Source organism: Hyperoodon ampullatus (genome assembly GCF_949752795.1).
Source record: "Hyperoodon ampullatus genome assembly, chromosome: 18".
In the NCBI taxonomy this organism is placed as follows: Eukaryota; Metazoa; Chordata; class Mammalia; order Artiodactyla; family Ziphiidae; genus Hyperoodon; species Hyperoodon ampullatus.
Genome location: NC_136931.1, coordinates 60,162,784 through 60,234,872, shown reverse-complemented (window position 1 = coordinate 60,234,872; position 72,089 = coordinate 60,162,784). Strand labels below are relative to the sequence as shown.

Here is a 72,089-nt window from a genome sequence, read left to right as displayed (position 1 = left end):
GAAAGAAATTAACTCTGAGTGCTTGGGTCTTGACTCCACAGGCTCCCTAGGGATATCTCCATATAGGAAGACCCTCTGTTCGTGCCCTCCTAGGACCCCGACTAGAAAATTCTGAACCTAAGCTCAATTTAGCCTTTAGGGTTACTTTATGTCTTAACCCGCAACTTTTTCTCTGAGGCTTCACTTCTTGCTTTTCTTCCTGTGGATTTTATGCTCTGGGTGTGGAATCCTTGGGGTTATTAGGTAATAATAAAGCAATTAGCATTTATTCGTTGCTTACTTGTGTCAGGCACTGTTCTACTTAATGCTCACCACAGGCCTAAGATTGGTACTATTATTATCCCCATTTTGCAGGTGAAACTGAGGGTCAGCAATTTAAGTGACCTCTCCCAAAGTCACACAACTACTGAGTGATGGAACCAGAAGTCCCAGAGTCCCCCAAGCTACACTGGTTAGGAAGCAGACACACAACCATACGCAGCCTCAGGTCCCAGAGACCAGGCAGACACTGCCCTCCCTTCAAACGCACTAATGCAATAACAGACAACAAGGAGCAGCTGGGCTACTGGGGGCACCGCTTCTCAGCGAGAAGAGGTCAGATCCGCAGTTCTGAGAAGGACTGCTCGATCTCAAGTTCAGAGATGCAAATTTCTCCAGCGTTCACCACCGCGCTCCTACCTCTGCACGGGGACAACGAAAAACGACCACCAGCACTCCAACAAACACCCAGCACCTACACAGGGCTTGGTGACTGCCAAGCTCGGCACGGGGTATTTCACTACGTTACCCCATTTATATAATTTTCCCAAAACTGACGCGGGTGTTGTTATCCTGTTTTACCGAGAAGGAAAGCCTCCCACAACCGCACACATACTTCCTTGCCAGGAGCCTGCAGGCCCGTAAAGCCGCTCAGAATCCTCCCCACAGGGATCCTCCTTCCACGCTTACAGGGAGACATACACCTCGACAGCGCAGTCGCACACTGCTACACACTCACAACCGCAAAGCCACTGAAGCACAATCATACAGCCACCCGGTCAAATCACGCAGCCACTTCAGACGGCGATAAACGGCCACCTACATCAGTCGGTCACACACACACACGAACGCGCTTCAACAACACAAATTCTCACAGCCACACTTACATACCCACTCCCGGCCCCCTCCCACAGGCGCAGTCACCTCTTCCTCACATAAACACCACAGACCTTGCGGTGAAATACGAACATGGTCCTGAGGCACGTCCCCGTCACCACACGGTTGGCTCCGTCACAGACAAACGCAGAAACGCCACAACCCGCTCTCCTCTCACAACACAGCGACGCCACCACACGCTTCAAACACACTCCCTCACCTCACACTCCGTCACCACACAACCAGACAAAACCCCACAGGCGGTCACGGGCGGAAAATTCCAGGCAGCCGTGGGCGCACACCCACAGCCACACTCACCCTGTCCTCCAGGGTCGCGTCCCGGCGGCGCCCACCCCAGCAGCTGCGCAGGCACGGCGCGCTCCCCGCGCTCCCCGCGCCTGCGCACTCCCCTCCGCGGCCCTCGGTCGGCACTGGCTGGCCCCGCCCCCTCACGCGCGAGACACGTCGGCGAGCCGAGGCCCCGCCCCCAGGCGTTCCAGAGAGCGCGAGGCCCCGCCCCTAAATAAACCCACGCGGTGCGCAGGCGCTTACTCACCTCTCCCGGGACCTTTCCACAGGCACAGACCTGAGGCCCCGCGCCCCTCACACGCCGGCGTACGCAGGCGCGCTCGCGCACTCGGAGCCGCTCTTGGGGGCATCGCCGCTCTCGTGCCCGCCCGAGGCCCTGCCCCTACACCAGCCCTCGGAACACGCTGCGCCGCGCGCACGCGCAAGGGCCGCCTAGCGCTTCCTAGGGCCCCACTTGTTGCTGTCCTTATAAAATCACGTAATGTTTTCAGGTGCTGAGACCCTTCCTTGATCCCTTCAACCAAACCCAGCCTCCCCAGCATCCACACCTACACATTCCCGTCCGGGGGCTTCTAGCTCCAACACCCTCCCCTTTGCCCCTGGAGCTCAGAGGGCTTTGAGGAGCCAGGATCACCCGCGGACTGTAACGCACGCGCTCGCGCATGCGCACTGCGAACCCAGGCTGCACTTCCCAGAAGCCTCCGGGACGTGGCGCCGTTCAGGACGGCCACGCCCGAATCGTGAGGTTGAGGGATCCCGGCCCGCGCTGGCTCCGATCTGTCCGGCCCGGACACGAATGGACCCAGGAGAGGGGCGAAGGGATGTTTCTCCAGGCCAGGGGTGGGATACCGCTTGCGCCTTCTCTGAACGAACAGCCCCAGAGTCCTTTGCGCGGCACCTTTCCAGGCCCCAGACTACATCTCCCAGGAGGCCCTGCGGCCCGTTTCCGCCTCGTGTAGTGACGCGGCTGCGCGTCGGGCGGGCGGGGACGCGAGCGACCTCCTGTGGCGGTGCGTGAGGTGACCGCGAGTCTGTGAAAGAAGACGGGAGGTGTGAGCCCGCCCCTGAGGTCTGGGCGTGCGGGTCTCGGGTGGTCATTGTGCATGTATGTGTGTGAGGCCCAGGTTGTGTTGTGTGTATGTGTGAGAATGAACCTTTGTGAACGCGTGTGACCGGATTTTTGTGGTTGTGTACCCTTGTGTTTTGCGTGTGTGAGAAACCCAGTTTTTGTGGTTGTGTACGTGTGTGCGTAAATTCATTTTGAATGTGTGTGCTCGTGCACCTCGATGTACCATGTATGGATGTTTTTGCGCAATGCAGAGCTGAGCAGTTGCCACAGAAATTGGCCCACAAAGCTTAAAATACCGACTCTGTAGATCCCATTTTTTGTGGCTGCGTAGTTGTCTGTGGACCCGCAGATAGTGAATGTGTGTAGAAGCTACCATTTCTGGAAGTGTGCGTTTGTACAAGTATGCGTGTGGCCCACTTTTTGTGGTTGTGTATGAGCGTATGGGAAACCAGTGTGTGTGTGTGTGTGTGTGTGTGTGTGTGTAGTGATCCAGTTTTGCGTTTTTAGAGGTGTGTGTGTATGTATAACTGATTTCAATTCCGGTGTGTGGATTTTTTACCCCCCACCATCAAGCAATTTTCTGAAAGCAGCTGGGAGTCCTAACAATTCAACTCAACTCTGACACTGTCTAGCTGGTGATAGAGGCAGATTCCCATAGGTTAATTAAAGGCTGGGTCCCCAAGATGCCCCCACCCCCCATAGGTGCTCTGACTGACCCTCTATAGATCGGAGGTTCCAATGACTGCCCCCCCACCTCCTTGGGTTTGATTAGTTTGCTAGAGCAGCTCACAGAATTCAGAGAAATGTTCACTTACTTTACTTACTTTACTTACTTTACTAGATCACCCACCAATTTTTATAAAAGGATATAACTCGGGAATGGAAAGATGGAAGAGATACATAGGGCAAGATACGGGCGGGAAGGGGCACGGGCTTCCATGCTTACCGCTCTTCCAGTGTGTCCATGTGTTCACCAACCCGGAAGCTCTCTGAACTCCGTTCTTTTGAGTTTTTGTGGAGGCTTCATTACTTAGGCACGATTGCTTAAATCATTGGCCGTTAGTGATTGAACTCAGTCTCCAGCCCCTCTTTCCTCCCTGGAGGTCTAGGGGTGGAACTGAAAGTTCTAACTGCTGAGTAATTGGGTTGGTTCCCGTGGCAACCAACCCCCCACTAGTCGTTCATTAACATAACAAAAGACACCTTGATCTGGCTCCTCACAAAGGAAATTCCAAGAGTTTGGGGAGCTCTGTGCCAGGAACTGGTGATGAACGTATTTCTTATTATAAATCAGAATATCAGGGTATGTGTAGGGGGATCCCAGGGCTTGTGGTTGTGTGTATGACCCTGTGAGTGTGTGAGTTTCTCGGAGTAGGTATCAAGAGTGAATGTGTGAACAACTAGTTTTGGTTTCCCAATTCTGTGACTAGGTAGTGATAATCAAAAGAGCAGCTAACTGTACTATTATCAGGACTTTTACTATTTCTACCACCACCACTACTACTAGCAGTTAGCACTTAACTGATTGCTGTCCCTGGTCAAAAGTATATTGTCAACTGAAAAAACCTAAAATTGAGAATTATGGTTTATTTGGCAGACTGATATGGCAAGCAGCATTTTTCATTCACAATGGCATATTGATTATTTTGAAGGAAAGTTACATAAGAAATAGCTGGTGAAAGAGGGATGCTTTGACCCACCTCTGTTTCCCTGAAAGCAGGAAATCTCCTGTGTGAAAGGCGCTTTTCCTGTACCAGAAGGTAGCGAGACATCCTTATCACCAGAGATGGAATTTAGGGCCAAGAGACCTGTATAAGCAAACCTTACTACTTCTTTAATTTACCAGCTAAACCTAATCCTGTTTATATTCTTCACTAACTGAGCAACCAAAACCTAAAATTCTTTGTCCTGTCATTTCCTCACAAATTTATTGTTTGTTTGTCTAAAAAGTATAAAAGCTGCCTGCTTTGGCCACTTCTTAGGTCTCATTTCTTTGAATTAAAGTTAGTTTCTTTTTCTCCTGTTACTCTGTCTTGAGTCAACTGTATTATTAGTCCAGCCACAAGAACTCAAGAGGGGGAGGGGAGAAATTTCCCTCCCCTCCCCCCCACAGTCTCCACAGTCATGGAGGTCCCAGTCAAATAAATGACCCTTCCTGTAAACAAGCAAACAGAAATACAGTACAACATTCATAAAATATAATACACTGTGATATAAGAATATTCTGATCATTCATCCACTACATCACAAAAGATGGGTTGAGAGAGTTTCGTGCAATTTAGATAATGTGTTTTGTATCACATGATTTAAACTATTACAGAGTCACATTTATATCTCTAGGGATATGCAAAGTTAGAGCCTTCCTTTGGAGGTCCTGAAATTTTGCATCACAGGACTGTGGAGCAGTTGATTGGGAAAGACATGCCCTACATATAGATGTCATGATTAGAGGAGTCCCCACTGGGTTTCAAACGTAAACGCCAAACCCATATTTCCTCTGAATTGTAAGTGATGATTTGTAACTGAGCTGCTTTCCACATGGGCAACTCAACGTTGGGCACTTTACACTAGCGGGCAACAGAGATTTATTACTTAGCTAAGGAAGACAAAGTGTTCTCTGGAGCAATACCAAGGAAATTATCTAATATACAAACATGCCACTTTGAACAATGTTTTCTGATATGCTCATTTTGAATCAAGTTTTAATCTGTCCCACAAACAGAGTACAACCAGAGACATGATCCAAACGGACCTTGCATTATTAGCTCACCTTGACCTTGGAATTGAAGCATGACTTGGGAAAGAGTTGAATGGGGAGGGGAGGTTTAGAAACATGGTTATTTCTCATTCTTTACTTGTCCTTGCCTAGATTTATTTCCTGTCTATGGTGACTGATCCCAGTTGATGATAGATTGTTCCCTTCTTGCTGACGTCAATCCAAACTTTTCATTTTAAAAACTCTGCTGTTTTCCTAACATGCTTTTGAGATGCAGTTGTTTCTATATTGTTCACCTTATGGTCATTAACAGATCGTTTTTGTGCTAATTTTAAATGTCAAAACTGATCTCTGTTTTTTCAAGTTAAGCTTTATAATTGTGGACCTTAAAGTTGAATAGAAACTTAATCTTCAATAAACAAAATTGTAAAAGAAAAAATAATCTGTTTTCCTGATTCCGTTTTGTTGCCTACCTCTGTTCTCCTGTAGCTCACGGAGCTTCTTTAAGACGATGACTTTGAATTCTCCAGCAGGCTGCTGGCAGATCTCCGTTTCTCTGGGATCAGTCACTAGGGCTTATTTCCTTCATTCGATGATGTCCTGTTTCCCTGATTCCTCGTGATCTTTGTAGCCTTGCGTTGATGTCTGCACTTTGAGAAGCAGTCGCCTCTTCCAGTCTTTATGGACCGGCTTCAGGAGGGAAGGACCTCCAGCAGACAGCCCGGCTGGAGATTCTGGGGGTCCCTCCTGGAGGGGATGTTTAGGATTGTGTGTCTTCCCTCTATGCCACAGTGATCTCGGGTGGCCTCAGCCTGCAGCAGCTTCAAGCAGGATTTCGGTTCCTGGCCAGAGGCTGAAGTCAGGCCATGGCAGAGAGATCACTGAATCCTAGTCACTAGACCAGTGGCCAGTGACAAGGCCCTGGCCCATATGGCTTTGGAGAAAATGAATTTCCACAAAGAAACGGAAAGTAGTGAAACAAGTGTTTATTAGGAGGAAAAAGAGTACATGTGAATAGGCACACACAGGTGGGCTCCCAGAGAGAGTCGCGCCCTTGTGGTAGCTTGAATCACTTATATGGGGCATTTCTTCCGGGTTTCCTCTGGCCAGTCATCTTGCTTTGCCTGGTTCTGAGTCCGTACTTGGTTTATCTCAGGGTCCTCCCCTGTGTGCGCGTGCATCTCTCAGCCAAGGTGGATTCTTGCGAAGAGGTCTATGGGTAGGCTGACGTCACTCCCTTTTTGACCTCCAAGGAGCCTTTCTGCGCATGTGTAGTCGGGAGAGTCTCCTTGACCTCGAGAATGAGAAATATGTGGTGTCTTATCTGGGTAGGACTCAGCTCCTCCTCCTCTTCATCTTGGAGTATCTGTCCACAGGAGACAGAGTCCAGCTGCTCAGCCCGCGGCCCACCTATCTCCTGCCTCAACAGGGCTGTGTCAGGTGTGGAGCACTGCCAGCCTTTCCCCAGGGCACTGCCCCAAAGTGCTGGGGTGATGGGTACCAGCTTCACCTCTTTCCCTTCTCCTGACGGACCAGCCTCAGGACCGGGTGTCTCCCTCGGTTCTGCAGGGTCAAGCCAGTCCGTGAGGTCTGTGCCATCCGTGGGGGCGCCCAGGTGGTCCTTGAGACCCTCGAGCGGGTTGCTGCCATCCTTACCCCATTTCTTTGGTCTTAGCTCTCCCCAGGCCACAGCCACGTGGGTTTCCTCACATTCCGTGTGTGAGGAGACAAGCAAGTCTGTTGGGCAGCGGGTCTCAAAGCCTGGAGAAGCCAGCCCCTCACTTTGCTTTCTCTTTCCCCACTGGGTGAGAAGGGCTGGGGGTACAGGGCTCAGCACTGAGATGTGGCAGCTTTGGAAGGGGTGATGCGGGCAGGGTGAGGCTGTTCTCATCCTGTCCAACGTGGCTGAACTTGGAGTCCGTGGTCCATGTGGGGAATGGAACTACTCTCCTGGCTTCCAGAGCTCTCACGCTATTGTCATCCGGGGACAGGGCCTCCTATTTCACCGTCTTGCTGACCTCACCCCCACACTGTCCTTTATGCTGCAGCAGAAGCTAGTCGAGGCGCCCCCAGTATGTCAGCCCCTATTCTTGCCACCCATCCAACTGGTCTCCTGTAGACTTTTTTAAAAAATAAGTTTATTTATTTATTTATTTTAGGCTGCGTTGGGTCTTTGTTGCTGTGCGCGGGCTTTCTCTAGCTGCAGCGAGTAGGAACGGGGTGCGGGGCTGCTCTTCGTTGTGGTGTGCGGGCTTCTCATTGCGGTGGCTTCTCATTGTAGAGCGTGGGCTCTAGGGGCGCAGGCTTCAGTAGTTGTGGCTCGTGGGCTCTGGAGTGCAGGCTACCAGTGGTTGTGACGCTCGGGCTTCGGGTGATGAATTCCATCAGCTATTGCTTGCCTGGAAAACTCGTTACCAACTTTGCTGGGTGAAGTAGTCTTGGTTAGAAGTGTTTTCCTTTCAGCACTTTGAATATATCCTGTCACTCCCTTCTGGACTGCAAAGTTTCTGCTGAAAATTCTGCTGATAGCCATATGGGGGTTCCTTTGTAGAGAACACTTTGTTTTTCTCTTGCTGCTTTTAAGAGCGCACATTGCTCCAGATTCTCTTGCCAGAGAAGCAGGGATGGGAAGGGACCAGGTGGAGATCAGGCAGCAAGCCAGTGGTGGAGGGGAGATCCCAGCCAGGGCTTCTGGTTTCCTAGGTGCACAGAGGGACCCACTCAGGAGGTTTCAAGTGCCTCAGAAAGGCCCCCAGCAGTGTATGAATGTTCTGACTTCTCTGTATCCTCACCAACAGTTATTGTTATCTGACTTTCTAATTCTAGCCACCCTAGAGGGATGTGAAACAGTCTCACATTGTGTGTGTGTGTTTTTTTAATTGAAGTATAGTTGACTTACAATATTATATTAGTTTCAGGTGTACAGCATAGTGATTCACTGTTTTATATTTAAGCTAATATCTTGTTAGTTCATTTCTACTTGTCCCGTCTGTTCTTTCTGATTCATTTCCCCCCCACCCCACCATTCCATTCATCTCTGCTATGGGCTCAACAGTAATACCTGTTTCTTTTTATTTTTTTAAATAAAAATAGGCTAACCCATCTCTATCTAGGCTTAGCCCCTGACTCTTGACCAGAATATATTAAAACAGTGAGAAATTCCCCAACCACGGCAAGGCCAGCCCTTGCTTCCCTCTCACTCCTGGTGGCCAAGCATCCATTTATTTAGTCATTTCGGTTGTTGAACTAGAGATATGACCATCCTGATGCAGACTTTCCTGTACTTGGACAATGAACCAGTATTTCTCTACATATGGACGACAAACTGACCAGAGGCTGTGCTTTTTGCCCTCTGGCTTACCCAGTATCTCTCTCTTTTTTTTTTTTTTTTTTTTTTGCGATACGCGGGCCTCTCACTGTTGTGGCCTCTCCCGTTGCGGAGCACAGGCTCCGGACGCGCAGGCTCAGCGGCCATGGCTCACGGGCCCAGCTGCTCCACGGCATGTGGGATCTTCCCGGACTGGGGCACGAACCCGTGTCCCCTGCATCGGCAGGCAGACTCTCAACTACTGCACCACCAGGGAAGCCCGCCCAGTATCTCTTTCTCTGAGCTTTTCTTCCAGCCACTTTCTGTGTCACACCAAATCCCAAGACACATTTTGAGCTTTGCTTACTGTGCTAAAGATCACGGGACATTATTACAATTCCAAAATCTCTGCAAGGTATGTTTATGTAACAGCAAAGGGCACAGGGAGATTGAAAAGAATCAGGAAAGTGGATATGCTTGGAATTCCCAATAAGAAAGGTTTCTCTCTCTCTCTCTCTCTGGTAACTTATGTTACCAAAGGGGAAAAGTGGGGGGAGGGATAAATTAGGATTTGGGGATTGACATATACACACTACTATATATAAAATAGATAACCAACAAGGACCTACTGTATAGCACAGGGAACTATACTCAATATTTTATAATAACCTATAAGGGAAAAGAATCTGAAAAAGAATGTATATATAAAGAATATATATATGGAACTGAATCACTTTGCTGTACACCTGAAACTGAATATATATATGTAACAGAATCACTTTGCTGTACACTTGAAACTAACACAACATTGTAAATCAACTCTACTTCAATTAAAAAAAATAGAAGTACCTATGACTTGCCAAATTCTTTCTATTGCCCTTAACCAGGAAAAAGGATTGTGAGGTCTTTAATCTATGTAGTACAAGCAATTATTTCAGAGCATGTTGTATATTTGAGGGCTTAGTTTTTGTTTTCTGGGTCTTGAGAGCAAGGAAGAAGCTATATTCATCCAGGTGTTACAGAAACACTGGGGAGTTTGCCCCCAGACTGATCTATATTAAAACAATTGTTAGACCTATACTTACTGAAAGAACTTGGAGTAAATATTTAAGCTCCCTGAACAAAAACGTTCCTGGGTGTTCCATGACAGCTAAACCAACTTGAAAGAGATTACAAGGGCTTTAAAAACACACATGTGACCTCCTTGGCACACAATCCATGCTCCAAAATTGGATCTTTGATTGTAATTATATTTCTCCATTGACTATATGAACGCTATTTTTTTTTTTTTTTGGCTGAGCTGCGTCGCATGCAGGATCTTAGTTCCCCGACCAGGGATAGAAGCTGCGCCCCCTGCAGTGGAAGCAAGGAGTCTTAACCGCTGGACCGCCAGGAAAGTCCTCTTTGAGCTCTTTATAGAACTGAAACCCCCAACAAATGGAAGATGTTAGCTTTCTTCATTCCAGAGAAGACCACCTGAGGCCAGATGAAAGGAGTGCAGTCCCTGCACACACCCTAATCCTTACCAGCAGCCCCACCCTTGAACCATGGCTATAAAACTCCTCACCAAATCCTCCTGAGTTGGGACACACAGTTTTGAGGGGCACAAGCCTGCTGCGTCCCCCTTTGCCTGGCAAAGCAATAAAACTCTGTCTCCGAGATTCGATTTGGCACCAGTGCACAGAGGCCAAATTTTTGGCATCAACTACAGTGACTCACCTGCCTACCCTGTTTGTACCAACAGTATGGCTTATGCCGACCACCTGCTTTCCTTCTGGGAGTCCGGGATTTGGGTAGGTGCTACGCAGGGGGAGCCTTTGTGGCCAGCCCCCAGTAAAAACCCTTTGGCCCTAAGTCTCTAATGAGCTTCCCTGGTGGACACCTCACAGGTGTCGATGAAAAGATTAATCAATAGTTGATCTAAGAAAGAAATGGAATTTTTTTTTTTTTTTTTTTTTTTGGCCGTGCCGCATGGCTAGTGGGATCTTAGTTCCCGGACCAGGGATTGAACCGGGCCCTTGGCAGTGGGAGTGCCGAGTCCTAACCACTGGACCACCAGGGCATTCCCAGAAGTGGAAAATTTTATTCGAGCCAACCTGAGGGTTATAACCCAGGAGACAGTCCTTCAGAAAGCTCTGAAGACTGTTCCACCCATTAGAGGTCAAAGCACAGTTATATAAGTTTTTGAGACAAAGGGTTATAGTCAGATGACATACTGACAGTGTACACAATCCAGATCTACACATACACATACAAACTGAGTAGTGGTCTAAGCAGATAGGGTAGGGGGTGTCCAGAGAAAGGGAACCAGGCATGGCTTTCTTGACACAGAGAAGCCTTTTTTTTTTTTTTTTTTTTGCAGTACGCGGGCCTCTCACTGTTGTGGCCTCTCCCGTTGCCCAGCCGCTCCGCGGCACGTGGGACCCTCCCGGACTGGGGCATGAACCTGTGTCCCCTGCATCAGCAGGCGGACCCCCAACCACTGCGCCACCAGGGAAGCCCCAGAGAAGCCATTTTTGGCCTGAGCCACTTTGTGATCTGAGCCTGCAGTGCTTATCCTTGAACAGGTCTCACTAATTAATGATCTTGAGGGAACAGAAGAATGCAGGAACAAAGGACTGTTATCAGGCAAGCGAAGTGACAAGAGCAAAGATAACAAATCAGTTGTAAAGACTCCCAGTTCTGTTTCACATTAGCCTGAAGCACATCCTTGAGCTGTTTTGCGGAATTTAAACCCTCCTCAAGGGCGCAACCGCCAGATGAACTGGATGATGTTCACCTTTTCTGACCCTCTTGACTTCAATCAAATAACACTTGGACTCAACCTTGGGCCCCAATTCTATGCTCAATTCTCCTCCCTTAGCTTAGAACTTCCCCAATTTTGCTGTTTGGGAAAAATCCCTGGTGTTCTCCTTCCTTGCTGCAAGTAATACCTCCTTCTTAATCCCGATCTTTGGCTTGGTCATGTCTTTTGGTTCGATGCCCACCAAGAGGGGCATCCAGTTTTTGGGTAACAGTGGGTCATGGGTCATTGTCGCCCCTGACAAGATTAAGAAAGTTTATCTCCTGAGGAGGTCTGGTTAAGGCAGGTGCACAACACACATTAAAGGGAAGGGAGGAGGCCCAAACAGGCAGAGAAAATTCTTACGTTTAAATTTTCTTGCCTTGACATAAAATATGAATTGGATTTCATCACAGGCATTGTCACATCACTAGAGGAGTTCAGTGTGATCAGCGTAGGGACGTCCCGGGTGGCCCAGTGGCTAAGACTCTGCACTCCCAATACACGGGGCCCGGGTTCGATCCCTGGTCAGAGAACTAGATCCCACATGCATGCCACAAAGAAGATCCTACATGCTGCAACTAAGACCCGGTCCGAGGAATAAAGGCGCAGACGTAGAGAATGGATTTGAGGACACGGGGAGGGGGAAGGGTAAGGTAGGACAAAGTGAGAGAGTGGCATGGACATATATACACTACCAAACGTAAAACAGATAGCTAGTGGGAAGCAGCCACATAGCACAGGGAGATCAGCTCAGTGCTTTGTGACCACCTAGAGGGGTGGGATAGGGAGGGTGGGAGGGAGACACAAGAGGGAGGATATATGGGGGTATATGTATATGTATAGCTGATTCACTTTGTTATAAGCAGCAACTAACACAACAATGTAAAGCAATTATACTCCAATAAAGATGTTAAAAAAAAAAAAAAGACCCGGTCCAGCCAAATAAATTTATCTATATATATATATATTTATTTACGTGTGATCAGTGTGATTCCCAAGGAGAGGACTTGGAAGCTTGGGCCTGGTTTTCTGCAGACCCCACCCCATGCGCCTTTACCTTTGCTGATTTTGTCGTGTATCCTTAGCTGCAATGAACCACAGCTAGGAGTACGACTCTACGCTGAGTCCTGTGAGGCTTCCTAGGGAATCATCCAACCCGGGGGCGGGCTTGGAGGCGCCCAACACACCCACATGCAGCCCCTTCTGCCTCCTCACCCTGCCAAGTCGACCCCACATCTGTTGCCCCCCAGGCTGGGTTTGCCTTGATGCACCCTCCATCCCAGTACTTGCCACCGGTATCCAGGTGTATGGATATACTTTTTCAAGCTCATCTAGATTCCATACATACTTTTTATATTTTCTTCCAGTATTTTACACTTTTTTTTTGAAACAACTAGCTGTGTGATTTTGCCTGAATAACTATTATGGGATTCAGTTTCTTTATCTGGCAAATTAGGGGATTGGTCTAGTCTTACCCATGGTCCCTCTCAGGCCTCAAATTCAAAAATATTGTGTGACCGCGTGTCAATTTTTAAAGCCTATATATAAGAGGCGGAAAAGTCAAATGTTTAGAGGTGTTAGACACACAGGATCAATGAGTGAAGTGTGGTAGCTATGGCTGACAGTGAACCAGGCAACAAAAGACCATCCAAAGCTGTGTGACCAAGACAACCTACCACCTGGGAGAAAATATTTGCAAACGTTGAGACTGACAAGAGCTTAAACTTCAAAATATACAAACAGCTCATACAACTCAATAACAAAAAAAACCCCCAAACAACCCAATAAAAAAATGGGCAGAGACCTAAATAGACATTTCTCCAAAGAAGACATACAGATGGCCAACAGGCACATGAAAAGATGCTCAAAATCACTAATTATTAGAGAAATGCAAATCAAAACTACAATGAGCTACCACCTCACACCAGTCAGAATGGCCATCATCAAAAAGTCTACAAATAACAAATGCTAGAGAGGGTGTGGAGAAAAGGGAACCCTCTTACACTGTTGGTGGGAATGTAAATTGGTGCAGCCACTGTGGAAAACAGTATAGAGGTTCCTCACAAAAGTAAAAATAGAACTACCACATGATCCAGCAATCCCATTCCTGGGCATATATCCAGAGAAAACCATAATCCGAAAGGATACTTGCACCCCAGTGTTCAATTGCAGTACTATTTACAGTAGCCAAGACATGGAAGCAACCTAAATGTCCATCGACAGATGAATGGATAAAGAAGATGCTGTACATATATACAATGGAATATTACTCAGCCATAAAAAGGAATGAAATAATGCCATTTGCAGCAACATGGATGGACCTGGAGATGGTCATGCTAAGTGAAGTAAGTCAGACAGAGAAAGACAAATATCACATGATATCACTTACATGTGGAATCTAAAATACAACACAAATCAACATACCTACAAAAAAGAAACAGACTTGGAGAGAACAGACTGGTGGTTGCCAAGGGGAGGGAGGTGGGGGGGCGGGAAGCATTGGGAATTTGGGATTAGCAGAGGCAAACTAGTTTATACAGGATGGATAAACAACAAGGTCCTACTATATAACACAGGAAACTATATTCAATATCCTGTGGTAAACCATAATGGAAAAGAATTTGAAAAAGAATATATATATATATATGTATATAACTGAGTCGCTTTGATATACAGCAGAAATTAACACAACATTACAAATCAACTTTGCTTCAAAAAATTAGAGGGCTTCCCTGGTGGCGCAGTGGTTGGGAGTCCGCCTGCCGATGCAGGGGACACGGGTTCGTGCCCCGGTCCGGGAGGATCCCACATGCCGCGGAGCGGCTGGGCCCGTGAGCCATGGCTGCTGAGCCTGCACGTCCGGAGTCTGTGCTCCGCAACGGGAGAGGCCACAACAATGAGAGGCCCACGTACCACCAAAAAAAAAAAAAAAAAAAAAAAAATTAGAAAAAAAAAAGCTGTGTGACCTTGGGGAGGGCGCTCAGCTTCTCTGTGCCTGTCTCCTCATATGCAAAATGAGGATGACAGCAGAATCCACTTCAAAGGCTTGGTGTAGAAACCCAATGAAGTCATTTGCATACTGCATTTAGCAAAAATATTTAGCAGGAGACTAGAGCTTGACAAAAGTTAGCCAGTACTATTATTAATGATTTTAAAATTGAAATAATAAGAAACTACCCTTTAAGTTTCAGGGACAATGACATGAGAATAATGCAGGTAAAGCATAAGCACGTAAGAGACACTTAATAAAAAGTCACTGTATTAGTCAAGGTTCTCCAGAGAAACAGAACCAATAGGAGATATATAGATACAGATATATACTGTATATTTATTATGAAAAATTGTCTTATAATAATTGGTTCATGATTGGCAGAGAAGTCCCACAATCGGGGAGAACCAGGAACGCCAGTGGTTCCAGTCCAAGAGCAAGAGAAGATCAATGTCCCAGCTCAATAGTCAGGCAGAGAGAGAGAGAGAATTCGCCCTCCCTCCACCTTTCTGTTCTGACTTGGGTGACCCCTACCCACATTGGGGAGGACCATCTGCTTCACTCAGTCTACCGATTCAGACACTAACTCTTCCAGAAACATCCTCAAAGACACACCCAGAAATAAACATCTGGGAACCCCGTGAGCCAGTCAGGTTGGTACATAAAATTAACCATCACAGTCCCCCAAAAAGAAGGTGAGGGAAGATTTATTTTGAAAATACCGTAAGACCATACTATAAGACATCACAAAGTGGTGAGCCACGGGCTATAGCCAGCCTCCACGTGTGTTTGGCCAATATAGTGTTTGCAAAAATATTTTTGGTTAGTTCCCATCTCTGAAAATGGAGATGCTTTCCACACGCATTGGAATTTCTTGCGGGGGGGGTGGATCACAATTTAAGAGAATTAATTCTAGGTCTGCATTCCACGTGGCGACGCTTTGCTGGAGATTTGCGATGGCTTCGCAGTATGCAACAATCCCCATACCCCCTGTGTCTCACACCCAGACAGCTTCCCTCACTTGCCCCATTCGCCTGGCTCCCCCAGGGAGCCGAGATTGAGGTCCCCGTAGAAGCAGCACCCCTAGTTCCGCGGAGCAATTGCGGGATGCGGCCACCAGGTGGCACAACGGCTGCGTGCTGTTCAACCACCAGGTGGCGCGCGAGTCATTCCCACGGGCCAGAGGCTCTCAGAAGAGCATCTCACACCTACCAGAGGCCCTACTATGTACCAGCAGCCTCACGTGTTTCTTAAATCAATCCTCACACGTGCACAGAGGGAGTCATGCTTCCTACGTGGCAGTGGAGGCTCAGAGACAGAGGCTGTGACTCAGTGTCTCCATTTATAAGACAGGCGTTGCAGCAAGGATTCCATGAGATGGTGTGTCAAGTTGTTGGCAGAATTTCTGCTGCGTAGTCAGGGTCTTTCCACCTCCGGGGTGGAACCCTGACTTTCAGCTGGTCCGAGGGCAGCCTGATCAAGGCTACACTTCTCGGCCTCCCTTGCAGCCGGTGTTCTGGGCCATGGGACGTGGCATAAGTGGTGTACCCTCCTCACCCACCTTCACCTCATGTCTCCTCCTTTACATTTCCCTGAGCTTCTTCCCAGAAATCGTCCCTGGGGTTACCCCTGCCCAGCCTCCCCTCCCCCAGCTTGGGTGAAGGAAGTACTTACTTGCTCATGATCCCCTAGGAGCCTGTACTTTTCCTCCTCATAGCACTTTTCACATTCTTATGGTTACCTATTCATTTGTCTTCCCGACCCCTGCCAACACCACCCCATCCCAAAGGTGTCTGCAAGGTGCAGCGGACAGCCTTGTGGCAGGGCAGGCACTCTTGAGCGGCAGGACGAAAGAGGACGTACTTCTGGACTAAAGCGCCAGGCTCTCAACCTGGGCTGCACTTCCTGGGGAGCTTTTTTTTTTTTTTTTTGGTCCCAGCTTCATTGAGCTATAACAGACATAACACTGTGTAAGTTTAAGATATAAAATGTGTTGATTTGATATATTTATATATTGCAATATGATTACCACCATAGCATTAGCTAACGCGTCCATCCTATGACATAATTACCATTTCTTTTAAAAAAACCATCCCAGCACCACCTGGAGCCAATTGAAGCCCAATGTCTGCGACGGGGCCCCGCCATGGTGATTCCAAGGGGCAAGAGATTAAGTAAATGCTATAGGTTGCTGTGAAGCTTTGCAACTCTGAAGGACCAGACCTTGACATAATTTAGCGGTTATCAGGTTTCTATGACCCTTAAAGTATGGAGTAAGAATCTTAACTTTCCCAAGTATCTGTAAGGAGCCTAGCGCTCCTTAACTGACCCTTCAAGTGGTCAGAATATAAGCAGCTTTTGGCAGGAAAAAGCTCTTTGCAGGAAAGAGCTCTCTTCAGAAGGCATCCCTTTGTCTTGTCACTAATCTTAAACCAGGTGCCCCCATGCTCTACTTACATCCGGCCCTAACACACCTTTCAAATCTTTTGATCACACGATACCTTGCCTAACCTGTTGGATTTTCCGTAGATCAAAGATGTAGAAATGAAGAATAAGTAATTAACTGATGACCAGATCTCTTCCCTAGCTTCCCCTTCAGTAATCTCTCAAACAAACTGTGTGAACAAGATAGCATCTAGAGAAAAATCACAAGAAGTCAACAAGACTGCACACAAGCCTGCACACAGTGGGGGATGGTGACGACTCTGACCCCCCATCTCAGTGATTAACCGAGATGACTTCCCTGTTTCCCTTTAAAAGCTTTCATGACGGAACAGAATCTTCAGGGTGGTTTTTGGGGGACGCTGAGTCCACCATCTCCCCAGACCGCTGGCATCCTGATAAAAGGCAGCTTTCCATTCCACCAACATTTGTGAGTATTGATTCGGTAAGCGGCAAGCAGCAAGAGTGATTTGATAACAAGAAGCCACAAAGGAGTCTTGGAGTGCTTCCCTCCTCCCACCACCCCCAACACAGGATGACCATATCAGCCGGGTTTCCTAATCACCCTAATTTTATCCCTTCTCTACATCATTTTCAAACTCGAGCACATCAGAACCACCTGAAGGCCAGTTAAAACACGGAGTGCTGGCCACACTCCCTGTGTTTCTGGTTCCGTGGGTCTGGCGTGGGCCCCAAGGAATTTGCATTTCTAACAATCTCCCAGAAGGTGCAAGTGTTGCTGGTGAGGGGCCCCGCAATTTGAGAACCATTAGCCCGAGTACTTCTGTTTTTTGTTTTTTTTTGGCCGTGCTACACGGCTTGCAGGATCTTAGATCCCCGACCAGGGATGCAACCCTCGCCCTCGGCATTGAAAGCGGTGAGTCCTAACCACTGGACCGCCAGGGAATTCCCAGCCTGAGGACTTTTTAGATTTTAATTTTCATGAAATAGTAATGAGCTCGTACTCAGGCTGGCTCTCATCCACGTGAGGCAGATGCATCTGAGACTTCCCCTGCCCTGTGGGGTGGGCACCATGATGCAGGCGTGGAAAGGCATTGGGAAGGCAGGTGATGCGGGCCCTGTATCACCACCAGACTCCCCCAAGGCTCGGAGGATCCCTCGGAGGTGCGTGGGCTGTCCTCGTCTTGCTCAGAGTCAAAAAGAAAGGGGGGGCCTTTCCTAGGGGCACAGAGGACCGAGGAATACAGAAAGGGGTTACGTGTTCCAATTCTGACACCAATTACAACATGTGTTTTTTTCACACACCACCAAGCAATTCTCTGACACCAGCTGGGCGTCCAACAATTCAACTCAATTCTGACAATATCTACCCAGAGACAGCATCAGATCCCACAGGTTAAGGGCTCAGTCCCACAAGACTGCCCTGTCCCCTCCATGTCAGACACCAAACACACATCCAGGTTGTCACCTGTGCTTCTGACCCACTGGCTATGGATTTGAGGCTCCAACGACCCCCTCCTTGGGCTCAATTAACTGGTGAGAGTGGCTCACAGAGCTCAGAGAAACATCTTACTTACCAGATGACCATTTTTTAATTTTATTTTATTTTATTTATTTATTTTTGGACGCACCGCATGGCATACAGGATCTTAGTTCCCTGACCAGGGTTGAACCTGGGCCCCCTGCAGTGGAAGCGTGGAGTCCTAACCACTTGACCACCAGGGAATTGCCACCACATGACCAGTTTATGATAAAATAATGTAACTCAGGAATAGCCAGATGGACCAGATGCATAGGGCAAGGTGTGAAGAAAGGGCTTGGGGCTTCCATGCCCTCTGCGGTGCTCCGCTCTCCCAAATCTCCATGTGTCCACCCACCTGGAAGCTCTCAGAACCCCATCCTCCTGGGCTTTTATAAAGGCTTCATTACCTCGGCATCCTTGATTAAATCCCTGACCGCTGACAATCGCCAGTCGCCAGGCTGGCGCCCCTGGCAACCAGCCCAGAGTCCCTACCTGCTTGCCCAAAGCCATCTCACTAACGTATCAAAAGCACCTTTATCAACTCTCATTACTTATGAAATTCCAAGGGTTTTAGGAGCTCTAGGCCCTAAAGAATGGGAACAAAGACCAAATATATGTTTCTTATTATAAACCACCCTTGGATATTGCTATGAAATCGCTATAATATCAGAGGTGGCAAAACGTGTGGCTAAGGGCAGATCTTCTGACATTAAGGAGATGTGCTGGGTCTAGTTACTTGCTCTGTGTCCCTGTTCAAGTGAGGCAGCCTGCTTCAGGCTTGACTTTCTTCTTGGTGAAGTGGGGATTTTTGAGAGGAACTACATTCATGGGATTGCAGTGAAGGTTGAGTAATAGAAGCGTTTTATAACGCTTTGGCACACGATGAGTATTTGATACGTGGTAGCTGGCATGAGCTGATACGAATTCTATTAAACCTGTAATGTCTATCATTTTTCGAAAGCGATTTTGTGCCAGCCATTTCGCATTTATCATCATTAAAAAATAATTCTATACTATCATCAATGACTACTGAACTCTTGTAAGAAAGCATTCTTAAGAGCTGTGGGTGTGGTAGCCTAGTGTTTAACTCTCGTAACACTTCTCTCAGGAGAAGATGCCGTCCACCATTTTAACATGAGGACCTGAAACCCTGGCCACCAACCCCATTGCTGGGTAGCTACAGAGCCAAGATTCAGACCCAGGTCAGGATGCAGAGTGCAAACTCCTAACCAGGATGCCTTATATAAGCCCAGAGGAGGGAGCGGGCGAGGCTCAGAACCCGCACCCCCTTCAAATTTGCTCCTTCTCCCAGGGGGAGCTATGACGTCACATGCGAGCTAGGAGGGGCTGTTACCACGGAGACTGGGAATCCCAGTGGGAAACCCGGATAGGGTACCCGGGGATATCACTCACCTCCCCGGGCACTTCTACGGAGCCCGCAGTTCTGGCCCCGGGAACGCAGCCAGGAGCGCCTCGCGTGCGCAAATTTGGCCACGCCCCAAGGCGACCTGCGACCCCACCCAGTAGCCGGACGTTTGCGGACCCCCGGCCTCCACTAACCGAGAATGCGCACGGGGCCAACGCAGTGCGCACGCGCACCCCTGACCTGTCCTTCAAAGCCGGTGACGTGGTCGCTCCGCCAATCAGAATCCTTCTTCCAACCTGGCCCAGCCTCATTTTTCTGGCTTTCAGCGTCTCGCTGTCTCCAAGGCAACCTTCGGACTGAGGGCCTGGGGAAGAGCGGCCCGGAGACTTCTGGATATTGTAGTCTCAAAGGGGCAGAGAAACGGGAGGCGCACTTGTTCGTAAAAAGAAGACTGTCATAACAATGGTTGTATTCAAGGATGACTTCGTGGATAGAGATCGCTTGTAAATGGTTCTCAAACTGTTATTTTCTGCGGAAAAATAGCACCCGGATCCGGCAGTGGCCGCCGAGCAATCGGGCCGCCGATGGGAGTGAGAAATGTCCCTGAACCAGCGTTCCCGTTTTCTATCCCTGGCCCTGCTTGCCAGGTCCTTCCTGCCAGGTGGCCTGGCCCGTTCGCTGGCCTCGGGGTCGGTTGTGGGGGGCTCGACCATCACCTGTGGAAGTTTCTGAGCCTATCGCGGTAACCATGGTAACACCACACGCTCGCTCCCCGCCCCTTGCGAGGTGACGTCACGCGCCGGGCCCTGTGATGAGGCATTGAGCTCGTGCGCCTGGGGAGGGCGGTGATGGGGCGGGTCCTGGGAGGAGCCCGGTGCGGGCGGGGCCGCTTGAGAGCTGTCCGCCTGGGGTCGGGGAAGCTTTATTACTGAAATAATCACTAATGAATGATCGTGCCTGCTTTGTAGTAAGTGCTAAGAGACTTCGCTGGATTCACTCGCTCGTTTTTGTTTATTTATTATTTTTTTGCTCCCAATTTTGTTGGAAACCCAGACTTTCCATTTCAGGCCTGTCTCCATGACAAATGGGCCACTAGTGAGTCTCAGGAGCACGCCCGCCTCCCCCTGCCCATCCTGGGCCTTCATTTATTCATCCAGCGGGTCGTTATTAAATGCCTGATAAGTGCCCGTTGCCATGGAGACAGCAGGGAACAAACAAGGGGATGGACGTTTTGAGCGAGGAGACGCAGAAAGTGAACCCATGTTTCTCAAGCCTCAGCGTTGTTGACATTTGGGTCTGGGGGCCGTCCTGTGCACTGTAGCGTGTAGAGCAGCATCCCTGGCCTCCCCCTATGCCCAAATTGCTGTATAAGAGTTTTTGCTCCCCACTTAAGGACAAACTGGAAATTGTAGGTCCATATACCCAAACTAAAAACAAAGCAAAACCAACCTCTGGTCGTATATCAAAGCACTGGCAAATACGTGTACAATTACAGATTTTAAAGTAGTTTCCATTGCCCCTTTTAACCAACTTTTTGATGAACCAAACGACTGGTCCTGATTGTGATGATTAGAGGTCGTATACACTCTTAATATCCCCACTTTATAGATAGTAAAACGCGGCATTGAGAAACAATAACTTCCCCAGAATGGCAATCCAGTAAGGGGTGGAGCTGGGATCTGGACTCAAGTCTTCTATATTCTCCACTTACAAAGCAGGCAGCATAATAGAACCTTCTTATAGGGTTGCTGCCAGAATTATGTGATAGATAGGACTCTTCGCACACCTGCCACCCCACATGCAAAGTCTCAGTGGAAGAACCAGGCACTCCGCCATTTCAACCAGTGTACACTTTATTACAGAAACAGCGGGAAAGAGTTGATAAAGGCTGAAGAGGAGTTGTGGGGGAGGCCCCTGCAGATGCTCACTCAGCTACACTCTGGGCCCATCTTCTCAGAGACACCTTCCTGCCATGCCTCTGGGCAGATAGGCACTATTCCTCAAAGGACCCAACTCATTACCCTCCAAATCGGCAGTCCAGGGAACAGGGAGTTTTCACGGGAGGTGACACTGACTGCCTGGGAGACGGAGGACTCATGAAGGTTGAGCCGAGATGGAGCAGGGACAGCACAGCAGGGATCGTTTCTAAGGAAGGCAAGAAAGGAGGGACATGTATCTGTGCATCGATTTATATCCTAGACCACTCTCCTTGCTCACTGGGCTCTGCTCACCCTGCCCCTCCAACTCACCAAGCTGACCCACTACCTGGAACATGCTTCCCTAGATCTCAGCCGGCTGGCTCCTCCCCAGCACTCAGTGCAAATATCTTCTCCTCAGAGAGGGGTTCTTCTGACCACCCAGCGGAACAAAGCTGCCCCCTCCAGTTCCTCTCTGTCACAGCACCTTCTAGGAAACTCAGGTGATTGCTAGTGTATCCCCTGCACTCCCACTAGAGGGCATGCTCCAAGAGCACAGGGAGCTTCCCTGCTGCAGCCCTGCTGCACCCCAGCCCGTCACACTGGGGTCACGTAGAGTGGGTGCAGGGTGTGAATATATAAGGCTTGCTCTGGGCACTGGAGTCCCAGGGAGAGATCAAGCATCTTCTTGCTCCCAGAGGGGCTCACAGTCTGCTGCATTGGTCTGAAACCTACAGCCTGAGGGTGACTCCAGCCTCCACCCCTTTTTATAGTTTTAAAAAACGGAGGTAAAATCCACATGACATAAAATTCACCGTTTCACCATTTTAATGAATCCAGAATCCATCATAGAGCAGTTACTCAATTAAAATGTATTGACTGCCTTTCTCAATAAGTTCAGCATAGCATTATCATAGGACACAGACTTTCTACTCCTAGGTGTGTGTACCCCAAAGAACTGGAAACAGGTGTTCAAACAAAAATGTGTACACAGATGTTCATAGCAGCACTTGTAACAATAGTCAAAAGGTGGAAACAACTCAAATGTCCTTCAACTGAAGAATGGATAAACAAAAGGGGCATATCCATGCAAAGGAATACTATTCAGCCATGTAAAAGAATGAAGTGTTGTTACATGCTACAACCTGGATGGACTTTGAAAACATTATGTTACGTGAATGAAGCCAGACACAAAAGGCCACACAGTATATGATTCCACTCATATGAAATGTCCAGAACAGCTAAATCCATAGAGAGAGAGAGAGAATATTATTCAACCATAAAAAGAATGAAATTTTGCCATGTGCAACAACATGGATGGATCTGGAGGGTATGATAGTGGAATAAGTCAGACAGAGAAAGACAAATACTGTGTGTTATCACTCATATGTGGAATCTAAAAAATAAAACAAATGAATGTATGTAACAAAACAGAAACAGACTCACAGATATAAAAAAGAAACGAGTGGTTACCACTGGGGAGAAGGGCAGATAGGGGCAAGGGATTAAGAGTTACAAATGACCATGTGTAAAATAAATAAGCTACAAGGATATATTGTACAGCACAGGGAGTATAACCATTATTTTATAATAACTTTAAATGGAGTAAAATCTATAAAAATTTTGAATCATTATGTCGTACACTTGAAACTAATGTAATAGTAATCAACTATACCTCAATACAAATTATAAAAATATGTAAAATCATAATTTAGTCTAATAAAGTAGCATAATAAATAAAACAGGTTATAATCTAATTGGAAGATTATCATATAGTAAGCACAATTTGATCTCTGTATAATACTTTGGGGTCAATAATAATGATCTGTATAATAAAATATTTCATTTTATTATTTATAATATATTTATATATTATAAATAATAATAATAAATATTATAAATAATATAATATATAATAAACATATATATTTATACATAATATATAATAATAATAATATATAAAAATATATTATATATTATATATTATTATATATTATTAATATATTCTATATATTATATATTTATTATAATAAATATAATAATAATGATAATATATAATAATATATTATAAATAATAATAAATAATAAAATAATAATAATAAATTTCAATATAATATAATATTTCTTTATAAATTTACTTATTTATTTATTTTTTCGGGGGCTGCGTTGGGTCTTCTTTGCTGCACACGGGCTTTATCTAGTTGGCGAGCGGGAGCTACTCTTCATTGCGGTGTGCGGGCTTCTCTTTGCGGTGGCTTCTCTTGTTGTGGAGCATGGGCTCTAGGAGCACGGGCTTCGGTAGTTATGGCATGCGGGCTCAGTAGCTGTGGTGCACGGGCTTGGCGGCTCCAAGGCGTGAAGGATCTTCCCAGACCAGGACTTGAACCCATGTCCCCTGCATTGGCAGGCAGATTCTTAACCACTGCGCCACCAGGGAAGTCCCACAATAACATTTAAATATACCATTCTAGTAAAAGAAAAAAATGGCAGGTCATGTGAATTAACAAATGAAGGATCAAATTCATTCCCACACTAACAGCAGAAAGATTTATTTTTTTTTCAACAGATATTCATTCCTTGAAACATCAGTTAGCAAAACATTTCCTCATTTGAAGAACTGTTTATTTTACTTTATTTTTCCATTTTATTTTTTATTGAAGTATAGTTGACTTACAGTATTACATTAGTTTCAGATATACAAAGTAGTAATTTGATATTTTTATAGAATATACTACATACTTTATTATAAAATATTAACTGTACTCCCTGTGCTGTATATTACATCCTTGTAACTTAGTTTATACCTACTAGTTTGTACCAATTAAATCCCTTCATCTATCTTGCCCATCCCTCTTCTTTCTCCCCACTGGTATCACTAGTTTGTTCTGATTCTGTGAGACTGTTTTGTTATATTGTCCCTTTTTTTACTTTTTAGATTCCATTGGTTATTTTATTTTATTATTATTATTATTATTGGCCATGTCACGCAGCATGTGGGATCTTAGTTCCCCGACTAGGGACCAAACCTGTGTCCCCTGCATTGGGAGCATGGTGTCTTAACCACTGGGCCACCAGGGAAGTCCTGGTTATTGTATTTTATTTTATTTTAATTTTTTGGACATTTTAAATTATTTTTAATACAATTTTTAAAGGTTACACTCCATTTACAGTTATTACAAAATATTGGTTATATTCAGCACTATTCACAATAACCAACACATGGAAACAACCTAAATGCCCATCGACAGATGAATGGATAAAGAAGATGTGGTACATATATACAATGGAATACTACTCAGCCATAAAAAAGAATAAAATAATGCCATTTGCCACTACATGGATGGACCTAGAGGTTGTCATACTGAGTGAAATAAGACAGAAAGAGAAAGACAAATACCATATGATATCACTTATATGTGGAATCTAAAATAAGACACAAATGAACACATCTATGAAATGGAAACAGACTCACGGACACAGAGATCAGACTTATGGTTTGCCAAGGGGGAAGGAGGTGGGGGAGGGATGGATTGAGAGTTTGGGATTAGCAGATGCAAACTATTATCTATAGGATGGATAAACAACAAGGTCTTACTGTATAGCACAGGGAACTATATTCAATATCCTGTGACAAACCATAATGAAAAGATCATGAAAAAGAATGTATGACTGAATCACTGTGCTGTCCAGCAGAAATTAACACAACTTTGTAAATAAACTATACTTCAATTAAAAAAAAAAGCAACCATAGGCAACAATATTGAGATTCTAACCAGCAAAGAGGTACACTTCAAAATGATGGCCTTATATTTGTGCCTCTGGAGGCAAAAAGTACAACATCCAGTTTGGCAAGAATGTAGGAAAATGATGACCCTGCTCTCTGTTGGCTGGATTGTGAAGTGTTCGTTTCCTGGCAGGTATTGTATCTGGTAAAATATACTAAATGTTGTATGAATGTGCACGTGTCTTGACCCAACAATTTACAATTATCGAAATCAGAGAAATGTTCCAAACTTGCTAAGAAGAGTTAATTGTCACTTATTTATTGTTACATTAAATTAATGACAATGGCTAAATATTCCCTATCTTTAAAAAATAATAAATATATATATTATATATATATAATATATATATTATATATATATAATATATATATATTATATATATATATATATAGGCTATATTCCCAGTGTTGTACACTACATCCTTGCAGCCTAATTTACACCCAAAACTTTGTACCTCCTACTCCCCCACCCATATATTGCCCATCCCTGCCCTCTCCCGACTGGTCACCACTAGTTTTTTCTCTATATCTGTGAGTCTGCTTCCTTTTCGTTATATTAGTTTGTTGTATTTTTTAGATTCCACATATAAGTGACATCATATGATATTTGTTTTTCTCTGTCTCACTTACTTCACTCAGTATGACAATCTCTAGGTCCATCCATGTTGCTACAAATGGCATCATTTCATTCTTTTTATGGCTGAGTAATATTCCATTGTATATACATACCACACCTTCTTTATCCATTTGTCTGTTGATGGACATGGGTTGCATCCATGTCTTGGCTATTGTAAATAATGTTACTATGAACTTTGGGGTGCTTGTATATTTCCAAATTCGTGTTTTGGGGTTCACTTGGGTGACAAGTTCTTCTCATCTCACAGAAGAGTTCAACAATCAACCATAGTTAATATGAGGATCCAGGGAGGTCAGTTGTTTTCCCAAGGTCTCCGAGTTAGCTCGGAGAATAGAAAGTTGAATAGAAAGCCAAACCTTTCTGAAACCCACTTCTATCTGTCCTGATTTCTACATATTCTCTTTAGACATTCCCACTTGGGACTTACCCCACAGAGCCCTCTTGACCTCAGTGTCCTCAAGTCACGGACTTGCTCTCAAACTGTGCCAGGGGATGAAATGTCTCTATATATGTGGAGCTGGGGGAAATTCCAGGGGTCCCTGACTGTTACCCAGTAAGCAGAGTGATTGGGTTAATGTTGTGGAACGAACCATTTTGGATAATCCAGGTGGATTCAATTTTCCATGGAAACTTCACCAGGAGAAACCATGATTTATTCAAGAGGATTCCATATTGGTTTTGTGGTAGACTTCTTTATTGTACTTTATTTATTCTAGACTTTTATGGATTGCTTTTTTGGGGGATGGGTGGGAAATGGATTGGTGTTCCTGGCTTAGTGAATTATTTTCTCATTTGCCTGAAGTGTTCCAGGGAGAAAAAAATAGAGATCTGATAGTTGGTGGGTTACCTAACTATTTTTTCTCATGTAAATAAGGCTTAAAAGACTTTTTTCTAGGACTTCCTTTGTGGCACAATGGTTAAGAATCCTCCTGCCAAGGCAGGGGACAGGGGCTCGATCCCTAGTCCAGGGAGATCCCACATGCTGCGGAGCAACTAAGCCCATGAGCCACAATGACGGAGCCTGCGCTCTAGAGCCATCAAGCCACAACTACTGAAGCCTGCGTGCCTAGAGACTGTGCTCCGCCACAAGAGAAGCCACCGCAATGAGAAGCCCTCGCACCACAATGAAGAGTAGCTCCTGCTCGCTGCAGTGAGAGGAAGCCCACATGCAGCAACAAAGGCCCAATGCAGCCAAAATAAATTAATAAAATTAATTAAAAGTTTAAAAAAAATTTTTTAAGACTTTTTTTTTTCTAATATCAGCTGATGAGCTCAACTGTAAGAACCTATTTCTGAGTAGGCATTTAGAAAACCAGAGGTTGAACACCAGTAGGGAAAAAGAATGTTGCCTATCAATTTAGGAAGCCTTCCGTTTTCTAAACACCTAAGGAAGCAATATCTGAACAAGTATAGAGGAAACATATTTCAACATAATAAAGGCCACATAGACAACAACACAGCTATTATCTACTCCACGTAGAAGTCTTGGAGGAGGAAATACACAGAACACTCTTTGACAGAAAAGTGTTTGCTTATTTGAAATTTAAATTTCACTGGTTATCCTGTATTTAATCTGGCCACCCTACATGGAGCATCCTATTTTACAGTGAAATCATGCCTAACAGGAAGACAATCAACAGCAGCCTCAGTTTCATGATGAAGTACTGAAAACCAATGAAACATGACTTCATTGGAAGAAGAACACAAAGCAAAAGCTTATCAGAAAAGCATAGACTACACTAAAGTAGAAAACAAAATCCAAAGGGAACTATAAGTTATCACTCAAAGATCCTCCTAATTCACGTGAATGGAGCCCCATTAGGTTCCAGTATAATCCTAAATTCTTCAAATGTCATCATTTCTTGATATTACATGAGTAACAAATTATCCTGAATTTCCTTCTTGGATCAGAAGGGACTGGCATCTGAGGGCAGGGACTGGGGTGAGTTATTTGGAATGTATTTTCTGGTGGCGTTTGAAGGTCCCCAGCTGACAGAAGGCACTGTGACACTCGGGACACACGTAGGGTTTGAGCCCAGAGTGGGTGCGTTGGTGAACATTGAGGTTCCCTTTGTGGCTGAAGGCTTTGTCACAGTGCTCACATCGGAAAGGCTTCTCCTTGGTGTGGGTCCTCTGGTGAGCACGCAGCGTCGAGTCGTGGGTGAACTTCTTGGGGCAGAGATCACAGCAGTATGGCTTCTTGCCTGTGTGGATCCGCTCGTGAGCTCGCAGGTCCGAAGCCTGCTTGAACCCTTTGGCACACGTGTTGCATCGAAAAGGTCTCTCTCCTGTGTGTGTCCTCTCGTGAAGGGTAAGCTGAGATGGATAAGGAAATCTCTTCTTGCATTCCCTACATTCATAGGGTGCCCATGCCCGGGCTTCTTTTCCCTCAGGAAGAATGTTGGGTCCCACCGTGCTAGGTGAATCAATGAAAGGCGACCCAAGTTGTCCTGAGAATTCTCCTTTGTCCAAAGATGTGGCTTCTTCTTGATGTACTTCTTGGAAACTGGGACTGTTGGCCCGTTTCCTTTTGAAACTTCTTAGACCCCTCAGAGAACCTTTTCTGTATCCACACTTAGTAGAAACTTCTCCCTCTGGAACACAAGAGGAAAACGCTCAGCATCCACATTTGAAATATGAATTCCTTCTTGGGGATTCTTCCCACCCTCTGCCCTCTCAGAATGTTCTGAAAAAAGAGATTCAGCACACAGCATTTAACAAGGAGCATTTTCCGTGGTGCCAACCTCATTGAAACCCAGCGCTGATGTGGCAGAGAACTTCCCATCAACTAAACTACCTAAGAGTCTAGATTATGATACACTCTGGAAAGGGGATGATAGAGAAGGTTTGTTTGGAGAACCAACTCCCCACCCCTTCCCAAGGGATGGTAATGCTGGGTACCCAGCCCCAAACCACCATAGGAAGGGAGTTACTAACTCCTCTGAATTCCAAGTTTCCAGACTCACCAGGACCTTTCAGATGTTCAGGCTCCTGAGATTGATGGGTTCTTGTCTCTTCCATGTCTTCCATCAGGTCTTTCTCCAAGTTCTCCTTGGATGTCAGACCCTCCATTTCACCTGTTTCAGGAAAGGTCTCTGGCAGGAGACCATTCTGGTCCTGACAAGGAGCAACCAAGCGGAGTCAATAACCCATCTACCTTAGTCCATGGAAAGCTCTGTTTCCTCTTTCCCCATCCCTGTCATATCATGATCTAAGACTCCAACTTTCTTAATATCAGATTGGGGGATATGCCCTGACTTCTGGGCCACCCCCACCACCCCAATTGATAATCATCTCCTGATACCTAAGTCTGTCCTTGATCTCTACTGGCCACATCTTGTAATCAAGTCTGGATACCACAGTTGGCACTCTGAATTCTCAATGCATACAACTCTCTGTGTCATCCCAATACTCCCTGCCCCTGACTCTGGAAGCAAAGGACCCTGGGTACATTCTCCCAAGTTCATCACTTTTTCCTACTTTGTTTGAATTCGTCCTTCTTATGGTGGTTACGCAGTACATGGTAAGATGATGAGCAGCATCCCTGGTCTCTACTCACTAGAAATCAATAGCATCCCCTCCCCCACACCCAACCCCATTTGGACAAATCAGCTGTCTCCAGACATTCTCCAGTGTCCTCTAGGAGGAAAAATGAGTCGAATTGGGAACCACTCCTTCAACTCCAAGGGTTGACCATATTGTGAACTACGAAGTGCCTCTGAGGAAAGCAACCATGTGGAAATCAGCTGTCAGTGCATTTACCCGCGGCAAACTGACCTAGCACCATTCCACTGAGGCAGGATTCCTTTCTCCCCACTCTTAAAACTACACGTATTCATGGCAAAGGGACAAAGATGGATGAGCCTTCATTCTCACACAAGCTGGAAAATGTCTAGGAACTGAAGGCATCCATGAAAATCCCTGAAGCCAATGGGTCCATTCCTGTCCTTTGCCAAAACTCCCAATTACTCTAGCAGCAATGTCCACCTGAACCTCTTCTAAGTTCTCCCGGACTCTCTCCAGAGACCAGGGCATCACACACTCACCTGCCCCCTTGACAGGTCCTTGGCTCCTGCCAGAATATGCAGCTCTTGTCTTTTCTGCTGGCCATTCTCTGGAGGTATCTCACTCACAGGGGATCGGGGTTCCCTGCATTGGCCTCTCTCATTGTTCATGTCACTGGCCTCAGATTCAACCGTCTCAACTTCTGAGCTTCGCACAAGAAATTCCTGTCCTTGTATGCGGACTATGGTCTGTGAGGGAAAAAACTCAATCGAGATCAGTCTCCTATATGACCTGGAAAGCAGCTCTCAAGGCATCCAATGGCATCGTACCATACAAGCACACTTTTTTTTGTTTAAAAGATCTACATCCCTCAAGTTGGGACAGCCAAAAATAACTCCCAACGATGCCCAAAGAAACCTCTCACCCATTTGAAAATTACTGATTTAGAGTCAACCACTCAGGTCCTATCTTGTTCAACCCCCAGCTTGCAGGTCCCATCCCATCTCTCCCTTTCCCATACCAATCCCAAGGTTACTACTCACACACTTCTTGGGTTTCTGCTTATTTCTTAGCATGTCCTCCAAGGCTTTGCAACTCTGCACCCTCGTTTCCTTGACTAAGACCTGGCACTCCAGCGGCATGCAGATCATAAACTGCTCCAGCACCAGCTTGTCCATCATCTGCTCCTTGGTGTGAAGATCTGGCCTCAACCACAGATGGCAGAGCTCACGGAGTCTCCTCAGATCCTGGACGGGGTCGGATTCCTCTGAGCTCATAAATGTTCTGAAGTGAACATGCCACGTTTCCTGGTCACAGTCTGGTTTTTCCACAAGTGTATCTTGGTGTGGCACAGACACTGGTGACTCTGATCCAGGGCTGTCGGGGAGTTTTCCTCGACTCCAGAAAAATGTCTGGTCCTCAGCCATGTTGATGGAGGAATTTTCCAGTAGGACTCTGAGGAAACACTTGTAGAGCTGGTGCCAATTGAACTCTGTGGAAAGGGATTTCCTCTGCTTCTTCTCAGCAGTAGAGTCACTGTTCAGAAGGCTGAGGTAAAAAAAAGAAAAGAAAAGAAAAGGAAAGGAAAGGAATGAACCAGATGAGTTTCATTTTATTCCACCCTTCCCTCTCCCATACATCCCACATCCAAATACTGGGCATTACTACCCCACTGGTTCAATATTTCATACCGCAGACAATAATCCATTCTATTATAACTCTGACATTCACCTTTATAGGAAAACAAAAAAAATGTCTGGTCAAACTATCCATAGCGCCACGGTTCAGAAACCCTAGTTGAAAAAATGAACCACAGCACACCACACCATGGAGTGTGGAAACATTCTTCTCATCTCACAGAAGAGTTCAACAATCAACCATAGTTAGTGTGGGGTTTGAGGGAGATCTGCTGCTTTCCCAAGGTCTCCGAGCTAACGCAAGATGAATAGAAAGCCAAACCTTTCTGAAACCCACCTCCATCTCTCCTGATTTCTAAGCATTCTCTTTAAACATTCCCACATGTCACTTACCTCTTGGAGCCCTCTTGCCTTCAGCCTCCTCAAGTCCGGGACTGGCTCTCAAAGTGTGTCTGGAGCTGAAATGTCTCTATTTATATAAGAGCCAGGGGAAATTCCAGGGGTCCCTTCCTATAACCTCATCATCCCAATGATTGGATAAAGGTCTTGGATGGAACCATTTTAGATAATCTGGGTAGATTCAATTTCCCATGGAAACTCCACCAGGAGAAACCATGATTTGTTAAAGAGGACTCCATGTTGGTTTTTTGTAGATTTTCTTTATCGTATTTTATTTATGTTAGACTTTATGGTTTGCATTTTTGGGGAAAACAGATTGGTTTTCCTGATCTAGTGAATTTACTCTCACTGCCTGGAGAGTTCGAGGGAGTTAGAGAATTGAGATCTGATTGTTGTAACCAAATTGGATTACCTAATCTTTTTTCTTTTCTCATGAAATAAGTTGTAAAAGACTTTTGTTTAAAAGCAGCCGATGAGCTGAAGTATGCGAAGAACCTATTTCTTTTTTTTTTTGAATTTTTAAATTTTATTTTATTTATTATTTTTTAAAAGTTATTTTTTTAATTAGTTTATTTATTTATTTATTTTTGGCTATGTTGGGTCTTTGTTGCTGCGTGTGGGCTTTCTCTAGTTGTGGCGAGTGGGGGCTACTCTTCGTTGCCGTGTGCGGGCTTCTCATTGTGGTGGCTTCTCTTGTTGCGGAGCACGGGCTCTAGGCATGCAGGCTTCAGTAGTTGTGGCATGCGGGCTTTAGAGCGCAGGTCCAGTAGTTGTGGCCCACAGGTTTAGTTGCTCTGCGGAATGTGTGATCTTCCCGGACCAGGGCTCGAACCCATATCCCCTGCATTGGCAGGCGGATTCTTAACCACTGCACCACTGGGGAAGCCCTATTTTATTTATTTTTTTATACAGCAGGTTCTTATTTGTTATCTATTTTATACATATTAGTGTATATATGTCAATCCCAAGCTCCCAATTCATCCCACCACCACCACCCCCCCGCCACTTTCCCCCCTTGGTGTCCATACGTTTGTTCTCTACATCTGTGTCTCTATTTCTGCCCTGCAAACCGGTTCATCTGTACCATTTTTCTAGGTTCCACATATATGCGTTAATATACGAAATTTGTTTTTCACTTTCTGACTTACTTCATTCCATATGACAGTCTCTAGATCCATCCAAGGAGAAGAACCTATTTCTGAGTAGGCATTTAGAAAGCCAGAGGGTGTACACCAATGGGGAAAAAGAACGACATCCTATCCAAATAGGAAGACTTTATCTCAACAAGTATAGAGGGAACATATCTCAACATAATAAAGGCCAGGTAGACAAAACCACAGCTATCATCTACTCAATGTAAAAAAGACTTAGAAGAGGAAACACACAGAACACTCTTTGACAAAAATGTGTTTGTTTATTTAAAATTTAAATTTCACTGTTTTTCCTATATTTTACCTGGCTGCCATGCCAGGAGCATCCTATTTTACAATGAAATCACTCCTAACAGGAAGACAATCAGCAGCAGCTTCAGTTTCATAATGAAGTACTGAAAACCAATAAGACATGCATTGTTTTTTTGTTTTTCGGGATGTATTTATTTATTTATTTATTTTTGGCTGTGTTGGGTCTTCGTTTCTGTGCGAGGGCTTTCTCTAGTTGTGGCGAGCGGGGGTCACTCTTCATCGTGATGCGTGGGCCTCTCACTATCGCGGCCTCTCTTGTTGTGGAGCACAGTCTCCAGACGCGCAGGCTCAGTAGTTGTGGCTCATGGGCCCAGTTGCTCCGCAGCATGTGGGATCTTCCCAGACCAGGGCTCGAACCCGTGTCCCCTGCATTGGCAGGCAGATTCTCAACCACTGTGTCACCAGGGAAGCCCAAGACATGCATTGTTGAAAGAAGAACACAAAGCAAAAACTTTATTTTAAAAAACATACGCTTGGGACTTCCCTGGTGGTGCAGTGGTTAAGAATCCGCCTGCCAATGCAGGGGACACGGGTTCGAGCCCTGGTCCGGGAAGATCCCACATGCTATGGAGCAACTAAGCCCTTGCGCCACAACTACTGAGCCTACACTCTAGAGTCCGCGTGCCACAACTACTGAAGCCCGTGCACCTAGAGCCCGTGCTCCGCAACAAGAGAAGCCCGCGCTCGCCAACTAGAGAAAGCCGGCGCCCAGCAACAAAGACCCGAAAGAAAAAAAAAAAAGAGTGAGAGAGAGCTCAAATAATGGGGTTTACATCAGTTACATACAAGGATCCTGCATATCTCAAAGACCCTAAAGTTTGTAACATCAAAAACAGGGAGTATGTGCTCGCTTCGGCAGCACATATACTAAAATTGGAACGATACAGAGAAGATTAGCATGGCCCCTGCGCAAGGATGACACGCAAATTCGTGAAGCATTCCATATTTTTCACCTAGAGGGGTGGGACAGGGAGGGTGGGAGGGAAGGAGACGCAAGAGGGAAGAGATATGGGGATATATGTATAGCTGATTCCCTTTGTTATAAAGCAGAAACTGACACACCATTGTAAAGCAATTATACTCCAATAAAGATGTTAAAAAAAAAAACAAGGAGTAAATTCTATAAAGTTATCAGCAGTAAATTTATTTTACGGTTGAAAAAAAAAAAAAAACCAGTTTCCAAAACCAGCAACAGGCAGGTGGAATAGAGTGCTGGGGATGGAGGGCAGGGCAGTCTAACTACCCATTCACTCACCAGTGGCCTTCCACAGGTCTAGGATCCCGAGGGCTATCTTCTCCTTCCGGCCTCCATCAGTCCTGGCCGGGGATTGGGGCGGGGGGGCACGACCAGGTGGTCTTTAAAGGCAGGGAGAACACACAGAATCCAGCAGACCCAGAGCACTGCTCGTCGGATGGGGCACCTCCACCGAATCGGGGGGAACAGGCTACGTGCTGACCATCCCTACTTGCCAGGGAGAGGACTGTGGCTTTGACAAGTAGACTTTGCTCAACGTTACCCCACCACGAAGTGGCAGAACTGGGGTTTGAGCCCAACTGCGTCTGGATCCAAACCTCACATCCTCTCTGCTCTGCCACACCATTCGGGACGTTGTTATACCCATTGTCACAGATGAGGAAACTCTGGTGTTGAGAGATGAAGGCGGCACACCAAGCCAGGGGCAGAGCCGGGACTTGAAGCCAGCGCTCTGGCTCCCGGATCCATGCAGCCCATCACTCTGTTAGACTAACCCTCAAGACAGGTCAGGAAATAAAGCCCATGGCCTTGAGGGAATGTGAGTTTAGGGTTGTTACAGGGTTGCCAATGCACTGCTCACAGGCCCGAGCCAGGGATGGAGTGCTTAGAGCAGGCTCGCTCACCGCAACCCAGCAGATAGCCAGCACTGTTGAGGGTCCAGCCTCCTCACCCCTGGACAGAGATGAAGCGAGAAGACTCAGAGACAGAAAGGGCAGCCAGCATCCCACAGGTCTGGGAAGACGTGGGTCAGCACGCCGCTTAACCACTAGTCTGTGAAGTGGGTTCTCTTAATCCACATTTCACCAATGTGGAAATAGAAGACTTCCTAAGACCAGCAACTGGGAATGAAAAGAAAGCTTTAAAAACCACTGCTGTAAGTCCTTGACGTGTGTAGTGTATTGACACAAATCTCTCTCTCTCTCTCTCTCTCTCTCTCTCTCTCTCTCTCTCTCTCTCTCTCTCTCTCTCACATACACACACACACACCCAGGATCAAATCCAGGCTGCATCACTGGATGGCTGCAGGTAAGGTGCTGAGTTGCTTTGATCATTATAACGGCTAACATTTACTGTGGGTTTTACTACATGCCAGCGTCCGTTCCAAGGAGGACTGGCTACCTAATCTAGGGGGCCCAGTGCAAAATGAAAATATGAGGCCCCTCGATGAACACGATTGAGGATTTCAAGATGACAGCAGGGCATCAGCATGTGGGGCCCCTCCTGGCATGGGGTCCTGTGTGGCTCTGCAGGCTGCTTGCCCATGAAGCCGGCTCTGGGGCTAGTCCTTGACATATTTACTCACCTAATCCTCCCAACAACCCTGACAGGTAACAATTATTACTAGCCTTGTTTAACAGAAGAAGAAACTGAGGCTCAGAAAGGTTGGGCTAATTGCCTGAATGAACACGATTCATAGCAGAGCTACAATTCAGACCCAAGCAGATATGAGAGTCTTAACAATTATGTGTCCTGAATATTTAAGTCTTGGTTTTCTTTTTTCTTTTTTTTAACATAATAGGAATAACGTACATTTACTGAACAATTATTATGTACCTATACTCCAAAGGATTATGGCCTAGGAAACACATCCATTCACTTTGCAGTTTTGTCTGTCTAGATCATGATGTTCACTTGTTAATTCCTGTCTTGCTGATAAGCCTTGGTTTTCCATTCTGTCAAAGGGAAGTAACACGATAAAGTCTACATTCGAATTTGCCGGATAGAACTGGCCAGTGCATGTTCAGGGTTTAGCACTGGTCCTGGGGCCAAGAAAGCACCTCACACCAACTAGCCCATGTCAAAATCCCCTGAACATCCCATCAGATGGGGATCATTATCCCCTAGTTATATAGAAAGAAACTCAAAGAAACTGAAGTGGCTTACCCCCAGCCACCATGGAGCATAGCTGGTACCCCAACATGCGGCAGTCACACTGACTACCTGCTGAAGGTCATTCTAAGAGTCTGCCACCCCTGCTCCCTGCAGAGGATCGTCAACAGAGAGAGATAATAGGCAACGTGCCAGAAGTCATACAGCTAGAAAGTGACAGAACGGGACTTCCAACTCAGCCCGGTCTCCACGGCCCAGGCTCTGAATCAGGGGGTCTCAAAATGTGGTCTCAGGACCACCAGCACCAGCATTGCCTGGGAACTGGTTAGAAATGTAGACTCAACCCACCACAAACTCTGGGGATGGCACTCGGTGCCTTGTATGTTAACACGCCCTCCAGGGGGTTATCCTGCTTGTTACAGCCTTGAAAATTTACAGTGACGGGAAGCTCTACCTTGGAAGGCATCTTTGGGCATCTCTGGGCAAACACTAGTCATTAGGAAGTTTTTGCTTTGGATAAGCTGAGCCCCCACTCCCTGTATTCCACCCGTGTTCTGCTCTACCCTCCTGGGACCGAGGAGGTGAAATCAACTCCACATCTTTCTTCTCATATTTTATTTATTTATTTTTTTGGTCATGCCCCGTGGTATGTGGGATCTTAGTTCCCCAACCAGGGATCAAACCTGTCCCCCTACATTGGAAGCGCAGAGTCTTAACCACTGGACTGCCAGGGAAGTCCCTCTTCTCATATTTTCACAACTTGTTCCCTGGCCCCAGCTCAGCCAGGAACATTAGAACTCTCTTCCTAGGAGGGCAGTGACAGGGGATGCTACAGGTGTGCAGGAGGACAGGAAGGTCTCACCCGGTGGACAGGAGCAGAGGCTGGAGTCTCCGCCAGGCTGAGCAGGATGACAAGAAGGACCAGGAGGACAGACAGAGCCGTCTGAGGGCCGGAGGGGTGGGCGCTCAGGGCTGCAGAGCAGTGCAGAGAAAGGGTCGTGAGTTTGTTTACTGTGAAGTGGGTTCTCTTAATCCACATTTTACCAATGTGGAAATAGAAGACTTCCTAGGACCAGCAACTGGGAATGAAAAGAAAGCTTTAAAAACCACTGCTGTAAGTCCTTGGCGTGTGTAGTGTATTGACACAAATCTCTCTCTCTCTCTCTCACATACACACACTTTACTGAGGTATAATTGATAAGCAAAAAATTACAGACATTTAAAGTGTACCTCAGAGCCGGAGGAAGATGGCGGAAGAGTAAGACGCGGAGATCACCTTCCTCCCCACAGATACATCAGAAATTCATCTACACGTGGAACAACTCCAACAGAACACCTACTGAACGCTGACAGAAGACCTCAGACCCCCCAAAAGGCAAGAAACTCCCCACATACATGGGTGGATGAAAGGCTCTTGGTGCTGCAGCCAGGAGTCAGTGCTGTGCCTCTGAAGTGGGAGAGCCAACCTCAGGACACGGGTCCACAAGAGACCTCCCAGCTCCACATAATATCAAGCAGCGAAAATCTCCCAGGGATCTCCATCTCAACACCAGCACCCAGCTTCAGTCAACGACCAGCAAGCTAGAGTGCTGGTCACCCTATGCCAAGCAACTAGCAAGACAGGAACACAACCCCACCCATTAGCAGAGAGGCTACCTAAAAACATAATAAGGCCACAGGCACCCCAAAACACACCACCAGACGTGGACCTGTCCACCAGAAAGACAAGATCGAGCCTCAACCACCAGAACACAGGCATTAGTCCCCCCCACCAGGAAGCCTACACAACCTACTGAAACAACCTTAGCCACGGGGGACAGATACCAAAAACAACGGGAACTACGAATCTGCAGCCTGCAAAAAGGAGACCCCAAACACAGTAACATAAGCAAAATGAGAAAGCAGAAAAACACACAGCAGGTGAAGGAGCAAGATAAAAACCTACCAGACCTAACAAATGAAGAGGTAATAGGCAGTCTACCTGAAAAAGAATTCAGAATAATGATAGTAAAGATGATCCAAAATCTTGGAAATAGGATAGACAAAATGCAAGAAACAGTTAACAAGGACCTAGAAGAACTAAAGATGAATCAAGCATCGATTAAAAACACAATAAATGAAATGAAAAATACTCTAGATGGGATCAATAGCAGAATAACTGAGGCAGAAGAACGGATAAGTGAGGTGGAAGATAAAATAGTGGAAATAACAGATGCAGAGCAAAATAAAGAAAAAAGAATGAAAAGAATAGAGGACAGTCTCAGAGACCTCTGGGACAACATTAAACGCACCAACATTCGAATTATAGGGGTTCCAGAAGAAGAAGAGAAAAAGAAAGGGACTGAGAAAATATTTGAAGAGATTATAGTTGAAAACTTCCCTAATATGGGAAAGGAAATAGTTAATCAAGTCCAGGAGGCACAGAGAGTCCCATACAGAATAAATCCAAGGAGAAATACGCCAAGACACATAATAATCAAACTGTCAAAAATTAAACACAAAGAAATCATATTAAAAGCAGCAAGGGAAAAACAACAAATAACACACAAGGGAATCCCCATCAGGTTAACAGCTGATCTCTCAGCAGAAACTCTACAAGCCAGAAGGGAGTGGCAGGACATAATTAAAGTGATGAAGGAGAGAAACCTGCAACCAAGATTACTCTACCCAGCAAGGATCTCATTCAGATTTGATGGAGAAATTAAAACCTTTACAGACAAGCAAAAGCTGAGAGAGTTCAGCACCACCAAACCAGCTTTACAACAAATGCTAAAGGAACTTCTCTAGGCAAGAAACACAACAGAAGGAATATACCTACAATAACGAACCCAAAGTAATTAAGGAAATGGGAATAGAAACATACATATCAATAATTACCTTAAATGTAAATGGACTAAATGCTCCCACCAAAAGACACAGGGTGGCTGAATGGATACAAAAACAAGACCCATATATATGCTGTCTACAAGAGACCCACTTCAGACCTAGAGACACATACAGATTGAAAGTAAGGGGATGGAAAAAGATATTCCATGCAAATGGAAATCAAAAGAAAGCTGGAGTAGCAATTCTTATATCAGACAAAATAGACTTTAAAATAAAGACTATTAGAAGAGACAAAGAAGGACACTACATAACGATAAAGGGATCGATCCAAGAAGAAGATATAACAATTGTAAATATTTATGCACCCAACATAGGAGCACCTCAATACATAAGGCAAATACTAACAGCCATAAAAGGGGAAATCGACAGTAACACAATCATAGTAGGGGACTTTAACACCCCACTTTCACCAATGGACAGATCATCCAAAATGAAAATAAATAAGGAAACACAAGCTTTAAATGATACATTAAACAAGATGGACTTAGTTGATATTTATAGGACATTCCATCCAAAAACAACAGAATACACATTTTTCTCAAGTGCTCATGGAACATTCTCCAGGATAGATCATATCTTGGGTCACAAATCAAGCCTTGGTAAATTTAAGAAAATTGAAATTGTATCAAGTATCTTTTCCGACCACAATGCTATGAGACTAGACATCAATTACAGGAAAAGATCTGTAAAAAATACAAACACATGGAGGCTAAACAATACACTACTCAATAACGAAGTGATCACTAAAGAAATCAAAGAGGAAATTAAAAAATACCTAGAAACAAATGACAATGGAGACACGACGACCCAAAACCTATGGGACGCAGCAAAAGCAGTTCTAAGGGGGAAGTTTATAGCAATACAATCCCACCTTAAGAAACAGGAAACATTTCGAGTAAACAACCTGACCCTGCACCTAAAGCAATTAGAGAAAGAAGAACAAAAAACCCCCAAAGTTAGCAGAAGGAAAGAAATCATAAAGATCAGATCAGAAATAAATGAAAAAGAAATGAAGGAAACAATAGCAAAGATCAATAAAACTAAAAGCTGGTTCTTTGAGAAGATAAACAAAATTGACAAACCATTAGCCAGACTCATCAAGAAAAGAAGGGAGAAGACTCAAATCAATAGAATTAGAAATGAAAAAGGAGAAGTAACAACTGACACTGCAGAAATACAAAAGATCATGAGAGATTACTATAAGCAACTCTATGCCAATAAAATGGACAACCTGGAAGAAATGGACAAATTCTTAGAAATGCACAACCTACCAAGACTGACTCAGGAAGAAATAGAAAATATGAATAGACCAATCACAAGCACTGAAATTGAAACTGTGATTAAAAATCTTCCATCAAACAAAAGCCCAGGACCAGATGGCTTCACAGGCGAATTCTATCAAACATTTAGAGAAGAGCTAACACCCATCCTTCTCAAACTCTTCCAAACAATATCAGAGGAAGGAACACTCCCAAACTCATTCTACGAGGCCACCATCACCTTGATACCAAAACCAGGCAAGGATGTCACAAAGAAAGAAAACTACAGGCCAATATCACTGATGAACATAGATGCAAAAATCCTCAACAAAATACTAGCAAACAGAATCCAACAGCACATTAAAAGGATCATACACCACGATCAAGTGGGGTTTATTCCAGGAATGCAAGGATTTTTCAATATACGCAAATCAATCAATGTGATACACCATATTAACAAGTTGAAGGAGAAAAACCATATGATCATCTCAATAGATGCAGAGAAAGCTTTCGACAAAATTCAACACCCATTTATGATAAAAACCCTGCAGAAAGTAGGCATAGAGGGAACTTTCCTCAACATAATAAAGGCCATATATGACAAACCCACAGCCAACATTGTCCTCAATGGTGAAAAACTGAAACCATTTCCACTAAGATCAGGAACAAGACAAGGCTGCCCACTCTCACCACTCTTATTCAACCTAGTTTTGGAAGTTTTAGCCACAGCAATCAGGGAAGAAAAGGAAATAAAAGGAATCCAAATTGGAAAAGAAGAAGTAAAGCTGTCACTGTTTGCAGATGACATGATACTATACATAGAGAATCCTAAAGATGCTACCGAAAAACTACTAGAGCTAATCAATGAATTCGGTAAAGTAGCAGGATACAAAATTAATGCACAGAAATCTCTGGCATTCCTGTACACTAATGATGAAAAATCTGAAAATGAAATCAAGAAAACACTCCCATTCACCATTGCAACAAAAAGAATAAAATATCTAGGAATAAACCTACCTAAGGAGACAAAAGACCTGTATGCAGAAAATTATAAGACACTGATGAAAGAAATTAAAGAGGATACAAATAGATGGAGAGATATACCATGCTCCTGGATTGGAAGAATCAATATTGTGAAAATGACTCTACTACCCAAAGCAATCTACAGATTCAATGCAATCCCTATCAAACTACCACTGGCATTTTTCACAGAAGTAGAACAAAAAATTTCAAAATTTGTTTGGAAAAACAAAAGACCCCGAATAGCCAAAGCAATCTTGAGAACGAAAAACGGAGCTGGAGGAATCAGGCTCCCTGACTTCAGACTATACTACAAAGCTACAGTAATTAAGACAGTGTGGTACTGGCATAAAAACAGAAAGATAGATCAGTGGATCAGGATAGAAAGCCCAGAGATAAACCCACGCACATATGGCCAACTTATCTTTGATAAAGGAGGCAGGAATGTACAGTGGAGAAAGGACAGCCTCTTCAATAAGTGGTGCTGGGAAAACTGGACAGGGACATGTAAAAGTATGAGATTAGATCATTCCCTAACACCATACACAAAAATAAGCTCAAAATGGATTAAAGACCTAAATGTAAGGCCAGAAACTATCAAACTCTTAGAGGAAAACATAGGTAGAACACTCTATGACATAAATCACAGCAAGATCCTTTTGGACCCACCTCCTAGAGAAATGGAAATAAAAACAAAGATAAACAAATGGGACCTAATGAAACTTCAAAGCTTTTGCACAGCAAAGGAAACCATAAACAAGACCAAAAGACAACCCTCAGAATGGGAGAAAATATTTGCAAATGAAGCAACCGACAAAGGATTAATCTCCAAAATTTATAAGCAGCTCATGCAGCTCAATAGCAAAAAAACAAACAACCCAATCCAAAAATGGGCAGAAGACTTAAATAGGCATTTCTCCAAAGAAGATATACAGACTGCCAACAAACACATGAAAGAATGCTCAACATCATTAATCATTAGAGAAATGCAAATCAAAACTACAATGAGATATCATCTCACACCAGTCAGAATGGCCATCATCAAGAAATCTAGAAACAATAAATGCTGGAGAGGGTGTGGAGAAAAGGGAACACTCTTGCACTGCTGGTGGGAATGTGAATTGGTACAGCCACTATGGAGAACGGTATGGAGGTTCCTTAAAAAACTAAAAATAGAACTACCATATGACCCAGCAATACCACTACTAGGCATGTACCCTGGGAAAACCATAATTCAAAAAGAGGCATGTACCAAAATGTTCATTGCAGCTCTATTCACAATAGCCCGGAGCTGGAAACAACCTAAGTGTCCATCATCAGATGAATGGATAAAGAAGATGTGGCACATATATACAATGGAATATTACTCAGCCATAAAAAGGAACGAAACTGAGCTATTTGTAATGAGGTGGATAGACCTAGAGTCTGTCATACAGAGTGAAGTAAGTCAGAAAGAGAAAGACAAATACCGTATGCTAACACATATATATGGAACTAAAAAAAAAATGTCATGAAGAACCTAGGGGTAAAACGGGAATAAAGACACAGACCTACTTGAGAACGGACTTGAGGATATGGGGAAGGTGAAGGGTAAGCTGTGACAAAGCGAAAGAGAGGCATGGACATATATACACTACCAAACGTAAGGTAGATAGATAGTGGGAAGCAGCCACAGAGCACAGGGAGATCAGCTCGGTGCTTTGTGACCGCCTGGAGGGGTGGGATAGGGAGGGTGGGAGGGAGGGAGACGCAATAGGGAAGGGATGTGGGAACAGATGTGTATGTATGACTGATTCACTTTGTTATAAAGCAGAAACTAATAAAAAATAAATTAAAAAAAATAAATAAATAAAGTGTACCTCTTTGTAAGTTTGGACATATGCATTCACCTGTGATGCCATCAAGGCAATAGACACATCCACCACCTTCAAAAATTTCCGTGGGCTTTTTTTTTTTTAGTTTTTTCTTTATTTTGTCATGTACGATCTATCCCCTTAATGTATTTTTTCCTTCCGGTTTTACTGAGAAATAACTGACATGCAACACTGTATTAGATTAAGGTGTAACTGTCACTGTTTGCAGCTGACATGATACTATCCATAGAGAATCCTAAAGATGCCACCAGAAAACTACTAGAGCTAATCAATGAATTTGGTAAAGTTGCAGGATACAAAATTAAGGCACAGAAATCTCTTGCATACCTATACACTAATGATGAAAAACCTGGAAGAGAAATTAAGGAAACACTTCCATTTACCACTGCAACAAAAAGAATAAAATACCTAGGAATAAACCTACCTAGGGAGACAAAAGACCTGTATGCAGAAAACTATAAGACACTGATGAAAGAAATTAAAGATGATACCAACAGATGGAGAGATATACCATGTTCTTGGATTGGAAGAATCAATACTGTGAAAATGACTATACTACCCAAAGCAATCTACAGATTCAATGCAATCCCTATCAAATTACCAATGGCATTTTTTACAGAACTAGAACAAAACATCTTAAAATTTGTATGGAGACACAAAAGAACCCGAATAGCCAAAGAGGTCTTGAGGGAATAAAACGGAGCTGGAGGAATCAGACTCCCTGACTTCAGACTATACTACAAAGCTACAGTAATCAAGACAATATGGTACTGGTACAAAAACAGAAACATAGATCAATGGAGCAAGATAGAAAGCCCAGAGATAAACCCATGCACCTATGACAAAGGAGGCAAGGATATACAATGGATAAAAGACAGTCTCTTCAATAAGTGGTGCTGGGAAAACTAGACAGCTACATGTAAAAGAATGAAATTAGAACACTCCTTAACACCATACACAAAAATAAACTCAAAATGGATTAGAGACCTAAATGTAAGACCAGACACTGTAAAACTCTTAGAGGAAAACATAGGAAGAACACTCTTTGACATAAATCACAGCAAGATCTTTTTTGATGCACCTCCTAGAGCAATGGAAATAAAAACAAAAATAAACAAATGGGACCTAATGAAACTTCAAAGCTTTTGCACAGCAAAGGAAACCATAAACAAGACAAAAAGACAACACTTCCTTGCTCTTTTGAGAGAGTTTTTGGAAGCATATCTCTCTACATATATGGCTATGAATATGGATATGCATATACATATATCTCTCTTCCTTAAAAAGCCCAAAGGCCTAGGAGTTGTTATATCACCCTGTCACCATGAGGGGGAGTCAAACCTAGGACGATCCAACACCCAGAGTTTCCTTGTGTTTCTTTGTTATTGGTGTGTGTGTGTGTGTGTGTGTGTGTGTGTGTGTGTGTTAAGAACACGGGCATTATACGTGGAATTTTAAAAATGTTACAAATGAATCTATTTACAAAACAGAAATAGAGACATAGATGTAGAAAACAAACTAATGGTTATGGGGGTGGGGGAAAAGAGTGAGGATAAATTGGAAGATTGGGATTGTCATATACACATTACTATATATAAAATAGATAACTGGGCTTCCCTGGTGGCGCAGTGGTAGAGAGTCCGCCTGCCGATGCAGGGGACATGGGTTCATGCCCCGGCCCGGGAGGATCCCACATGCCGCGGAGCGGCTGTGCCCGTGAGCCGTGGCCGCTGAGCCTGCGCGTCCGGAGCCTGTGCTCCGCAACGGGAGAGCCCACAGCAGTGAGAGGCCCGCGTACCGCAAAAAAAAAAAAAAAAAAAAAAAAAAGATAACTAATAAGGACCTACTGTATAGCACAGGGAACTCTACTCAATACTCTGTAATGACCTGTATGGGAAAAGAATCTAAAAAAGAGTGGATATATGTAAATGTATAACTGATTCACTTTGCTGAACAGCAGCAACTAACTATTGTAAATCAACTATAGTCAATTAATTTTTATTAATTAAAAAATTAATTTAAAAAAACGCTTCTCATGAGATCTTCCCTCTTGAAGAATCTTGAGGTGCCCAGTCCGTGGTTATGCAGATCTCTGGAACTCTAGCATAACTGAGTACCTTTCCTGGCCACAACAGCGTGAAACAAGAAATCAGCAACAGAGGAAAATTGGAAAGTTCACAAACACGTGGAAATTAAACAGCACATTCCTAAGAACCATGGGATCAAAGAAGAGATGGAAAGTCAGGAAATACCCTGAGTTAGGCTAGATGACAGATTTTTGTAACTTGCCCTGAAGGCTTCCTGAGAGATTACACCTCCCACCCCCACTGTTACACCTAAATTTTCATGGGGCGATCGGGGGGCTTTTAAGGCCAAGGTATCAACAGCGACTGGTCCTCAATGCGCTCATCCAAAGGGTGGAAGACTATGCCACCCCAAAATACGCCATCTTCGCATCTTGATTACTCTGAGCAGTGGGCACCTGACACGAACAGCAAATGCGGGGAGAGACTTCCTCCCCCATCCCCCTCCCTCCACAAACACATTCTACTTCTGCTGGGAACACTCATTAACATCCAAAGGGACTGATTATCCACTGCATTTATTTACTATCTAGTACTTGAAGAAATGAGGTGGGAGGATTTAGCCTGCTCCCAACAAATAATACATGTAAGCGTCTACCTTAGGATGAAGGTTGTACATTGAAAGACAGAGGAGAAACTTGGAGCAGGAAGCAGAAGGAACTGGGTTTTCTGTCTGCTGTCTCCTCCTATAGAATCCTGAGAAAAAAATAGGGAAGTAGAGATGGGGTGGATAGAGATAGGTAGGTGGATGATTGATAGATTATAGACAGATAATTGAGAGTTGCTATATACCTGAAAGATATAGAGAGTGATGATGGATAGATGATAGATTCATAGATAGATATTGATAGATGATATATAGCTGAGATGATAAATGATAGGTATAAATGAAAGATAATTGAAAGCTACACAGCTAAACAATAATACAAGACCTTAATTAAAACTGCTTCACAGACTTTAGTGAAGATTGAATGACTTAATGTTTAAAGCGTTTAGAACAGTGCCTGCTACTTAGGGAGTACTCAAAAATAGGAGATATAGGGCTTCCCTGGTGGCGCAGTGGTAGAGAGTCCGCCTGCCGATGCAGGGGACACGGGTTCGTGCCCCGGTCCGGGAAGATCCCACATGCTGCATAGCGGCTGGGCCCGTGAGCCATGGCCGCTGAGCCTGTGTGTCCAGAGCCTGTGCTCCGCAACGGGAGAGGCCACAACAGTGAGAGATATGTATTGGGGCATGCAGTCTTATCCACTGCGCCACCAGGGAAGTTCCCCTATCACAGAATATTGAATATAGTTCCCTGTGCTATACAGTAGGATCTTGTTGTTTATCCATTCTATATATAAAAGCTTACATCTGCTAACCCCAACCTCCCACTCCATCCTTCCTCAGCTCCTCCCCCTTGGCAACCACCAGTCTGTTCTCTATGTCCATGATTCTGTTTCTATTTCATACATAGATTCATCTGTGTCATATTTTAGATTCCACATATAAGTGATATCGTATGGTATTTGTCTTTCTCTTTCTGACTAACTTCACTTAGTTTGATAATGTCTAGTTGCATCCATGTTGCTGCAAGTGGCATCATTTCATTCTTTTTTATTGCTCAGTAATATTCCATTGTGTGTGTGTGTGTGTGTGTGTGTGTGTGTGTGTGTGTATACATATCTTCTTTATCCGTTCATCTGTTGATGGACATTTAGGTTGTTTCCATGGCTTGGCTATTGTGAATAGTGCTGCTGTGAACATAAGGGTGCATGTATCTTTTTTTTTTTTTTTTTTTTTTTTTGCGGTACGCGGGCCTCTCACTGTTGTGGCCTCTCCCATTGAGGAGCACAGGCTCCGGACGTACAGGCTCAGTGGCCATGGCTCACAGGCCCAGCCGCTCCGTGGCATGTGGGATCTTCCCGGACCAGGGCACGAACCCGTGTCCCCTGCATCGGCAGGCGGACTCTCAACCACTGCACCACCAGGGAAGCCCAAGGGTGCATGTATCTTTTTGAATTATAGCTTTGTCTGGATATATGCCCAGGAGTAGGATTTCTGGATCATATGGTAATTCTATTTTTAGTTTTCTGAGGAACCTCCATACTGTTTTCCATAGCAGCTGCACCTACATACATTCCCACCAACAGTGTAGGAGGATTCCCTTTTCTTCACACCATTTCCAGCATTTATTTGTAGACTTTTTGATAATGGCCATTCTGACACGTGTGAGGTGATACCTCATTGCAGTTTTGTTTTGCATTACTCTAATAATTAGTGATGTTGAGCCTTTTTATGTGCCTATTTACCATCTGTATTTCTTCTTTGGAGAAATGTTTATTTAGGTCTTCTGGCCATTTTTTGATTGGGTGGTTTGTTTTTTTTTGTTGTTGTGAAAAGTTTTTTTTTTTGTTTGTTTGTTTGTTTTTTTGCAGTACGCGGGCCTCTCACTGTTGTGGCCTCTCCCATTGCGGAGCACAGGCTCCGGACGCGCAGGCTCAGCGGCCATGGCTCACGGGCCCAGCCGCTCCGCGGCCCGTGGGATCTTCCCAGACTGGGGCACGAACCCGTGTCCCCTGCATCAGCAGGCGGACTCTCAACCACTGCGCCACCAGGGAAGCCCAAGTTGTGAAAAGTTTTAAAAGAGAGAAGAACACAAGGCAACCTCTCGATGTTGAGTCAGAAGGAGCACGGGAAATGGTACAGAGATGCTTGTGTGGGAGATGGCTCCTTCATGGGAGTGGCTGCATCTCTCCAGCTTTGGCCTCCCTTGTAGGTGCACAGATACTATTAGTGGAATGGAAAAGGGGGTAGAATCTTGAGAAGTGTGGGAAAGGAGAGAGCATTCTGCTTATTGGCTCTGCCGGGAATGCTCCTGCCAGATATCGCACAAGTGACTCTTCCTTCAGAGTCTGCAAAACTGTACAGTGAAAAAAAAATTTTTTTTAATAGTAAAATAAAATGAGCTAAAAGATCATAATAAAAAGATGGGGCCAGACCTTATCATGACCATGGCAGGCTGTGTACTTCTTGTTAACAACTCTGGTTACCATGATGGTTTGAGGAGGGCTGTTAAACGTTTTGATGGGAAAGGGAGTTTCTCTCTAAACAGACCCGTGAATGATTTCGAATTGTACCTTTGAGTTAGGCAGGTTCTAAAAACCGCTGCCCACGTGATGTGTGGTCCAGCCACTTAGCATTTGTAAAGATCTGCTCAGATTTAAAGTTTTAGACCCATATTTGTCTTTTCAGTCTTATCAGAGAATTCCCCTCACATACACACAATGAAGCAACACACAGGAGGTCCTTGTGCAGTTTGAAAACCATTTGCATGAAAGCTTTCTCTTTCCTGCCTGAGAAAGGTAAAGAGAGATTTCCTGGGCGTCAGGAGACAGGCAGCCTTCTTTTCCGTGGCTCAGCTTCGAGCAAGCACCTCTGTCCATTGTGCTGAATATTCCTGCATCTCCCTCAATCAGTTCCTCCTCATCTTGGACCAAAATCAAGGGATTACAATGAACCCTCTGAAGGACATGGGTGTGTTATTGTTGGGGTTGGGGATCTGGATTAGGATTAAGACCCCTCTCCCTCTCCTGCCCGCAAATAACCCAGAGGTCAGTGTCGTCCCAACGCCCCCACTTCCCCACTCCTGTTTTCACCACTTCATGCCCCAAAAAGAAGGGATTTGGGGAGTCAAGCTTCAGTCGTTGCCCTGACTCAAGAGAGGGGCAGTGAGGAGGCATCCCTGCATCTCACTGGCCGATTGTGGGATTGTGGTAGATTCTCTGCGGGTCTGTGGACCTCCATCTCCTCACTGGTGACCCGGGGAACCGACTGTATCTTGGATTTTTTCCTACGTTTATGGACTCTCTTAACATCTGTTGTGTCATTTTGTGAGTGGGGTGGGGGTGGTGCTATAGATCTGATTATCTTTCTTTCTTTCTCCCTGCTGTCACTGCCCGGAATGTTTCAAAGAGAGAAGGTCATGCTTCTGCGGATACTTCTAGTTCATTGCCTCCAGCTTCGGGTAGTATTCAGTAACGTCATAATTATTGATTTAAAAAAAATTCTCATACAAATAGATACCAGTGCGGGGTTGATGATTTATTGGGCTTCTTTACGACAGACCAGCAGGATGCAGAGCTTGTTGGATTAGGACTGGATGAACCGGGGCTGTGTGGTTGGTGGGGAGGGATGCCGAAGCAGGGCCACTGCTGAAAACTGGTTCATGCCGCGCCAGACGGTCAACCTCCACACCTGGCTGCTCCGTCTGCCAGACAGAATAAACCTGGTCCCCACACCCACCTAGCTGTGTTCGGGTTAACCTCTGACTTGGCAGGAGTGGTGAACCAACCCCTCTCCAAACAACTGTTAGCCCGACACAGTTTCATTTGCAAGGAGTTACAGGAAACTTGGGGGGTTTTTTTGGTTGTTGTTAACACTCTAGCATGATTTTATAAGGTTGCACAGCTGAATTCTCACCCTTTTCCGGGTTTTGGACAACCTTTCCTGAACAGTGTGCGTGCACCTCCTCCTCCTCCTCTCCTAGGGTGGACATCCGAACAGCCTTGTGAAGCACAGGGCTACACCAGTGCTCCTGTGTGTGGCCGAGCACGGGAGTTTTTCGGGATGGGGTGGGGGTCAGGGCGTTGAGTCCACCACGGATGATGCTGACACACTACAGAATCTGGAGTCCTGCCAGCTGGTCCTGCCTGCGCCTGCCCGCACCATCAGCAGCAGGGCACATGCTTCCTACCGCCATGCAGAGGGTCTTTCTGTTCCATTTCAGCCTCCCAGCTTCTCGTTCCCACCCCGACCCCGGCCACTGTGCGAGCCTTGGAGGAAGGCACGGCCCATCACCAGGTGTGGGAGCCAAGGTGCGACCAGCGCTCCCCGGCAGGCAGGCAGGGGGTGGGGGTGGGTACCTGCGTGGAAACAGATGAACCTCCGGCTGTCAGAGCTCTTCATCTTCCCAGCTGTCTTCATCTTCCCAGCTGTTGGAGGTGTTTTCTCCCCCTCCAACCCCTACCATGCCCGAGGCTCATCCAGCACTGTGATCCCCAGTGACACAAAGGTGGAGGGGGGGACATCTTGAGGGACCGTCCACACTGATGGATGCAGTGTGTTGGGGTGGGAGGTCCCCAGAGGGAGGTCAGGGATGGAGGCTTAACAAGCCCAAGTCCAAGTCACGGTTGTGCTGGCGGCAGAGGCTTGGGCCCCTGAGCAACGGTAGGAGCTGAACTAAGCATTATTGCTGGGGGACGAGCAGGCATCAGGACACCGGGCCAGATGCCCAGCTCAGATCTGTGACTGCGGCCCAACCACGCACCCTTTCGATACCTTGGGCCCCTCATCTGCGGGATGGGGGTAACCACAGTGCTTGCCTCCTTGGGTTATGACGATTAAAAGACCTGATGGGGGCTTCCCTGGTGGCACAGTGGTTGAGAGTCCACCTGACGATGCAGGGGACACGGGTTCGTGCCCCAGTCCGGGAGGATCCCACATGCCGCGGAGCGGCTGGGCCCATGAGCCATGACCGCTGGGCCTGCGCGTCCAGAGCCTGTGCTCTACAACGGGAGAGGCCACAACAGTGAGAGGCCCACGTACCGCAATAATATTAAAAAAAAAGACCTGATGGCTTTAAGTGCTTGAAAGAGGGGCTGGCACATGGCACGCTATCGTCAGACCCAGTCTTCAGCCCCCAGCCCCGTGGCCTGACACCTCCACTCTCCCGCCTTGTGCTCCTGCCAGCTCCCTTGTGAGGTCCTGCGGCAGATGACGTGGCCTCTTGAAGCCAGCTTCCTCTGCTGTAGACGTGGCAACATGGAACTCTAGTGTGGAAGGAGAGCCCTGCCACTACAGGTGCCCTCGGTGCTCACTGCTTCTGCTGGCCTGGCAGTGCAAGCGTTTGCAGTCATTCCCTCATTTAGTTTCCAGAATGGGCCCCTTCTCAGGCGGCCTGAGATCATGGAGCCTGGGAGGTGTTAAGGCCAAGACTCCAACCCAAGCCGTTGGGTGCTGGGCTGAGTCTGGCCTGTGTTATTAGCCCCATTTCACAAGGTGGGTGCTGAGGCCTGAGGGTTTGCCCAAGGCACCCTGGCAGTTACCTGCAGACCACCTGGCACCCAAATCTCCTCCAGCTGTTATGGGTCTCGGAAGGTGGGGCCCGGCTCTGGGTGTAAATGCCAGACAGTCCAGCTACTTGCTTTCCCAGACTCCCCTGCAGCCACCCAGGTATGACTGGTGGCCTGGGTTTTACTGGACCAGGAGCTGGCAGAGCAAAGCCTATGGCAGTGACCATGGACGATTCAGCCGGCAGAAGCCCAGCCAGCCTCGGGCGCTGGACACACAGGAGCCCAAGGCAACAGGGAACCCGGGAGGTCGGGTGGACGTCAGCAGGGGGCGTGGTCAGGCCAGAGCTCTCCTTCCAAGACACCTAAACAAGGCAGCTGCCTTTCCTCCCCTGAGAGGAGGGACCAGGGTCTGGACCCCAAGCTGCACTGAGGACCCTGAAGAGGGGGCTGGCCAAGGGCTGCCCCCAGCAGTGAGCCTGCCCCAGGCCCCCACCTCCTTCCCCGGGGCTCCCAGGTTGGCGGCCACCAGGGTCCTGTGACCACTCCCAGCAGGAGACCGGATGGTTTCCTCTATGGAAAACGGGCCACCAGAGAGACCTACTGGCACTGATATTTGAGGGTCCCCCAATGAAAGGGGGTGGCCTGCCCTCAGGAAGGGATGTGTGTGCCACTGTTGTTATTTACAGATGTGAACACCAAGGCTCAGAGGGGGAGGTGACCTGAGATCATGGAGCCTGGGAGCTGTTAAGGCCAAGACTCCAACCCAAGCCGTTGGGTGCTGGGCTGAGTCCGGCCTCTGTGAGGTGGAAGCAGGGAGACCTGCTCCTGGGGCAGTGGGTGGGCTCCATAAGGCGGCGCGTGCCTGTGTTTCCCCCACAGTGCAGACCCCCGCGAGAACTCATCTCTGTCACCTCTCACGGGGTTCATCTCATCTCTAGGCTCAAGGACAAGGAACCAGCCCCCTGGGCCCAGGCTCCCAGGGCCCTGCCAGCTGGAAAGGTCTGAGGTGGGGCCCACAATGCCCCTCCCATCCTGGGCAGCTTGGGGAGGGCAGCCCCCAGGACACAACGCAGGGCACTCGGGGTCTGCACAACTTATCAGTGGCTTTATTACTCTCCAGATGCTGGTGAACTGTCGTCTCCGACGCACTTCCCAAGGGCAGGCATCTCTGTCCATCCCATGCCTTCCGGCTCGCAGAGAGACAAGCCAGACCAGGGAGCCCACTGCCAGAACCCAGGTCTGTCCTTTCGGAGCCGTCCCCGACTCCGCCCTAGGGGGTGTCTCCTGGGGGGGGGGGGTGTCCTGTCGGAGCCGTCCCCCACTCCGTCCTGGGGACAAGACCCAGTCCCCTTCCTCCAGCCTCCTCTAGACCAGGGGCCCCGCCTGCTGCTCCTGCCCTGCGCTCCTCTCCTGGGCTCCTGGCCAGCCCTGCCCCCCACCCGGGAGAGGGAAGGACTGCGGAGCCTCCTTCTACAGGCGGGATGACCGCGAGGACGAGGACGGCGTGAGATCCGAACAGGAGTGAGGTCTGGGACGTAAAGTGAGACTTGGGAGGGAGCAGAGAGCTCTAGGGCACCAGGAGGTCGGGACAAAGGAGGGGCCGGCGGAGAAGAGAGACGGGGGCAGAGGAGCCGGTGAGGGACGGGAGGGGTTGCACGGCGGGGCGGGGGCTACCCCAGGGGCCAGGGCGGGAAGGGACCCCCGCCTTCGGGGCCCGGCGCCGCCGCCCCGCCCGCGCCCGCCGCGCGCCCGTGGATGCGCTGGTGGCGCAGCACGTGCTCGCGGCGCCCGAAGCCCTTGCCGCACTCCCAGCAAGCGAACGGCCGCGCGCCCGAGTGCGTCTTGCGGTGGCGCACCAGGTGCTCGCGCCAGTAGAAGGTCTTGCCGCACTCGCAGCAGGCGTGCGGCTTCTCGCGCGCAGGCAGCGGGCGCAGGGCCGGCCCCGGGCCGCCGGGGTGCGTGCCGCGGTGGCGCCGCAGGTGCTCCTTGCGCCGGAAGGCCTTGCCGCACTCGGGGCAGGCGTGCGGCTTCTCGCCCGAGTGGCTCTGCCGATGGCGCAGCAGGTGCGCCGGCTTCAGCGAGGCCTTGCCGCACTCGGGGCAGGACGCGGAGCCCGGGGCCGCCAGGAAGGCGGGCAGGCCGGGAGCCGGTGGGGGCGGTGGCGCTGGCTGGGGGCTGCCCGGCTCCTGCTTGTAAGGGCGCGCGGCCTGGGCGTCCCCCGTCGCCAGTTCCTCAGCCCCGGGGGCCGCGTCTCCTGCAGGCAAAGGCGCAGTCAGGGCGGGCGCAGGGCATAGCCGGGCAAGGCAGGCCGCGAGGGCGGCCCGTGTCCTGGCTAGAGGGGTGGTCCCGGGGCAGGAGGGGAACGCTTAACGCCAGGGAGCCCTCCGGGAGGGAAGAGCGTTGTCCGCCAGCTTCTGGTTCATCCCTGGGTCCCCGTACTGCACAGGGCCTGGTGCAGAGTTAGTGCCCAATAAATGAATGGATGGGTGGATGGACGGGAGGAGGAAATCGATAGGTGGGTAAGTGATCAATGACAGTGTGTAGACGGATGTTGGAGTGGATGGATTGGGTGATGGATGGATGCGTGGGTGCACGGGTGGGTAAGTGGGGATGGATAAGTCGGGTGGGTGGATGAACCACACATTTCCTTTCTTCAGGTTTCCAAACTGCTCTATGGAATTCCAAGGAGATAAGCAACGTTTAAGTGTCACACTAGGACGGGTGTGATAAAAACCTGTTAGTCTCTCCCTCTGTGCCGGGCACGGTGCCGAGCACGTTGGTGTGCCGTCTCATTCCAACCCCGCTGTGGTCCCCGTTGAGGGACATAAGAAGGCACTGCCTCGGGTTCCCAGTCAACGTCCCAGCGCTGCTCCCTCTCTGACCCACCCCCCTCTGGAGGTCCACAGGCACCGCCCCCCCCAATCCGGGCTCTACAGGTCCTGATGGTGTCATCAGAAGGGCCCCCATCCTGCCACCTCTACACGTGGCCTCAGAGATGATCCCCAGCTCCTCCGCCCTCTCCAGCCACGGCCCTGGCACAAGGTGAGTGCCACCCTCCCCCACCAGGTCTCCAGGCGCCTGAGTCCACGCCGGCTACCACAGTCACCTTTCTGCCTCTGGTGGGCATCCTCGGGTTTTGCCTCCCGGGCCTAATCCCCGCTTTGACGAGATTCAATCTGATTCTCCCTTCCTCACCCTAATGCCTGTGGTCGGGGTGGAGCCAGCACCTTCCCCAGCTCCCGGCCCAGACATCGGCGCCAGGCTGGCCAAAGAGAAGAGAGTCCTGCACAGTGCCTGGGTCAGGAAGAGCATGACTGCAGGAGGTCTCGCCCCGCGAAGAACTGGGGCTCAAAGACTCTGGGGTCAGGCTGCTGGGGTGCAACCCTGGCTTGGCCGACACCCGAACCTGGGTGAGTTATTTCACTTCTCTGTGCCTGGGTTCCTGCAGCTACAAAAGGTAGCTGATGATGCCGCATCGGGACCACGCCTGGCGCATCATGGGCGCTCGCTGTCCTGTCTGACTCCCCACTCGCCGTGTCCTCCAGGGCAGGGCGTGTCTGATTCAGCTCCCGCCCTGGTGCCAGCACGGGGCCTGGCTCACAGCAGGGATGTTCACTGGACAAATAAAGGACGGACAGGAAAGGGTCCCCCGGGGCTGGGAGCGCTGTGGGGAAGGGGTGAGCTGCTCACCTGAGGGCGTGACCCCACCGTCTTCCTTTCCCACGCCGACCCCGGAGCCTTCGGCCGCATCCCGAGGTGCCCTCATTGCTGGTCCCTGAAACCAGAGATACCACAACCCCAACTGAGCCACCTGAGCCACAGCCTCTACTTCTCTCCCTCTCAGTCCTACCGCTCGCTCTGGGGGAAGCCGGCTGCCAAGCTGGAAGATGCTCGGCCACCCCACGGAGAGGCCCATGTGGAGGCCTCCGGCTGACCACCGTGTGAGGGAGTCGCCTCAGAATCAGATCCTCCAGCCCTGGGCCAGCCTCCAGGTGAGGACAGCCCCAGCCGGTCTTAAATGCATCCTCGAAAGAGACCTTGAGCCAGCACTGCCCCAAACTCCTGACCCACAGAAGCTGCCTGAGGTGATAAATGTTTACTGTTCTGAGCCACTAAGTTTGGAGCGATTTGTTACACAGCAGATAACTGATGCACCTGCTTTGAATCTTATTTTAGCTTTTTAATGCCTTTTGCAAACTCCTTGACAAAATGCAGAAGGAAAACAGAGAAGCTACTTTTAACTCAGCAAAAAATAAAGGAAGTTGAGAACGGAACTTTTCCCAGCTCAACCGGTGGACAGCTCCGAGCAGCATGGCACCAGCCAGAAGACCAGTGGTTTAAAAAGAAGCTTCACACTACTTCTGGTTCCTTTAAAACTCTTTCTCATTGTTCCTCGAGCCCATGCCTCCAGGAAAAGACCAGAATTCTCCTGGTGCTGATGAGGAAGAGCTGCCAGGGGTTACAGGCACCCAACCCCCCTTCTCACATTTCACTTGTTTCAATGCTTTTGGACCCAAGCAGCTGTTAGGCTGAAGACCAGCGATGCCGACAATTCTACCAGCTGGTGAGCAGATGGCAGCAAGCTTCCAGGGCCTTTTATGAAAGCTCGTTGTTAGGGATCCCTAGGTGCCCACCTTGTCTGGTGGTGGCAGGAGAATCCGCACGGTCACCTTGCTACTTCAGCAGATTAGTGTGACTCAGGGCGTTACAGCAACGCAGGTGCTGTCCCGTCACTCGCATCTGCTGTGGCCTGGTCGCTGCCACGCGCTCAGCTCCCACCTCTGCCCGGGGCCCCGCGTGCACCTCTAAGCCCAGGCAACAGCAAACGGCCGATGGTGTCCTGGGTGTGCCAGGCGCTCAGAGCCCCACACTTCTGCACGCGCTCTTCCTCTGCCTGGAGCCCCGTTCCCACCCGTGCCCGGCCTGCCCTCCTACACACCCTGCAGGCCCTGGCCAAGCACCAGCTCTGCCACCTCTTGCAGGTTCAAGGGCGCCCCCATCCCGGTACCCTCCACACTGCACTCCCAGCAGCTGCATCGAAGCGTGACATGCGTACAGTAAATGCACATGGTTCACGGCACACGACCCGAGGAGTTCCACGTGCGTATGCGCTCATGAAGCCCCAGAACACACACGTGGCCCCGCAAGCCTCCCTGTGCACATCTGTGACCTCCCCCGTCCCTCCAGCAGGGCAACCACTGCTGTGCTTCCCGGCACGATCCAGTGGTCTCTGTCTCCTAGGACTTCATGTTCATAGAGCCGTACAGGAAATCGGTACTTCTCCAGGGGGCGGGGGGTCTAGTTTCTGTCACTCAACATTATTATTTTGAGATTAAGGAGGAAGGCCTACAGTTGTCTTTCCTTGGTTTTGGTACCAGGAAAACGCTGGCCCTGTAGAATGAGCTGGGATGTTCCTTCCTCTTCAGATGTCGGGAAGAGTTGGTATGGAGTCATTTTCCCCGCAAAAGGCCTGGTCGACCTCCCAGTGGAGCTGCCTGGGCTCGCACGCTCCAGGAGGGCAGGGACTGGCCTGTCCCACTTCTGTGCTGACCCTGGCACCAATCTTTTTATAAATAGCAGCTTTATCGCGACATGACTCATGTGCCAGAGAATTCACCCACTTAAATTGCAATTCCCCGGTTTTTGGTACGTTCCGTTGTGCAACCATTACCACAATGGATTCGAGAATATTTTTATCACCCCCAGCCCCTGTACCCCGTCCCTATCAGCAGTCACTCCCCACTTCCTCCCCACCAGCCTCTGGGAACCACTAATCTGCTCCCTGCCTCTATGGACCTGACTCTTCTGCGAATCTCACAGCAACGGAATCATGCAACGAAAAGTCCTTGTGACCGGCTTCTTTCATGTGTTCCTCGTGTTTTTGATGTTCGCCCACGGTGTAGCGTGTCAGGGCTTCACTCCTCTATGGCTGAGTGGTGTCCTGCTGCATGGACAGGCCGCGTTCTGTTGATCCACTCACCAGCCGTTGGATGTGAGGGTTGTTTTCACTTTTTGGCTGTTACGAGTGACGCTGACTTGCTACCACTCAGGTTGTATCGCATGAGAGGTACGTGTGGACGTGTTTTCACTTCTCTGGGCTCACACACAGGAGTGGGGCTGCTGGCCCACGTGGCCGCTCCACGTTCAACCCGAGGAACTGCCAGACTGCTCCCCACCGCAGATGCACCACTTTACATCCCCACCACCTCAGAGGGCCCTGACCCCCGGAGCCTCTCACCACAGCCCTCAGTGGACACTGAGCAAGTGCACAGCCAGAGGGATGGAGGTGTCCAACCACCTGCCTTTGCTCCAATGGCTCAGGACATGTTCCTCGAAGAAGAGGATCAAGACAAGGGTGTGCTGAGGTGTGAGGCGGGGCTGGCACGGGGCCACCTGGGTCCCGGGCACCTCCAGCCACAGACCTGCTTGGGGTGGGGGGCCTGAGCGTGTTACTTCCCATGTAGGGGTCAGTTGCGGGGGGAGGTGGGCAGCGCATGGTCTCACCAGGAGTCCCTGCTCAGACTGGTGGACGCCAAGCTCCCAGCTCCCTGGCCTCAGTGGGGCCCGGTAACCCCAGGTGACGCCTGCCGGTGTGCAGGCAGGGTGGAGCAGGATGCGGGCCGGCTCACCCCGGAGTGGAGCCTGGGAAGCTGCACTGCCCGGCCACCCTGCGATTCCCAGGCACACAAGCCTGGGAACTTTATACTGCTGGAGGGGGGGCCTGCAGGTGGCCTGTGGGCTCTCTGGTTCCGGGTCACAGGCACAGGATGCTGGACTGTGCCAAGGTTGAGCCCCATCCCCAGGAAGATGCTGAGCCAGGTGTTGGCACCCAGCAGGGGACAGAGGCAGGGATCTCGGGCCACAGCACATGGGTTCTGTCCCTCTCACACCCCCCCAACTGGCTGTGTGACCTTGGGCAAGTCACTCGACTTCTCTGAGCCTCGTACCTTCATCTCTGAAATGGAGAGGATGATAGCCTCCAGGGCCCACCCCTCAGGACTGCATGGGGCCAGGCAGGCCATGCTGATAGCGCGATCTGGGGGAGGTCTGGCCCTGCTGTATCGGCTTGACCCCCAGACGGACCTGAGATTAAGGTCAGCCTCCCCGATTGGGAAGCCATGTCTACAGAGGCTGGGGAGCCCCCCTGGTCCCCCGGTTGGCAATACTCATGCTGTCCACGTGACCCGAGGCGAGGAAGCTCCATGAGGGTCTCCCCGCCCCATCCGCCTGCTCCCTCGGCCGATTTTAATCTCTGTCCTTTCACTGTGATGAACAGCAGCTTTCCTCGAGCTCTGAGTACTTCCCATGAACGACTGAACCCGGGGGTGGTCCTGGGACCCCCGAACTCTGCACACGCGAATCACCTGGTACCTGCCAGTGCCTAGGCTTTTCCCTGAAAGGGCCAGGGGCAAAGGTTTTCGGCTCTGTGGGCCCTCTGGTCCCTGTCGCGACCACTCAACTCTGCCTTGGGGAGAAACAGGCCACAGGTGACACACGAGTGGACGGCGAGGCCGTGCCCCCGTGAGGCTATGTCACACCACAGCCCCAGAGGCTGGCAGATCTGGCCCTCAGGCTGCAGTCCGCTGACCCCTGGGGTGCAGCCAAGGGCTGACCTTACCCAGAGAGAGGTCTGGCCTTTGCCCTCACCTGCTGGGAGGGGACCGCTGAGCCCTCGCTCAGCACGTCCTGCCTGCTAGGGGCCTTGGGCCGTGCTGGACGCTCCAACATAATTCATGTGGAGGCTCTGGGTCACATGGTACCCGATCAGCCTTTCGCGGGGGCTGGAGCCCCAACACCTCCAGGCGCGGAGGTGCGGGGAGCATCCTGGTTGGCGATGCTCCGTGTCTTGCACACGTTGTCGCCAGGAGTTGGCACCGCCCACGACTCCCCTGGGAGGAACCCTCCTGGACCCTGCCCTGCTGCCCCTCGTCGGCCGAGTTAACCCGTGTCCTTCCGCCGTGAGCGGCCACAGCCGTGCGCAGGACGCTGTCGGGGACTGCTGAATCCTTCCACTGAGCTGTCAGACCTGAGGGTGGTCCTGGGGACCCCGGACTCGCACTGAGCATCAGGAGGGTGCGCTTGTGTGCAGTCCCTCTAAACGTGCTCGCTGGCCTGACCTTCCCACCCGACTCGACCACACCCTGGACCTCAGGGTCCCATGGAGCCGGTTGTGTTTGTCTCAGTGTGGAGCTGAGGACCCCCGGCCCTGGACAAGGCAGACGGCAGGCCCGGGGTGGGGGGACGCGGCGGTGCAGACCCCTCCCGCCAGCCGCCCCCGCTCACCCAGAGCTCCTCCAGCAGGGCCACGGCCTCCTCCCCGCTCTGGGGCCGCCGGCTGCACACCCAGGCCTGGAGGTCAGCGGGCAGGGCGCTCAGGAACTGCTCCAGCACCAGTAGTTCCAGCATCTGCTCCTTGGTGTGCACCTCGGGCCGCAGCCAGTCCCGGCACAAGGCGCGCAGCAGGCCCAGCGCCTCGCGGGGGCCCGGGGCGTCGCCCAGGTGGAAGTGGCGGAAGCGGTGCCACGGCGAGTCCAGGGTCAGGCCCTCGGCGACCCGGCACTCCTGCTTCACAGGCTGGGCGGCCTGGGCCTCCATGGGGCCGGCGGGACGGCAGCGCCTGTCGCGGGGGAAGAGCAGCAGTGAGAGCCGAACTCCGTCTCATCCCCCGGAAGCCCCCGCCTCTGCGTGGGCACGAGGTCGAAAACCACGCCCCGTGTGTGCGTGTGTGCGTGCGTGCGCGCCGCTGACGCGCACCCAGGAGCGCGCGCTCGCCGGCCTCGTGTGGCCTCCCAGTCCTCCCTCTACCCCGCAGCCTCCCCGTGCACCGAGAACTTAGAACGGATCTCGGCACGTAGCACATGCTTGGGAAAATGTGAGTTGTCAGCACCACCATCGATGCCTGGTTACGTCCCAACCCACGTCCCCGAGGCAGACACCCTAGGATGCTTGCTCCAAAGCCCCCCCAATCTCTTCCTTACTAGCCAGTGTGCACAGAACTATGTCCGTCCGTACCCCCCGCCAGGTTCATATGTGGAAGCTCTAGCCCCAAATGTATTTGGAGATGGGGCTTTTAGGAGGAAATGAAGACTAAATGAGGTCATCAGACCGGGCTCCTACAGGACTAATGTCCTCGTAGGAAGAGATCTGTCTCCCCCGAGTGTGAGGACACAGCAGGAAGCAGCCGTCTGCAAGCCGGAAAGAGGCCCTCACCAGACACCGAGTCTGGCTGCACCTGATCCCGGACGCCCAACCTCCAGAACTGCGAGGAATAAATGTCTGTTGTTGAAGCCGCCTGGTCGGTGGTGTTGTCACGGCCGCCCAGCAGGCCACGACGCTCAGGGGCCCCCAATCACGTCTGGGTTCAGGGAAACGCGAGAGACTGCAAGAGGCCCCCCTTATCCGTTCTCCCCATTCTCCTTTTGTAAGACCTGCGCCCCGGCGCCCCCAGGCAGCCGCGTGCCCTCCACTTCCTCTTCCCCTTCCCAAAGGAGGAAACACACGTGCAGTGGCTTCAGTCATGAGGGTGACGCAAAGCAGTGGCTCTCGACCAGGGGTAGGTCTCGTTGGATGGGGGTGGGGGAGCAGTGCTGCTGGCATCCGGTGGGTGGAGGCTGGGGATGCTGCTAAGGACCCTACAGTGCACAGGATGGCCCCCCAGCAGAGAAGGACCCAGCCCCTAAGAAACCCCGGCCTAGAACTGTGGTCCTCGAATGGCCTGGGGACCCCCGGGATCCCCAAGATCCTTCCAGGGGGTACCTCGAGGTCAGAGCTATTTTCCTAACACAGGTTACCAGCCTCTTTCGCTGTCATTCTCTCCTGAGTGTATGCTGGGGCCTTCCAGAGGCCACAGGCTGAGAGCAGAGGCAGATGGGAGAACCCAGCTGTTCAAGTCAGACACTGAGATGTGCAAAAAAATGATGCCATGTTTCCAGCTTTTCATTTAGGGAAACATGGTTATTTTTCATTTAAAAAGTGTTATTTAAAAATAAATAAATAAAAAGTGTCATTTGCTGGGGGGGATAAATTGGGAGATTGGGACTGACATATACACGCTACTATATATAGAATATATAACTAATAAGAACCTACTGTATAGCACAGGGAACTCCACTCAATACTCTGTAATGACCTATATGGGACTAGAATCTGAAAAAGAGTGGCTATATGTGTACGTATAATGGACTCACCTTGCTGTACACCTAAAACTAACACAACATTGTAAATCAACTACACACCAATAAAAAAAATTAAGAAAAAAAGTGTTATTTATCTTAACATATGGAAAGTTGATTACTGCAATTTCTAAATGCATTAACATTTTGAAATTTTCTCAGCCTTAGTTTCTAACATGACACATACCAATAAATGTAATTCCTGTAAGCAAAAGTGCTTTGGGGGGGGTCTTCAAAAAATGTTTAAGTATAAAGGGGTCCTGAGTTTAAAACCTTCAAGAGCCACTGGCCTGCAGCCTGGGTTTTGCTTTGTGTTTTCTTGTTTGTTTGTTTGTTTGTTTTTGCCCACACTGTGTGGTATGTGGGATCTTAGTTCTCCGACCAGGGATCGAACCTGCACCCCCTGCATTGGAAGGGCAGAGTCCTAACCACTGGACCACCGGGCAAGTCCCTACAGTCTCTTTAAGTCAAGTTTTTTTTTGTGTGTGTGGTACGTGGGCCTCTCACTGTTGTGGCCTCTTCCTGTTGTGGGCTCTCCCGTTGCGGAGCACAGGCTCCGCGGCCATGGCTCACGGGCCCAGCCACTCCACGGCATGTGGGACCTTCCCGGACCGGGGCACGAACCCGTGGCCCCTGCATCGGCAGGCGGATTCTCAACCACTGCGCCACCAGGGAAGCCCTTAAGTCAAGTTTTACTGGCGTACAGCCATGCCCGTCTGCCACACACTGATGATCTTCTAAGACTCAAGGCTGGCCCGACCTCAGGGCCTTTGTACTGCCATTCTCTACCTCCATCTTTGCTCAGCTGGCTCCTTCTCACCTCTGAGGCCCAGAAGCCATCCTTCCCTCCTTGGACAGCCTCCCTGAATCACCTACACACCCTCCCCTGCAATTACTGTCATGTCACTGTATTAATTTCATCTCAGCGTTTAATAAGATCTGGTCTTAGCGTATCTGGGTGCTGATTTCCCTTGCTAGAATTTAAGCGTTGCAAGGGCAAGAGGCCACATATACAGAGCCCGGCATGCTTGTTGGCACTGAAAGAAAATTTACAGGATGACCGGTCCTGTGTGATTAGCATTATTGCCCCCATTTTGCAGATGGAGAATGTGAAGGCCTTGCCCAAAATCACCCAGCTAATAAGTGGCAGGGGCTGAACTCACACTGGCGTCTGTCTGGCCCTGGAGCTGGTCACAGCATCACCTTCCACCCACCCATCCTTCCATTTAAGGACTGACTAGCCCAGCAGCGGCAGAAGACCTGGGCCAGAGCCGAGTCTCAGAAGAGGCAGAGAAGCCTGCTCTGTTGTGAGCAAGATCCCTCCGGGACAGGAGTGGAGTCTGTCTGACCTGAATGAGTGAGGCCCTGGGAGTCACGCTGAAGGGGCTTGTGACCTCAGGGAGGCCCACAGGGACCCACGCTCCCGGCTGTCCAAGGTTAGCCCCTGAGGCAGGGCCAGACGGACTGTTCCCTGGGTCCCAGGGTCACCAAGCTCAGGGGCTGCTCCTGAGAAAGCAAATACTGACTGATAAATAAGGTCACTCCATGCAGCCACTATGGAGGTTCCTCAAAAAATTAGAACTACTGGGGACTTCCCTGGTGGCACAGTGGTTAAGAATCCACCTGCCAATGCAGGGGACACGAGTTCGATCCCTGGTCCGGGAAGATCGCATGTGTCACGGAGCAACTAAGCCTGTGCGCCACAACTACTGAGCCTGCACTCTAGAGCCCACAAGCCACAACTACCAAGCCCATGTGCCACAACTACTGAAGCCCACGCGCCTAGAGCCCGTGCTCTGCAACAAGAGAAGCCACCGCAATGAGAAGCCGGCGCACCGCAACAGAGAGTAGCCCCCGCTCGCCGCAACTAGAGAAAGCCCAGGCGCAGCAACGAAGACCCGACACAAGCCAAAAAAAAAAAAAAAAGAATAAACAAAGTAATTAATTTTTTTTAAAAGTGGTTTAAAAAAAATAGAACTACCCTTTGATCCAGCAATTCTACTTCTGGGTATGTATTCAAAGAAAACAAAAATACTAATTTGAAAAAACACATGTACCTCGACGTTCAAAGCAGCATTATTTACAATAACAGCCAAGACATGGAAGTAACCTAAGTGTCGTTGATGGATAAATGGACAGAGAAGATGCAAAATATATATATGTGTGTGTATATATATATATATATATAAAGTGGAATATACAAATATAAATACATATATAAATAAATATAATGGAATATTATTCAGCCATAAAAAAGAATGAAATACTACTATTTGTGAAAACATGGATGGACCTCGAGGGTATTACGGTAAGACAAAATAAATCAGATAGAGAAAGGCAAATGTACAATTTCCCTTACATGTGCAATCCAAAAAAAACAAAAATAAAGCAAACTCATAGATACACTGAACAGACTGGTGGTTCCCAGAAGCAGGGGTGGGGGTGCTGGTAGGCAAAATGGTGAAAAGAATCAAAACTTACAAACTCCCAGTTACAAAAGAACTAATTCCTGGGGATGTAAAGTACCACTTGGCCACTATAGTTAATAATACTCTGTTGTATATGTGAAAGTTGGGCTTCCCTGGTGGCGCAGTGGTTAAGAATCCACCTGCCAATGCAGGCAACACGGGTTCGAGCCCTGGCCCGGGAAGATCCCACATGCCGCGGAGCAACTAAGCGTGTGAGCCACAACTACTGAGCCGGCGTGCCGCAACTAATGAAGCCCACGCGCCTAGAGCCTGTGCTCCGCAACAAGAGAAGCCACCGCAATAAGAAGCCCGCACACCTCAATGAAGAGCAGCCCTTGCTAGCCGCAACTACAGAAAGCCCACGCGTGCCAACGAAGACCCAACACAGGCAAAAATAAATAAATTTTTTAAAAAAGCATTAAAAAATATATATCTTAAAAAAAAGAAAGTTGCTGAGAGAACAGCTCTTAAAAGTTCTCATCATGAGAAAAAAAAATTCTATAACTCTGTATGGCAATGGATATTAACTAGAATTATTGTGGTCATCGTTTTGCAATATATACAAATATCAAACCGTTATGTTGTATACTTGAAACGAATATATGTCAATTATAGCTTGACAAAAAATAAGAAGAAACAAAGCAAAATACATTCACACACACAGAAGGTCCCTCTGCTGTGAAAAGCAACTCCTCTTATTCAGTGAGGGCCAGTGGCTCCAGCAGCTGCCACAGTGCTCTGTGCTGCCTCCATGAAAGCAACGGTAACACGCCTTTGTGTGTGCCAGTAGCATCATCCAGCCCCACCAGGCACCCTGGAGGCCTCAGGAGACCGCCACGAGGCCTGTGTCTTACTCTGCCCCACCTGTCCCTCCCAACAGCCGTGCGACTTGGGGAGATGAGCCCCACTGTAAAGAAGGAGAGAAATGGACACGCAGAGAGTGACAGAGAGGCAGGATTCGAATCCAGAGCCCACGCCTGCTGCATTAACTTAATGGTTAAGAGGCAGGGCTCTGGAAGAACAGACTGGTGGTTGCCAAGGGGGTGGGGGAGGGATGGAGTGGGAGCTTGGGATTAGCAGTTGCACGCTATTATATATAGGATGGATAAACAACAAGGTCCTACTGTAGAGCATAGGGACTATATTCAATATCCTGTGATAAACCATAATGGAAAACAAAATAAAAAAGAATGTATATATGTGTATAACTGAATCACTTTGCTGTACAGCAGAAATTAACACAACATTGTAAATCAACTAAACTGCAATAAGTTTTAAAAAACGCAAAAAAAAATGGAAAAAATAAAGAGACACAGCTTCTGGAGCTTGCCTGCCTGGCTTCTGCTTTTAATTCAGCCATTTATCGGTGGTGTGACCTTGGGCCCTCTCTGGACTTAAATTCCTCACCTGTAGTACAGATCTAAGAGTAAGTCCTTCCCCACAGGGGTTGCTAGGAGCATGAATTAGAAGAGGCCCCATCCCACACAGAGTAAGCGTTCAGTGAAGACCTGCTGATCCACCCCTGGGTTTCCCACCCTTGCATTAGTGACATTTAGCGCTGGACAATTCTGTGTGGCAGCCATCCTATGCAACCTACAGTGTTTAGCAGCATCCCTGGCCTCCTTCCACAGTATGCCAGCAGTATCTCCCCAGCTGTGACAATCAAAAATGTCTCCAGAGAGTGCCCCGAGGTGGGAGGGGGGCAGGCACAGTTGACCCTGGTGGAGAACCACCGATCCACTGAACAAATATTTACTCAGAGCAAAGGGCCCTGGAGCAAATCCCAGCCCTGCCCTCTCCCAGCTAGTCGTCCCAGGACAAGGTATAGAACCTTTTACACAAGAAATCTCCCTTCCCGGGCTGTAAAATGGGGAGAGAAGTCATACCCAAGAGTAGCAGTAAGAATTCAAGATGTAAGGAAAACAAAGATGCTGAGAACAGCACCCAGCTGTGCTAAGCAAGCCTTCAACCAGAGTTAACCTTTACTACTACTGTTACTTGGTGAGGTGCTAGGGATATAGCTTCGATCAGAAGCACACACATTAAATCCAAGTATGAGGAAGAGTAGGGGTTAAAATAGCAAATAAAAGAGGGTGATGGGGGCTGACGGGGAGGAGGGCAGCCTCACACGCTAGCAAGAGCAGACAGCCTTGAAGCACTGCACGCCTACGAAATTAGTCCCTTGCAACAAGCTAGTGGCGGGGGAGGGCACTCGAAAGAAAGAAAGAAAAAGAAAGAAAGAAAGAAAAAAAGAAAGAGGACAATTCAGCTCATCCTCGGGAATCTCACAACTCCACAAAAGTGAGACCCAACTTGTAAAGACATGCACGACGTGAACCACCTGCACCCCACCCACGTCTGGACCACGACCCTCCCCCAGAGCCCCTTCCAGCAAACCTCTCCGACCCGGTCCGTCCGGCGCCCCCGGACGCCTCGGCAGGGCCCAGCCCACCCGCTGCTGGAGTCCCCTCCCCCTCCCCCCACTTCCCGACCCTCCCCCACTACCCCCCCTCAGTTTCCAACTCTCCCCCGCGTTCTCCGCCTCCGGGACCCACAACACCCTCCCACTTCCCGACCCTCCCCCTCCCGTTCACGCTCCCCTCCCCCTTCTTCTCCGTCCCTCTTTTCATTCCCTCCCCCAACCCTCCCGTTCCTCTCTCCTCCGGCCTCCAGCCCCCCCTCCCCAAAGCCCGTCCAACCGCCCCCCTCCAATCCCTCCCTCCTTGCCCCCCTCGCTCACCTCACTCTCCCGGGCGAGGCCCCCCAAGCCCCCTCGCCACCTCGCACATGCGCACAAAGCTCACCAGGACTCCATGCCCCGGCAGGCTTTGCGCCAAACTCATCTGTCCCCCTCCCCCCAACACTCCCAGAAACCCAGTGGTCCTTTCCCCCCACTACCCCGCCGGCTTCATCCAGAACTACATCTCCCACAAAGCATCGCGACAAAGCTGGATTCCCATTGGCTCTCGCCGGGGCGACCCACTCACGCCCGTCCCCGAATGGCTCCGCCAGAGCAGGAACTACATTTCCCAAGATGCATCGAAGGGCTGCCAGCGGCCTACGGGTCCTCGCAAACATGGCCTCTCAGAGAGCCAGGGTTTGGACTACATTTCCCAGAATGCACGTGTAGGTCTCCCCATTGGCCCGCGCGTGGGCGGGCCCCGGGCATGCGCAGACGTGCCGAAGGTGGGAGCCGGTGGGCGAAGAGAGAAGGAGGAGCCATGGCGACGTTGCCGTGGAAACCGAAGGAGGCTGGAGCCTCCTAGCTCTCAGGAAATGGGGCCCCTGTACCCTAGGAGCGGGCGGCCCGGGCCCGAGTTCTACGCCAATCAGGGCCTGCGGGGTGCGTCTCCTTGACAACGGGTCGCGTTTCACCCCACCCCCACCCGGGCAGAAGCAGTGATGTCCGAGGTTGATGCGCGGTCCGAGGTTGATGCGCGATCCGAACGTAAGCCGGCTGCCGGCCTCAGGAGAGTGTGGGCCGGGGGCCGACCCAGGCGCCCTGATCTTTTCTGTGAACCCGGCACGCGGTTTCTGGCCTCAGTTTACCCCGCTTTGAGTCGGGGAGGGAACTGCCTGAAAGTCCTCGACGCGCCCCCGTTGGACAGGGCCTCAGTCTCCCCATTTCAACAACGGGAAGATGAGTTGGAGCTCCGTGCACAGACGTTTCCAGGCCAGAGGACGACCCAGGAGCCGCGTGGACCCAGGGCTAGTCAACGCCTGGTCCACACCTCGTTTCCTCGGTGCAGGAAGGGTGATAAGGACACTCCCTTCGCCCCCACCTCCACCGTCCGGACTGGTGCGCAGACAGGGTGTGACAGTGGCTGGCGCATAACCATCATTCATTAGATGGACAATCACTTTTCCCCTGGTTTCACAAGCGGTCAGTGGCTGAGTCACAACCTCCTGTCCGAGACCGGGTGAAAACCAACCTCCTCACTGTGGTCTAACCAACCCTGGCCCACCTCTCTGCCCACTTCTCCCCTCTTGCCCAATGTGTTCCAGCCACACAGGCATCTTTTCTGCTCCAGGAAAACACTGATCTTTGATCCCACTCACTTCTGACTGACCACTTGACGTCTCCACTTGGATTTTTTAAGGGACATCTCAAACCTTAAGGTGGGCAGAAGAAAATATTTTGTCCCTCCCCCAGCAAAGAAACTTGCTTTCCCCCCAGTTTTCTACCCTCTTAGAAAATGAATACAGGGGACTTCCCTGGCAAGCCAGTGGTTAAGACTCTGTGCTTCCACTGCAGGGCCACGGGTTTGATCCCTGGTCGGAGAACTAAGATCCCACAAGCGGTGCGGCACAGCCAAAAAAAAAAAGAATACAGTTCCATGGCATTCAGTACATTCACATTGTTGTGCAACCATCACCACCATCCATCTCCAAAACGCGATTCGTCTTGCAAAACAAGCTGTCCACACTGACTCCCCATGCCCCCTGCCACCAGCCCCTGGCAGCCACCATTCTTTCTCCCTATGGATTTGACTATTCTAGACCCTTCAAGTAAGTAAGTGGAATCATATAGTACTTGTCTCTTGTGACTGGCTTATTTCACTTAGCATAATGTCCTCAAGGTTCATCCATGTCGTCATGGCAGGTGTCACAACTTCCTTCATTTTTAAGGCTGAATAATATTCCATTGCATAGATAGACCACATTTTGTGTGTCCATTCCTCAGAAGGCACTTCTTAAAACTTAAGCCCTTGGACTTCCCTGGCGGTCCAGTGGTTAAGACTCCGAGCTTCCACTGCAGGAGACGTGGGTTCGATCCCTGGTCAGGGAACTAAGATCCTGCATGCCGAACGGTGCAGCCAAAAACAAAATAACTTAAACCCTTGACTCAATCGGACCCTTTCAGACCCAGGATTCCTCTAGCTTATGTGGTACCTTTGTGCAAATTACAAGAGGGCACCCCACAGAAGGGGCTTGGCAAGCAGATGTTCCTGTAACAGCGGTTCTCAAAGTCCGGTCCCCAAAACAGCTGCAAAGTATCCCTTAGCAGCCCGTTAGAAATGCAAATTCTGGGACTTCACTGGTGGTCCAGTGGATAAGCCTCTGTGCTCCCAATTCAGGGTGCGTGGGTTCTATCCCCGGTCGGGGGAACTAGATCCCACATGCATGCAGCAACTAAGAGTTCGCATGCTGCAACTAAAGATCCCGCGTGCCACAACTAAGACCCCAGCGCAGCCTAAATAAATAAATAAGAAATGCAAATTCTTGGCCCCCAACTCAGAACCTCAGGGGGCAGGCCAGCACTTTGTTTTAACAAGCCCTCCAGGGGATTCTTATGCTCCTCACGTGCATCCACGCCTCAGGCACACACTAGAATAGTAACCACTCCACAGGGTTCCTGTGGGGATTCATGAGTGAATATATGCAAAGCACTTAGGACACTGCCTGGCAGACAGTAAGGCATCAGTCGATAAACATTAGCTATTTTTCACTTTACCTATAATTGAGTCACTAATGAAGGCAAGCCCAACCCGGATGCAAAGTTGACCCCACCCGCACCCCAGCCCACCACCATGTAACAAAAAGGCTTATTGCACCACAGAATATCCTCTACTCATCACTTGTCCGATTCCTGTGTACTGCGCACTTATTATAAAGACAGCTCCTGAGGGCCTCCCTGGTGGCGCAGTGGTTGAGAGTCCGCCTGCCGATGCAGGGGATACGGGTTCGTGCCCCGGTCTGGGAGGATCCCATGTGCCGCGGAGCGGCTGGGCCCGTGAGCCATGGCCGCTGAGCCTGCGCGTCCGGAGCCTGTGCTCCGCAACGGGAGAGGCCACAACAGTGAGAGGCCCGCGTACCGCAAAAAAAAAAAAAAAAAAAAAAAAAAAAAAAAAAAAAAAAAAAAAAGACAGCTCCTGGGCAGGCTCAGAGGATACAGGGGCAGACGGCAAACATAATCCGGGTCCATCCCGAGCTTCAGCATCACACAGTGGGTGTGTCAAGGTTCAGAACGCCCCCCAGCACCCCTCCACGGGGATGCAACACCCTGGGTGGACCAGTTCATCAGTGTCTTCATCCGAATTGGAAGTGACTTAGCACACAGAGTCCTGTGGGAATGATGAGGGCCCAATAAAGGGCAGTCCTTATTGGCCTAAGCCAATCAGATGCTCCCGTTCTCCTTGCCAGTAATTGGCTGAGGCTCAGGTGTGTGACACCCTCTGACCAATGAGGCGTGAAGGCAGGTTTGTGGGGCACCTCAAGGAGAGGTTTCCCCAACTCTCAAACAGGAGGTAAGCAGTCAGAGTGGTCCTGCATTGTCTGGTCTGTGGGTGACACTTTAAGCGGCGGCGGCCGCCATGGGTGCCATGAGGGGTGACAGTCGGAGATCCCACTTAGGATGGAAGGGAGGGGGGGGGGAACCTGGTCCTTTTTTTCCCTCTATTTTTAGTTTTATTGAGGAACCTCCATACTGTTCTTCATAGCGGCTGAACCAACTGACATTTCCACCAACAGTGTAGGATGGTCCCTTTTCTCCACACCCTCACGGCATTTGTTAAATTGTAGTTTTGATTTGCATTTCTCTAGCAATTAGTGATGATGAGCTTCTCTTCATTTGTTTATTGCCCATTTGTATGTCTTGTTTGGAGAAATGTCTATTTAGATCTTCTGCCCATGAACCTGGTCCTTCTTAGCATGGTTGAATTAACCAACCAGACTCCTCTTTACGATCACATCCCCTCAAGCCTTTTCATGCCAAGCTGTCTGCTCTCGAAAACAAAGGTGACAAAAGTCACACACACATCCAGCGCCAGTTCCCTGGAATTGCAGCCTGTATGGTTACCCAGGGCCCCACGCTCGGTTTAATGCTCTCCTGTGGCCATCTTCAAATTCTTTTTTTTTTAAATATTTATTTATTTATTTGGCTGTGCTGGGTCTTAGTTGTGGTATGCGGGATCTAGTTCCCTGACCAGGGATCGAACCCGGGCCCCCCTGCATTGGGAGCCTGGAGTTTTAACCACTGGACGACCAAGGAAGTCCCCATCTTCAAATTCTAAATGCTTTTTTTTTTTTTTTTAACATGAAGCTCTGCATTTTCACTCTTCATTGGGTCTGCAAATTAAGTAGCCATTCATGTAACATCACCTTGATGGTTTATGCAGTATCCACACACCATGGCTGTCTCTCCAGCATTAAAGTATACCATAGTTATTGGCGAGGAATAGAATGAAAGAAGGACTCCCTGGATGTCTTCCCTCCATTTCTTCACCTGGTAACATCGTACATCCCTCAGCGATCAATTCAGATGCTGCCTTCTCCAGGAAGCCCTCCCTGACTATGCCCACCACAATAAACCTGGATGAAGGGCCTCATCTGAGCTTCCACAGTGCCCCTTCTCTCTCCACCTCATGCTTCAACTGTGTGTGTGTGTGTGTGGCTGCCCTGCCGACCCTCTGGTGAGGAACTCAATAACACAGACCCAGTTTTTGCCAGCTCCCACTTGGGGTCTGCTCCTGAATGAGTAAATAAGCATGGGAGGAAAGTGGCTGTCACCCTACTTCCCAGGCCCGAGGGCGAGAATTCCTTTGGCAGCAAACTTCGCCGTACCCTATAGAAGCTCCTCCGCCCCTTTGTAGAACCAATGCAGTTATTACTCAAAATAATAATTAACGTTTTCTCTTTGTATGATGTTTAAAGCAGGCAGATCCTCCAGGGCCGGGAGGGCGTTGGGTTCACTTCTGGGTCTCCTGCCCAGAGCACCCGGGAGGCTCAGGTAACGTTTACTGGATAAACAGGTGATGGATGAGCCTGTGAACAAAGGAGGGGAAGAGTCCTGGGATGAATGGGTGGTGTGTCTGTGTAAGACTGCACCCCCCAGTGAGGGCTCCGGGGGAGGGGCGTGGGGGGGCTGGATTTGAGAGTGAATCATCTTCACCAGGCCGCAGCAACCAGTCAAGGGTGAACAATGAAACTGTGAATGAATTGCTTAATGATGGGGTCACACTGCCCCCATTATGTTAGCTCACCCGCACGCTCACCCAGTGAGAAGGCAGAGCAGATCAAAGCATCAGCCCATTTCACAGTCAGGATAAGTGAGGCTCTACGAGGTAAGTGTGCTTTCTCCAAGTGACACAGCAGGAGAGAGGCAGGGGTGGGGCTGGACTCAGGCTTTAGGACCAGCAGTGGGTGTGGTGAGTCTCATCTGAGGCCATGGCCCAGCCCGGGGTGGGGGGCAGGTTCTCCACTGGCCTGAATACCCCCTTCCCTGGGCACGCCAACAGTGAGCAGGGCC

The 72,089-nt window shown here is 48.6% G+C and overlaps 2 protein-coding genes across 2 annotated transcripts; both read right to left on the bottom strand.

Annotated features, from left to right (window-relative positions):
* Positions 1–27,884: 27,884 nt before the first annotated feature.
* On the bottom strand, positions 27,885–49,685 carry LOC307066947 (zinc finger and SCAN domain-containing protein 5C-like; the record flags this gene model as incomplete). The annotated part of the gene is made up of 7 exons (XM_079724161.1): positions 27,885–28,531; positions 28,904–29,054; positions 30,485–30,642; positions 34,196–34,257; positions 34,866–34,927; positions 36,888–36,997; positions 49,610–49,685. 7 exons carry the CDS (start codon positions 49,683–49,685, stop codon positions 27,885–27,887), a joined length of 1,266 nt encoding a protein of 421 aa, XP_079580287.1.
* A 2,607-nt stretch (positions 49,686–52,292) lies between these two features.
* Positions 52,293–66,648, bottom strand: ZNF444 (zinc finger protein 444). The gene is made up of 4 exons (XM_079723035.1): positions 66,582–66,648; positions 59,485–59,818; positions 54,892–54,976; positions 52,293–53,455 (listed from the first exon to the last, which is right to left on the bottom strand). The coding sequence occupies exons 2-4, from the start codon at positions 59,794–59,796 to the stop codon at positions 52,872–52,874; spliced, it is 981 nt and encodes a 326-aa protein (XP_079579161.1). The 5' UTR covers positions 59,797–59,818; positions 66,582–66,648; the 3' UTR covers positions 52,293–52,871.
* Positions 66,649–72,089: the final 5,441 nt, after the last annotated feature.

Bases quoted from the DNA above. Each gene is read 5' to 3' on its own strand.
- ZNF444 (XM_079723035.1), bottom strand. From the start codon at position 59,796: ATGGAGGCCCAGGCCGCCCAGCCTGTGAAGCAGGAGTGCCGGGTCGCC. The intron at 54,977-59,484 runs GTGAGCGGGGGC...CTCTGGTTTCAG, and splicing joins CCCTGCTGGAGGAGCTCTGG to GGACCAGCAATGAGGGCACC. The intron at 53,456-54,891 runs GTGAGCAGCTCA...CTTTGCCTGCAG, and splicing joins CGGTGGGGTCACGCCCTCAG to GAGACGCGGCCCCCGGGGCT.